General features: G+C 45.5%; 3 protein-coding genes across 3 annotated transcripts; 2 read left to right on the forward strand and 1 right to left on the reverse strand.

Annotated features, from left to right (window-relative positions):
- The first annotated feature begins 5,609 nt into the window (after window positions 1-5,609).
- Window positions 5,610-8,351, forward strand: LOC123398420 (transcription factor bHLH113-like). The gene is made up of 7 exons (XM_045092893.1): window positions 5,610-5,816; window positions 5,911-6,393; window positions 6,582-6,659; window positions 6,822-6,887; window positions 7,333-7,398; window positions 7,651-7,722; window positions 7,813-8,351. Exons 2-7 carry the CDS (start codon window positions 5,926-5,928, stop codon window positions 8,023-8,025), a joined length of 963 nt encoding a protein of 320 aa, XP_044948828.1. The 5' UTR covers window positions 5,610-5,816; window positions 5,911-5,925; the 3' UTR covers window positions 8,026-8,351.
- Window positions 8,352-16,573: 8,222 nt separating this feature from the next.
- LOC123398421 (GDSL esterase/lipase At4g10955-like) lies at window positions 16,574-18,050 on the forward strand. The gene is made up of 2 exons (XM_045092894.1): window positions 16,574-16,839; window positions 16,963-18,050. The coding sequence occupies exons 1-2, from the start codon at window positions 16,754-16,756 to the stop codon at window positions 17,942-17,944; spliced, it is 1,068 nt and encodes a 355-aa protein (XP_044948829.1). The 5' UTR covers window positions 16,574-16,753; the 3' UTR covers window positions 17,945-18,050.
- Window positions 18,051-35,307: 17,257 nt separating this feature from the next.
- On the reverse strand, window positions 35,308-37,086 carry LOC123398868 (cytochrome P450 81Q32-like). Its single transcript, XM_045093314.1, has 3 exons — window positions 36,112-37,086; window positions 35,961-36,013; window positions 35,308-35,702 (listed from the first exon to the last, which is right to left on the reverse strand). Exons 1-3 carry the CDS (start codon window positions 37,084-37,086, stop codon window positions 35,399-35,401), a joined length of 1,332 nt encoding a protein of 443 aa, XP_044949249.1. The 3' UTR covers window positions 35,308-35,398.
- Between the last annotated feature and the right edge of the window lie 35,003 nt (window positions 37,087-72,089).

The following is a 72,089-nucleotide window of genomic DNA, read 5'->3' on the forward strand; positions in this document are numbered from 1 at the left end:
TTTGCATCACGTGTTCCAAGGTCAAGGTAGTTCCATTAACCATGAGCAGGGGTGAGCCTACCAATTTCATGATAGCTCCATAGGAGTCAACAATATGGCTCCCCAAAAAATTCCCGCCTACAATGGTATCAAGGATGTACCTATTCCAAGGAGAAATCCCAACATAGAAACTGCGAAGGAGGACAGTAGTGGATTGCTTACGAGTAGATCTACTTTGAGCATTGCAAATCCTGTACCAAGCGTCCTTTAAATTTTCTTCCTCATTCTGCCCGAAATTGAGAACTTCATTCTCAGGAGTATCGTTTGGAGTGGTGGGTCTAGCCATTGATGGACTATCTCACACACAAACGAGCAGGAAGAGAGAGTGAAACGGGCAAAAGAAAACGGCAAATGAGAAAGGCAAATGAGAACGACAAATGTGAAGTGGGGGAGAGGAAAACGAGAGGCAACTGGCAAAAAAAGTAAATGCGAGAGATGAGTTTGTGAGACCTACTTGGATAGATCTTTCCTTCCCCGGCAACGGCGCCAGAAATACTTCTGCTACTGCAAGAAAAGACCTTCCAATGGCGCCAGAAATAAGCGTGTCGACGGCACCAGGAATCCTTCTGCTACGGCTACGCCTTAAGGGACTTCCTAGGCAAATACACAAAGGATTTTCCCCGTGGCCTTGGAGCCTTGCGTTGGTGTTCCCTCGAAGCGTAAAGGATGATGTAGCGCAGCGGTGGTAAGTATTTCCCTCAGTTTGAGAACCAAGGTATCGATCCAGTGAAGGAGTATCACAAGTGCCTGCACAAACACAAAAAGCTTGCTCCCAACGCTATGAAGGGGTTGTCAATCCCTTCTAGATTGTTTGCCAAGTGAGAACTGAAAGCAACAAATTAACAAAGAAAAGTAAAAGCAAAAGTGGAAACGATAGGTGTGAATAGACCCGGGGGTCGTAGTGTTTACTAGTGGCTTCTCTCATGAAAGCAAGTAGACGGTGAGTGAACAAATTACCGTCGAGCAATTGATAGAACCGCGCAAAGTCGTGATGTCATCTATGGCAATGATTATATCTATATGCATCACATCCAAAACAAGTAGACCGATACTTTCTGCATCTACTACTATTACTCCACACGTCGACCGCTATCCAGCATGCATCTAGTGTATTAAGTCCAAAAAAACAGAGTAACGCCTTAAGCAAGATGACATGATGTAGATGGACAATCTCATATCTACGACAAGGCCCATCTTGTTACCCTTGATGGCAACTACATGATGTGTGCCTTGCTGCCCCTACTGTCACTGGGAAAGGTCACCACACGGTAAGAACCCAAAACCAAGCACTTCTCCCATTGCAAGTATCATAGATCTAGTTGGCCAAACAAAACCCAAGACTCGGAGATACTTACAAGGATATCAAATCATGCATATAAGAAATCATCAAAGACTCAAATATATATCATAGATAATCTGATCACAAATCCACAATTCATCGGATCTCGACAAACACACCGCCAAAGAGGATTACATCGGATAGATCTCCATGAAGATCATGGAGAACTTTGTATTGAAGATCCAAGAGAGAGAAGAAGCCATCTAGCTACTAACTACGGACCCGTAGGTGTGAAGTGAACTACTCACGAGTCATTGGAGGGGCGATGATGTTGATGTAGAAGCCCTCCAACTCCAAAGTCCCCTCCGGCAGGGCACCGGGAAGGGTCTCGAGATGAGATCTCGCGGAAACGGAAGCTTGCGGCGGCGGAAAAGTATTTTCGTGGATCCCTTGATTTTTTTTCTGTATTTTAGGGAATATATAGGCGAAGGATTTAGGTCAGGGGGGGCGCCAGGGAGGCCACAAGCCTGCCATCCGCTGCCCTTGGTGGCGGATGGGGGGCTTGTGGGCCCCCTGTAGCCCTCCTGGCTTGGCCCTCAAGCCCCCTGATCTTCTTCTGTTCGGGAAAAAATCATTTCGGGGATTTTATTCCGTTTGGACTCCGTTCCAAAATCAGATCTGAAAAGAGCAAAAAACACAGAAAAACAGGAACTCGCACTTGGCACTGAATTAATAAGTTAGTCCCAAAAAAGATATAAAAGGTACATAAAACATTCAAAGATGACAAGATAACAGCATGAAATCATCAAAAATTATAGATACGTTTGAGACGTATCATGTACCAAACAAGGTGAAAGTTGCATCCGGGATGCCATGGAGGTGCAACCCACCCAACCAAACATGTCCTAGATGAATCAACTTGCCTATGCGGATGCAACCCTCTAGTTTATATAGACACCACGGGTCCCTAGAGTTACATACAACCAACCATGCCTAGACTACTAAACTTGGATGATACGCAAGTCTTTGGAGCTTTCCCTCTTGAATACGAAGTTGTTATGCAGTTCGGTGTTCAATAATACGACCCATATGGTCGGCCTCTAAGAGATGGATCGGCCATCCGAGGAGCCCTTAGTCGAGGACTCCCTCACTCACCATGAACGACGAGGGGGATGTTGACGCGCGAAGACGTTGGCCACATCCAAAACGACCATGGTGGCGATATCTAATCTTAGCATAAGCATAAGCATAAAAAAATATAACATCCACATGATTAATTCATTCATATAAATTTCTTCAACAACATCCACTATACATGCATCACATCATATTGATACGTCCATTTTGCATCATGCTTTCATGTTGATATTTATCGCTTTATGGACTGTTATATTACTTTGTGGTACCATACTTATGTCTTTTCTCTCTTATTTTGCAAGGTTTATTTGAAGAGGGAGAATACCGGCAGCTGGAATTCTGGACTGGAAAAGGAGCAAGTCTGAGTCCTCTATTCTTCTCAACTCCAAATGCCCTGAAAATCAACGCGGATTTTTTTGAGAATATATAAAAAATACTGGGCGAAAGAAGTGTTAGTGGGGAGCAGCCAGGGGCCCACAAGCCTGGTTGCCGCGGCCTACCCCCCTGGCCGCGACAACAGGGCTTATGGGCACCCTGGTGGCCTAGTGGCCCCCCTCTTTTGCTATATGAAGGGTTTCGTCCGAGAAAAAAATCATGGTGGAGCTTTTTCGTGGATTCGCCGCCGCCACGAGGCAGAACCTGAGCAGAACCAATCTAGGGCTCCGGCAGGATGATCCTGCCGGGGAAACTTCCCTCCCGGAGGGGGAAATCGTTGCCTTCGTCATCACCAACACTCCTCTCGTCGGAGGGGAGTCATCTCCATCAACATCTTCATCAGCACCATCTCCTTTCCAAACCCTAGTTCATCTCTTGTAACTAATCTCCCTCTCGCGACTCCGATTGGTACTTGTAAGGTTGCTAGTAGTGTTGATTACTCTTTGTTGTTGATGCTAGTTGGATTATTTGGTGGAAGAGTTTATGTTCAGATCCTTGATGCTATTCATTACACCTCTGATCATGATTATGATTATGCTTTGTGAGTAGTTACTTTTGTTCCTGAGGACATGGGATAAGTCATGCTAATAATAGTCATGTGAATTTGGTATTCGCTCGGTATTTTGATATGATGTATGTTGTTTTTCCTCTAGTGGTGTTATGTGAACGTCGACTACATAACACTTCACCATATTTGGGCCTAGAGGAAGGCATTGAGAAGTAGTAAGTAGATGATTGGTTGCTAGAGTGACATAAGCTTAAACCCCAGTCTATGCGTTGCTTCGTAAGGGGCTGATTTGGATCCACTAGTTTAATGCTATGGTTAGATGTTGTCTTAATTCTTCTTTCGTAGTTGCGGATGCTTGCGAGAGGGGTTAATCATAAGTGGGATGCTTGTCGAAGTAAGGGCAGTACCCAAGCGCCGGTCCACCCACATATCAAACTATCAAAGTAACGAACGCGAATCATACTAACATGATGAAACTAGCATGACAGAAATTTCCGTGTGTCCTCGGGAGCGTTTTTCCTCTCATAAGACTTTGCTCAGGCTTGTCCCTTGCTACAAAAGGGATTGGGTCACTTTGTTGCACCGTGCTACTACTTGTCACTTGTTACTTTTCGCTTGCTACGTTTCAGCTTACGACACCATCACTTGTTACCGCTACTTTCAGTGCTTGCATTTATTACCTTTCTGAAAACCGTTTATCAGAGCCTTCTTCTCCTCGTTGGGTTCAACACTCTTAATTATCGAAAGGACTACGATTGATCCCCTATACTTGTGGGTCATCACATATCAACATGCATCGTAGCAAAACAAACATGCGAGTTAATCATCCAACATGTATCATACCATATTTTTTTCAAAAAAAACATGAATTAGGGTCCATATTAAGCATATTTCCTCAAACAACGTACCATCTTATGTAAGCTTACCAACTTTTTTGTTCAACAAACAACATAAACTTGATCCATATCATGTTCTTATTTCATTCTTATTGCAGAAGTTCGTCAACAAATGTCGCAAGCTGGTGGGACTGCTTGGGTGCGCTAGCTCTATTGATGCTTATGCTCCTACAACCCCGATGTGTAGCATCACTTCATCGAGTCATGCTGCCCCGTCGTCTTGGCTGGTTGAGGAGGACGAGGAGGAGGACTATGAGGAAGAAGGTGAAGCTGAAGAAGACAATGAGGAGGAAGAGGACGAGTACGGCGATGATGACGGACCTCAACCAACTCGGACAACCCAACTTGAGAAGAAGAATGTGCCGAAGAGGGATTGGGCAAGTCCATCCCCGTTTTAGAAACTGCGTCCTTGCCCCCGCAAGAAGAAGGCTAATGAGACTCGTTCAAAAAACAACGAGGACCGTACCTCCAAGAAGGAGAAAGTGAAGTTGCTGCCATTGAACTACTGCTTCTTAATGAAACTATTTATGTTGTCTTCGTGAAACTATTTGGTATTTGTTGAACTATTTGCTATGTGAAACTATTTGGTACTATTTGGATGTGTGTTATGTTTTTAGTTGAATTATTATTCATATCCAGGTGTTGTACATGTTATATTGTGTTGATCTATATATTTTATGTTTTTAAGTCAATAATATTGTTGTGGCAAAAAAATTAAACTAACACAATACAAGTTACATGCAAAAAATGCACTATGCTCACACCTATCACCAATTTTCCTCGCGGTAGAATATGTAACCCTATCGTTGAAAAAGTTTAATTTCAGGTTACAACACTGAAAACTAAAACAAGGCCTCCTACCATCAGAGGCGTCGACGATAGGTTGTCACAGCCTACCGCCCCCGGCGGTAGGTTATCTGCCAGGTCATCATTAGGCCGTTAGGCACACAGCTGATGTCGTTATCCTGCGGTCGATAACCCAGAAGGTAAGCTACATAACCCTACTACCATATCCCTTCACGATCAGATCTTAATTGTTTTAAATCGGGATCAGATCTGGCTAAACTTATCGAAAATTGTCAAAACACGAAATTTTGCGCGTGCAAGGCGGTACTACTCCTAAAGAAGAGACACTTTATACACGGGCAATGCATTGATTCTCCAAATCTTGGTTTGGTATGTGCTTCTGACAGGCCCTGTCCCGGCAGCCGGCACCACATCACAAAAGCCATCCTCGGTTGTACTTGTACACTGGCCTCGGCCCTCGGCCTCTACATAGAGAAACGAGAGAAGACAGCGACCATGGTCCACTCTCGCATTCAAAAGAAAAGAAAAGAAAAATAAACATCTCCGTCTCACTCGCCTCTCCCCACACTCCGAAGTGCAAGCGTTTTTAAGCTGGCGTGTATGCCCGGTCTCAACTCTGGGCGCGCACAGAGCTCCCAGAGCGCGGCAGCGGCGGAAGGCGCGAAACCTCTTTGACCACAGCCAAGCAGCAAGAAGACACCCAATAACCTTGTTGGTACGGCGCACCAATCTATCATCTCGATGAATCCTCTTCTTTTGTTCTCCCTTGTGCTCATAATCCCGTGCGTGTCTCGCTCGTGGTGTGCCAGTGCGGGCTGGAGATCATGGTGAAGGAAGAGGAGGTCATGGCGGAGGCCACAGGAGGAGGAGGGAGGGGGTACATGGACATGCTCGGCCTCGGGGAGGAGGCCATGGCCGACTACTTCCTCTGCCTGTCGCCGTCCACCTCCTCCTACCTCTCCTCCGCCGCCGCCTCCACGACGACCACCACCAGCGCCAGCGCTCATACGGTCGCTTCCCCAACCTGCGCCTCCTACCTGCACCCTCCTCCGGCGGCGCCGTACCACCACGTCCTGAGCTTCGGCGGCCGGGCGGAGCAGCAGTACCACGGCGGCGGCGACATCTTCGGGTTCCAGTACTACTACGGCGCCGGCGGTCCAGCGGCCACGGTGGCTGCCCCGCAGAAGTCCAGCCCGACCACCGACTGCTCCTCCTCCATCTCCTCCATGTCGTCCTCGCCCACGGCCACCGCCGTCTCGGCCATCTCCACCTCCAAGCCACAGCCCACCAAGGTGCGTCTACTGTCTGCGCCCAATGCAACGCTTTGTCGACCCTTTGCATTGTTGGTTGGTGTATCCGCCGTTTTCTTGCAAGATTAACATGGTCGACCGGCCGTTGCTGCAAGTTTCTTCGAGGTTTCTTGCACGATTATTAAGTTAACCGACCGAATGTTATCTTGGTTCTTGTTCTTCTTCTTCAGAAGAGAGGATCAAGAGGCAGCAGCGATCAGAGAAAGGCTGCTCCACCTGCCGCTTCTACAACAAACAAGAGGCCCAGGGTAAGTGCTTGTTTTCCCCACTGATAAATCGTCTCATCCGGCAGGCCAATTAAATCAAGGCATGATGATTAGCGCCCGGTTCTTGTGTTTTTGGGTGAAGAGTTCATCATCCGGTGAATTTTTTTTACTGTAGTAAAAAATTGGTTTGTTGTGCTTGTGCAGGCGAGGAAGGAGAGGCTCGGGGAGAGGATCCTGGCGCTGCAGCAGCTGGTTTCTCCGTTCGGGAAGGTAAGAAAGAAAAGAAAGGCAGTGAAAAAGGAGATCGCAAAAAGCTGGAAAGTCCTTTCGCTTTTGGCGATACGCTCCTCCTTTTTCATCTCTCTTTCTCCCTCCCTCTCTGCTGTACGTGCCTGCCTCGCTTGCCTTTCCATCCCGGTGCAACAGCTCAAACTGAAACTACCCGGGATGAAATCTGCATTTCTTGCTGTAAAAACGCACGCAGATCAACCAGCTGGTCAAAATAGCCACAGGCTCACACACACACACACGCATTGCTAAACATTTCATCACTGTAGTTTCCTCTTGCATGTTATGTTAGTAGGGTGGTGATAGTACAGTAATTAAGGCAGACTATGGATCATTGAAGCTGCTGTCTCTCCACTTTTTGACCCTTTGACTGCTGCTGCATTGACCCACCTAACCTGACCTGCCCTGCCCTGCCCTGCCGATGCAGACCGACACGGCCTCCGTCCTGCACGAGGCGCTCGGCTACATACGCTTCCTGCACGACCAGGTTCAGGTACGTACTCCACGCACCATTGTTAATAAAATCGCTGCCACAGCCGGCCGGCCCAGTCTAGGAGCAGTATACTGTACAGTCTACTCAACAGTGCCCGCTCTACGCTACGCATGCCGCGTACGTACGTACGTACGTGAAGCTATCGAGCTTAGCTAGGCCGTAGCTTTTGCAGTGCGTGTACGGTGTACCGGTTGCATCTGTGCCGCATGCATGCTAACACTGTCGTCGCTTTTCCTTCTTCCGTCTTGTCAGGTCCTCAGCTCGCCGTACATGCAGCGCCTGCCACCGCCACCCTCCTCCGCGCCGCCCGCCCGCCCAACCACGGTAAGCAAGTTTTACTAGGGCGCTCCGGGCCGTCGCCGTCTGGTTATGCGTGATCTGACGTGTGGTTTTATGTACTACGATGATGAGCAGGAGGAGCCGCGGGACCTGAGGAGCCGGGGGCTGTGCCTGGTGCCGGTGTCCTGCACCGACCACGTCGCCGGCGGCGGCGGCAACGGCGCCGACGTATGGTCATCGGTGCCGGCGATGGGGCTGCCCAAGGCGGAGACGGTGGAGGAGTACGCGGTGGCCGCTGGGATGCTTCGTGGGGATCGGGATCATCCTCCTACCAGGCAACTGGCCTAGCTGGGATGCTCCGGTTAAATTGCATCTTCAGCTTTTGGGATGCTCCGGTTAAATTGCATCTTCAGCTTTGGTTTACTCTAGACTCCAGGTAGACTCGTCAGGGTTAATCCGTTCCGTGGTAGGACTCCATGGTCTAGCTTCTTTTTGCCGTTCTTTTTGGAGGCGCTGTGTAAAAGGTGCAAGGGCCGTGACCGTGATCCGTGTAACCATGTATGTGTCCGGCACAAACGTGGCTCGAACCAAGTGTGCATACGCAGCGGTGTTTCCGACGTTTCTGTAGCGATGCTGCTCCAAATTCCAACTAGAGTAGAGCTTCAGCATGGAAAGACTCGTCAAGGTTGATGTGGCCGAGAGAAACTCACTTGGACACGATGCCACGAATGGCTCTGTGCTGTCACGACAGGCAGTGAATGGTAGTGCTTGTCCAAAGAATTGCGGACGGACGGCGGGCCTTGATATCTGTGTTTCACTTGTGGGCGCGTGGCTAGATGTCTAGACTAGAGTGAGTGTCTGTCCGTGTTGATGATGGATAGGGAAGCGGTGCGGCGACAGGCTCCGGTATCCGTGGTCTGCATCGGGGATACGCCCCGTCAGATCATGAATATGGTGTCTTGTTCCTGGTTTCATGCGGCTTGGAACCAGATCATGAATACGGTGTCTGGTTCCTGGTTTCTAAGAGCAAGACAGCAAGCACAATAGTATAGCCACCCGTTGGCTATAAACCATTGACACGTCATCTATAGCCTGTCTTATAGCTAAAATATACAATAATTCATTGTAAAAGTGTGCTACTTCTTTATTATATCGTCCATTTTTCATACTCATAAAATGTCTAGGAGCACGTGCTAGAGCTGGCTCTTAGCTAAGAGCCCGCTTAGAGCATGGTTAATAGTATAGCCAATTGCTGGCTATAAGCAGTCTTATAGCTCATCTTCTAGCTACCTTGTATAATAGGTAGCTATAAAAGAGTAATACTTTTATCATATATGACCCACCTTTCATTCTCACAAAGCACCTAGGAGCACGTGCTAGAGCTGGCTCTTCACGAAGAGCCCGCTTCCCTTCTCTCTACTCTTCTTTCTCATCCAACTCAGCAAAAATATAATATTTTAATCCTTACAGCCTGCTGACTGTACCTTATTGTACTTGCTCTTAGAGCAAGTAGGCGGGCTGTAAGACTTAAAATAATATATTTGTGATGAGTTGGAAGAGAGAGAAGAGAAGCGGGTTACAAACTAACAGCCGGCTGTAACACGTGCTCCTAGGCACTTTGTGAAAGAGGATGGTCGGCCTTGTATCAATAAAGTAACACTTATTTACATCTACCTATTGTACTTGTGGGTTATAAGTTTGGTTATAGATGACGTGTCAACATCATATAGCCAGCAGGGGCTGTACTATTAACCATGCTCTTACCTTCTTTCTCCTCTTCTCTTTCCTCTAACTAAACAAAAATATATTAGTTTATTCCTTATAGGCAGCTGACTCAGCTGTATTGTACTTGCTCTAAGAGCATGGTTAATACTCCCTCCGTCTCATTTTATAAGTCATCTTATGAAAATTAAATAGTCTTAAAACACTTAAGCACGATACATTAAGTTTTACCTTCTTTTTTATTTTTTGACATGAATAAATGAATCAACCAATAAAAGATATGGGAAGTGTATGTTTTTAATGATTTGAGACTAACTAGCACGACATGAAGTGGTCGATCTATTAATGCAATGATATTAATTAGTAAATTAACATTAATTTCTCTTGTTTTCCTCTCCATCTCCATCACAACCTAAGATGACCTATACACCGAGACGGAGGGAGTAGTATAATGCATTGATGCTAATCACATTAAATATATTAGCAACTAAAGTCTTCAATGCATAGACGGAAGAAGTACTAGTTAAATCTTCTTATTTAATGCTTTTGAAACTAAAATTATGCATGCGTTGGTGCATATCTTTCGTTTAATTATTTTGTCTAGGTTCACGCGATTGTTTCTTTCCGAATCACCATACTCATCTCTCTTCTATTAATTAGCTTGTCACATCAGATTTTTTGTCTATATGGCAGACTTAGCACATGTACAAGATAAAGCATTGAGAGTAGCCTAACCAACTGTCGGCTATAAAAAATTGCCATGTCACATACAGTCAACATAATAGCCAACACGTATAATAACAAGTTGTTAAGAAATACTTCCTTCGTCTTAAAATAAGTGTCTTAAGCTTAGTACAACTCTGTACTAGAGCTAGTACAAAGTTAAGACAATTATTTTAGGACAGAGGGAGTATTATTTTAGTAATACATGACAGACCATACATCCTCACATGTTTTTTGGAGTCCGTGCTATACTGTTAATCTATAAACCGCATCCCTTCTCTCTCATCCAACTCAATAAAATACAATAGTTTAATCATTTGTACTTGCTCTAATGTGCTGTAGCGAAGGCACACCAATGCTGGTCATTATAGATCGCGTATGATTTTCTGCATTAGGTTCCGTTAGACTCATGCGGGGTAAAAATATGTTGTCTGATAGCCTTTGTACTCTTTAGCACACGTAACATGAAACTCAAAGCATCTCTTACCTCTTAGCAAGACCCATTAGAAATGGTTGAATGGATCGTGAGCCAGATCGAACATAAGTAGTGAGTTCCGTTACATGAGGGTACAAGAGGGATGTCAGCTACTGTACATCATGCACATGCTATCTTCTCCTACTCCGCTAACCTTCTCTCTAATTCCTTTCAAATTCGGTTCTTTTGATCTACACAATGATACTTTAATTTGAGATAAGTTCTACACAAAAATAGGCACATAAATGTTATGATCACATTTAGAAGATCAGATTGTAGTTTCGTCCATCATATATCAATTCGTAGTTCCGTTGATCATAAATAATTAATTTCGTGTTCATGTTTGTACTACAGGAGTAACTATAGAAGTAACTATTTTGTAACAGTCCGAGACCGACGCTTCAGAAGATTCTCCTTTTATTCCGTTGCTGTCGTATTATTATTTTGTTTGCTGCATTCATCATCGCATCATGTGCATCATCAGCATCGCATCGGCACTCCGTTGCCGCCAGTTTTCAAACTTGCATCCGTTATTAGTTGCCAGTTCTTTCCGTATTCGTCGTTGACCGTTTCGAGACAAAAAACACCACGCACGCGCCCGCGGCATCGATAAATATTGTTTTTAAAAGTGCGTATAAAATATTCTCGGATTGGGTTGAAACTTGACGTGCGGTCTTAATATAGTGTAGGTGGACCGCGTGCCAAATATCATCGGAGTCCGTATGATACCCGAACGGTCGTCCGTAGCGGCACCGTCTTCGGTTTATCGTCGGACGTTTTTCGGGGTTTTAAATATCGTTGCCGGGTCGCCGTTTCCCCTTTCATGTCCGCCTAACCACTCTACACAGCCCAACAAGCCTACCTAACCCTACCCCATGTCCGGAGCCGCCCGATTGCGATCGAACGGCTCGAATCGGGCTGAAATATGCTAACCCTAACCCTACCCTATTTAAACACCTCCCCTTGCCTAATTTGGACACCCCTAACCCTAGCCTCGAAATCCGCCGCCGCCAACTTCCACCACAGCCAGCCAGCCAGCCACTCCCCACCACGGGCCCGCGAAGCCCATCGTCGGCCCTCCCTAGGCCTGAATCCGCCGCCGCCCAAGCCCCTACTCCCGTGCCTCCCTGCTCCCGCACCGCCCCTTGAGCCGCGCGCAGCAGCTCAACCGGCCAGCCGCACCCCTCCGCGCACCGCCTCCCCGGAGCCCCGCCGCCGGTGACCAGCATGGATGCCCCGTGCCCGAGCTCGTGCAAGCCGCCCGTCGCCGGAGCTCGCCTTGCCGGATTCCCCCTCTGAGCTGCTGGATCCGCCGGATCTCAGACCCTCTCTCCAGCCTCCGCCTTCGGCCGACCCCGCCGGCACCTTCCGCCGCCGGTGTGCCGTCGCATGGCGCCGTGACAAGCCCCCCCCAATGGTCGATCTGGATCGGGGATGCAGATCCATCCTGCCAGCCATCGTTGACCGCGTATGGGCCGCATCGTGCGTGAGGCCCAGCGTGCAGACGGCCCGCGTCGCCCTTCGGCCTGCTCCCGCCAAGTCCCCCAGCTAGGCCAGACCGAGCCGGCCCAGCTCGCCCTCCTCTCCAGCCGGCCCAAGAGGCCGAGGTGAGAGCCCGTGTCGTCCCTCTATTTCGTGCCTAGGCGCTTGGTTGTTATCCTGCGCCCACAGTTTCAGCCGGTGGACATTTTGCTTATCCCTGCGAATTTAATAAATCTCAGGAAAAAACTATATATTTCAAATGCCCGTAGATTTCTAACCGTGCGTCGGATCGTGACGAGTCATATATGTATCTTGTGTAATTTTTCGCGTAGAACAATATTTTGCAACTTGCAGACAAGTTTGGAATGGTTTGAACCACCGTTTGTTTAGATTTGTGTGCTGTCCTAATAGGTTATTATTTCTGTAGCTATTTTTGTGCGTGTCTGAATTGTTCAAATCCCGTAGGTAAAATGTCCATGTTGTTGCAATCCCCTCGCCATGTATTTTAGAAATAGTTGTCTCGTTGTTATCATGTAGGTGGCATCAATAGTTTGCTATGTCGTGTTTAGGACATATTCTCGCATATATGTGTGGCGTTAGTTTTATTTCGTAACCCCACATATTATATATTTTTTCGGGATAGAAAAATCCATAGAATTTAACTGTGCATTTAGTTTTGCCTTCTGAGTAAGTTTGCGTGCATGATATTTTGCCATGTTGTCCTTTTGTTTATTTTATGTGATTTATTCCGTGCGTGATATTAATTAGTTATGAACTAGAGATATGCTTTTGGATATGTAGGTTAGCCATTTGTATTTTTGGTTGCTTTAGAAATCCATGATTAGGTGTTGTTTGCTTGTCGTCAACATGCTAGAAAATAGTGCTGATTAGGAGATGCTGAAATATTTCGAAGTGTGAAATCTGTTATATTTTGTCGTTGTCTTTCCATGAGTTTTTCTAGTGATCTACAGCTCCTTTGGGGTTGGTGCAATGGAGTTATTTGTAGCCCTTAAGATTGTATATCGTGCTGTAAATTATCATGCCATTCTATGCCCTGTATCATATAGTTTGGTTGCTGTCAATATGTCTTCAGATCAAAAACTACACTGTCAAAACTGTTATTTTCTCTAAGTCTAAAACTGTGTGCATGATACCATTTTGTGAGTTCTTTTCCTAGTGTTCCATGCTTCCATGCTAGTTGTATTTAGTAGGGTGATATTGTGCAACTTTACCTCTACTGCCTCATGTCTTGTTTGAGCATTTAAGAATTATTTAGCTTGTTGTTTTATGGTGTAGAAAATGCCATGTTGCCGTTTTTGGTAGATTGTAGCTATTTCTTGTTTTGCTTGTAATTTTTGATCCGTGGCTCCGTTTTGAACATGTCACATACGAAACTTGCTTAGAATCTCGTATAGTTTCATATTATGTTGCTGCCTTCTTGGTTTGGAATGTTTGTGGCTATCACCTGCATACATATTGCATTCATGATATCATATCTTGCGGTGATCGTATCTTTTGAACCGTAGCTCCGTTTGCAATGGTCTCTACGTGTAAATTAATTGGAACGACGCGTAGAATCACGTGAACCTATTTATTTTGCTGTTTAACAAATACTAAAACATGAACATCTGGACAGAATTCTAATTTAACGTGTGGGGTCATCTCGGAGATGCTATATGTCGTTTCCGACCTTATTTAAAATGCCTAGATAGGTAGCTTAATTACGCTTCACCTATTGCCATGTTTAACCAACATTTAACATTGCTGTGTAAATAAACGGGAGTGAACTAGATAATTAAATGTGGAGTTTCGTCGATATGCAACTCGTTGCATATTGAACTTCACTTAATGTTTTGATTGTGTGAATTGTCATGTCATACCGTGCATAATTGAAACCGCTCATTCATCATTTGTGTTGTGCATCACGTGGTGAATATCGTGTGTTGATTCTTGTTTCCAGTTTGCTTTGTCTCGATAGAGTTCCGCAAGCGTGTGGGAATGTGAGGACCCGTTCGACAACGTCGGTTCGTCTGCTTCACGGAGTCGTTCTTCTTCCAAGCGGGGTTTCAGGCAAGATGATCATTTCCCTAGATACCATTAGTATCATTGACATGCAAGTTGTCTCGTTTCTTTCGCTATGTCTCATTGCCTATCACCTGGTAAATGTCAGCCTCTCCACATTGCCATGAAACCTTCAACCTATTCACAACCTAGCAAACCACTGATTGACTATGTTACCGCTTGGTTAACCATGTGTTAGCGTTGCTAGTTGCAGGTGCAGTTGCTTCCATGTGAATACATGGGTTCCTTGTTATATCACCATATAATTGCTATTTAATTTAATGGACCTATATACTTGGTAAAAGGTGGAAGGCTCGGCCTTTCTAGCCTGGTGTTTTGTTCCACCTTTGCCGCCTTAGCTTCGGCTACTGGTGTTATGTTCCATAATTGAGCGCTCCTAACACGATCGGGGTTGTTATGGGACCCCCTTGATAATTCGTTTTAGATTAAGACTAGTCTCGCAAGGCCCAACTTTGGTACTACATTTGCCTAATAACCTAATAAAAAGCATAGGGACTCGCCGGCGCCCGCGAATAATTAATCAACCCCCGGGCCAGTGCTCCTCATGAGTGTTGGTCCAAACTGGTAGACTATGAGGCCACCGCGGGGCAACCCGGGGTTTGGTTTTACTCCTAGTGTGACCCATCCGCCGTGTCCTGAGAACGAGATACGCGGCTCCTATCGGGATCGTCGACACGTCGGGCGGCCTTGTTGGATTAGTTTTACCTTCGACGAAATATCTTGTGCATCGGGATTCCGCTGATGCTTTGGGATTTCGCAGAGTTGATGTATTCCACTAAGGAATCCGAGGAGATTGCGGGCTTCGTGATCGAGGTTTCTATGCGGCTTGTGGTAATTTGTGATTGACTAGTTGGAGCAACCTGCAAGGTTAAATCTTTCAGAAAGCCGTGCCCGCGGTTATGTGGCAACTTGAAAACTTTGTTTAGCATCCGGTTCTAGAGAAGTTGAAGTAAACTTAATTAAAAACTTCCCAACTGTTTGTGTAACCGTGACTGTCTCTCTCGCGAGGTCCTTCTCCGACTGAGGACACGGTGCGGTTATGTCTGACGTAAGTAGGTGTTCGGGATCATTCATTTGATCATTGTTAGTTCACGTTCGATTATGCGTATGTCATTCCCCTCTTCATTCTCGTACTCATAAGTTAGCCACCTCAAATAAATGCTTAGTCGTTTGCTGCAGCCTCACCACTTAATCACACCTCATCCATTAAGTTTTGCTAGTCTTGATACCTTTGGAAATGAGATTGTTGAGTCCCCTATGGCTCACAGTTTACTACAACACGAGTTGCAGGTCCAGGTAAAGTGATATTAAGACGTGAGCGCGATGATTGTTCATTTGGAGTTCTTTTTCTTCTTCTTCATCGATCTAGGATGGGTTCCAGGCCGGCAGCGTGGGATAGCCAGGATGGACGTCGTTCTTTTATCGTTTGTTTCCGTTCGTAATCGGACCCTGCTCTTCTTTATGATGATTATGTATTGTGCTGATGTGACTCTGATGTAGCTTGTGGCGAGTGTAAGCCAATTCCATATACTCATCTTTTGAGTACATGTACTTGTAAAGATATTCATTTTTGCGAAACGACGAGATGCGCTTTTATCTCTGTCGAGGCCCTCGTGCCAAAATAAAGATATGATCGCATCTTGAATATTACAGTACTTCAATTCATTTGCACTATTTTCTTTCCTTAAAAACACGCAAGGCAGGTGTCATTTATGATCTCTATTCCTAAAGAGGCAGTACAGAGGTTGTTTAGTTCGTTTGCTAGCCTTCCTCCCAATCGACCGATCCACCTCGTCATCTCTTCCCCGATTTTTTGCACAAAACGTCACCCCATGTATATAGTTGCAATTTATTTATCTTTGGCCTTTGTTCTAACATACCCAATGAACCGATCATCTCACATATCTCGACCGACCCCCTCGTAACTTTTCTTTCATTGGCATAGAGATTCCCTACAAATGGAACGATGGAGAACGGGGATTTTTCTTATTTTGAAACTAACATGACATTTGACCTGATCTTGTTCATTGAAAGAATACGTCGTACGTACACTCCACTTGCCTTTTACTTTTTCCGGGGACTCCACTTGCCATTTGTCTGTTCTTTCATAAACACACAAGCCTCGTGTGTTTTGTGATAAGAGAAGAAGGGGAGCCATCACTGCACTTGGCTAATATGGTATGGTTCTGCGCGCAAGAGCGTGTCATGTCAGTGACTGGGTCAGTTACGATCGAGTTGACTTGCTATCTTCTCTCTTATTTTGCCAACAGTCGTGCGCCGGCTTCTTATTTTTCTTCTAATTAATAACGTGTAGACTTGTTCTGAGAAACCGTCATTCAGCAACTACGGAGTACTTGTAAACGGAGTATACATAAGCAAGTTTTCGCAGCAACTTCAGCACAATAAAAGCACTGAAGCTCAGTATTACAACCAAAACAAGCTCGGATCATAGCTAGCTTAGCTTCTTCCACCTCAAACCTCATAGCTAGCTAGCTCAGCTGGTTGTTGATCAATGCTAGCTTAGCTTCTCTTCTGCCACCTCAGACCTGCAGCTAGCTAGCTCGATCTCGATCAAGCGCAACATATTGACCGATGGATCCAAACACCCCCGATCGCTTCGACGCCGATGAGCTGAAGCATATCGTGCGCGCCGGTTCTTCTCCAGCGAAGATAGACTGGTACGTCGTTGGCCCGATTTAGTTTCTTCGGCCGCGCCAATCATTCATACTGGAGTAGTATATATTATAGGCATTGCATAGCCTGATCTGATTCTGATCTCTCCACATGTATCAATGTCACAGGGGCAACGAGGAGCACCGCCGTTGCATCGTCGCCTGCATGGTCAAAGGCGCTTACGTCCTCGAGAGCGACAGAGCGATGGGCAGGACAGAGGCGGCATCGCTGGCGCCGGCGTGGTGGGAGAGCTTTCACTTCCGCCTCCACGGTGAACTCACGGAGGACGCGGCCATATATGGTGCCATCTACGAGCACGTGCCCGGCCCCCGCCACCCATCCGCTCCGCTCTATGTCGTCGCCTTCAGGGGCACCATGCCCAATCACCCCGACTGGGCAGTGGTGATGAAAGACCTCTACCTTGACTTCAAAATAGTGATCAACAAACTGAAGAAACGCACGCGCTCCAAGCTAGCGTGCGGGGCAGTCGACGAGCTTATGGATGGCCAGGCCAGCCTAGGAAGCGCCGACGTCTGGCTCGCCGGGCACTCTCTCGGCGCTTCGCTGGCGCTGGACGTGGGGCGGGACATGATGGAGAAGCGGGAGCTCAACCTCCCGACCTTCCTCTTCAATCCGCCGCAGGTGTCACTGACAGCGGCGGTGAACTTTGTGAAGGCGCAGGACGTGGCCAAGAGGCACCTGCACTTCACGAGCTACTTCTTCAAGGCCGGTGCGGCGACGGTCTCGGGTTGCCACAGGGAGCGCATGGAGAAGCTGTTCGATCGGCTTTCCCCGTGGGTGCCGAATCTGTACCTGCACGACAAGGACTGGATCTGCCAAGGCTTCATCGACTACTTTGAGCTGCGGCAGCGGTTCCTGGACCGTTTTCCCCGTGTTGCAAGCAAGTCCATGACATTGTCGTACAGGGACATGCTCTGGCGCCTGCTTGGCAAGGACAAGGAGCGCCCGCACCTACTCCCATCGGCGATGCTGTGGAAGACCTCGCAAATCAGCCTCGGCGCGCACGGGCTCCAGCAGTGGTGGAAACCAAACGCCGAGCTCGGCTTGGGTGCCGGCACGCGTTATAGCTACCCTGTACCTGAAGCATAAACTAGCTACTTCTAGTTCTATAAACGCCCGCAAGGTGCCAGTTTATCATCCCAACTCTTTCTTGCAAAATTACAAGAGCTATAGTGACTTCTAGATTTTGTGGTAGTACCAGAACCATAAACTCTTTCTTGTAAAAATACAAGAAACTACTTCTAGTTCTATAAATGCAGGGAAGCCGCAAATTTAGCTATTACGAGTTGCAGATTTTGTGGTAGAATATGTTATCCTTCCCCAAACCGAGAAGCTACTAGCAATGGCGATGAGAGTTCGAGGTAGACGATGGTTGTTTTTGTGCAGCGCCCTGAACTGCTGCGTTTTCTGCTCACTTTATTCACCGATTAACTGGAAAAACGGATCAAGGACGACCCCCTCTACTGGATCGTGCCATCCTACGATCAGGGGTGTGCGCTCGCCGTGAACTACGGCCTCGGGATCGCACGTACTGCGTCCTCAGGCTTGACTGAACAAACGAACAACAGAAACACCGAAAGCTATGGAACTGACGAAACTGAATCCTATACCTGCGTCTAACCTGAACCTGAACCTGATCCTGTCGAGCTAGGTTATTTTGCTAACAATCTCCCCCTAAGCTAGCCGCGATAGATAGATCAAGCTTCAACCATGCCAATGCGCGCGCAGAGCTCCAGAAACCGCGTGCGCCCAAGTGATTTTATGAATATGTCTCCGAGCTGATCGCCAGTGGCGATGTGCTCAACCCGGATTCTTCCCTCCTCCACGCACCTCCGTATGAAGTGAAACCGAACATCGATATGCTTGCTTCGGTCGTGGAAGACGGGATTCTTGCACAGCTGGATGGTGGATTTATTGTCGATGAAGATGGTGGTGGCGCCGACATCCTCTTTCAGCAGGTCCCTCATGAGCCTGCTCAGCCAGATCGCCTGACAAGCCGCCGTTGTTGCGGCCACATACTCCGCCTCGCACGAGGACAGAGCCACAATCTTCTGCTTCTGGAACTGCCAAGTGATCGGAGCGCCTCCCGGGAAGAAGAGATTTCCCGACGTGCTTTTGTGATCGTCTATGTCCCCAGCCATATCCGAGTCGCTATATCCAACGATCTCGCCACCCCTTCCCTTGACATGCCTGCAACCAAGTTTGCGCGTGCCTGCTATGTAGCGTAGCAGATGCTTGACGTCTGCGAGATGCGTCGTGGTCGGCGCCTCCATGAACCGGCTCACGTACCCCACCGCATAAGTAATGTCCGGCCGTGTGTGGGTGAGGTAGTGAAGCCCTCCGATGATGCTGCGATAGACAATGGCGTCCATGTTGGGGAACGTCGCATGGGAAACAAAAATTTTCCTACGCGCACGAAGACCTATCATGGTGATGTCCATCTACGAGAGGGGATGAGTGATCTACGTACCCTTGTAGATCGTACAGCAGAAGCGTTAGAGAACGCGGTTGATGTAGTGGAACGTCCTCACGTCCCTCGATCCGCCCCGCGAACAATCCCGCGATCAGTCCCACGATCTAGTACCGAACGGACGGCACCTCCGCGTTCAGCACACGTGCAGCTCGACGATGATCTCGGCCTTCTTGATCCAGCAAGAGAGACGGAGAGGTAGAAGAGTTCTCCGGCAGCGTGACGGCGCTCCGGAGGTTGGTGATGATCTTGTCTCAGCAGGGCTCCGCCCGAGCTCCGCAGAAACGCGATCTAGAGGAAAAACTATGGAGGTATGTGGTCGGGCAGCCGTGAGAAAGTCGTCTCAAATCTGCCCTAAAAGCTCCATATATATAGGAGGAGGGAGGGGGACCTTGCCTTGGGGTCCAAGGGACCCTCAAGGGGTCTGCCGAGCCAAGGGGGGGGAGGACTCCCCCCCCAAACCGAGTTGGACTTGGTTTGGTGGGAGGAGTCCCCCTCCCTTCCCACTTCCTCCCTTTTTTTTTTCTTTTCCTTTGATTTCCTTTTCTTGGCGCATAGGCCCACTTGGGGCTGTCCCACCAGCCCACTAAGGGCTGGTGTGTCTCCCCAAAGCCTATGGGCTTCCCCGGGGTGGGTTGCCCCCCCGGTGAACTCCCAGAACCCATTTGTCATTCCCGGTACATTCCCGGTAACTCCGAAAACCTTCCGGTAATCAAATGAGGTCATCCTATATATCAATCTTCGTTTCCGGACCATTCCGGAAACCTCGTGACGTCCGTGATCTCATCCGGGACTCCGAACAACATTCGATAACCAACCATATAACTCAAATACGCATAAAACAACGTCGAACCTTAAGTGTGCAGACCCTGCGGGTTCGAGAACTATGTAGACATGACCTGAGAGACTCCTCGGTCAATATCCAATAGCGGGACCTGGATGCCCATATTGGATCCTACATATTCTACGAAGATCTTATCGTTTGAACCTCAGTGCCAAGGATTCGTATAATCCCGTATGTCATTCCCTTTGTCCTTCGGTATGTTACTTGCCCGAGATTCGATCGTCAGTATCCGCATACCTATTTCAATCTCCTTTACCGGCAAGTCTCTTTACTCGTTCCGTAATACAAGATCCCGCAACTTACACTAAGTCACATTGCTTGCAAGGCTTATGTGTGATGTTGTATTACCGAGTGGGCCCCGAGATACCTCTCCGTCATACGGAGTGACAAATCCCAGTCTTGATCCATACTAACTCAACTAACACCTTCGGAGATACCTGTAGAGCATCTTTATAGTCACCCAGTTACGTTGTGACGTTTGATACACACAAAGCATTCCTCCGGTGTCAGTGAGTTATATGATCTCATGGTCATAGGAATAAATACTTGACACGCAGAAAACAGTAGCAACAAAATGACACGATCAACATGCTACGTCTATTAGTTTGGGTCTAGTTCATCACGTGATTCTCCCAATGACGTGATCCAGTTATCAAGTAACAACACCTTGTTCATAATCAGAAGACACTGACTATCATCGATCAACTGGCTAGCCAACTAGAGGCATGCTAGGGACGGTGTTTCGTCTATGTATCCACACATGTAAATGAGTCTTCATTCAATACAATTATAGCATGGATAATAAACCATTATCTTGATACAGGAATTATAATAATAACTATACATTTATGATTGCCTCTAGGGCATAACTCCAACAGTCCACCCGCGGTTCAGGCCCTTCCTTGCTCAGCTTGAGACGCGGCTCCATGGGCACATGCACTGGGTTGCAGTCCGCCATGCCTGCCCGTGCCAGGAGCTCACCAGCGTACGCTGCTTGCGATAAAATGATCTCCCCGGCCTTCTGCTTTACCTCGATGCCCAGATAAAAGCTGAGCAGACCGAGATCACTCATGCGAAACTTGCCCATCATCTATGTCTTGAACCTGTGGATGGTCGTGGCATCACCGCCGGTGACGACGAGATCGTCGACGCACACACCGACCAGAAGGCGTCCTTGTCCCTCCCCTCGTGTATACATGGCGTGCTCCGACGGGCAGCTCGTGAACCCAAGCTGCTGCAGGGTACAATCCAGCTTAGCATTCCAAGCTCGTGGAGCCTGCCGCAACCCGTAGAGCGCCTTGTGAAGGCGGTACACCTTGTGCTCCTCTCCTCTCCATGTAAAACCAGGCGGTTTCTTGACGTAGACCTCTTCCTTGAGCTGGCTGTTGAGGAAGGCCGACTTGACGTCGAGATGATGCAGCTCCCAGCCGCGCTGAGCCGCCATGCCCACCATGACGCGCACTGAGTCCAGCCTCGCCACGGGCACGAATGCATCGTCGTAGTCTATGATCTCCTTCTGCACGAAGCCCCTTGCCACGAGCCTCGCCTCGTGCTTCATCACCACACCGGCGGCATCTTTCTTCTGCTTGAAAATCCACTTGAGCCCGATCGCCTGATGGCCGGCGGGCAGGTCGGTCAGCGTCCAAGTGTCGTTCGCTCCGATCGAGGCCAGTTCATCCAGCATGGCACGTCGCCAGCACTCGTGCGGCTCGACGTCGGCGAAGCTGAGTGGCTCCTCCTCAGCTAGCATGAGCTGTTCGACCATCTGTACTGGCTCGTTGTTCCTCTGAAGGATGTTGGAGATGCGGCGAAACCGGTGCCCGATGACGGGATCATCGCCGGCGTCGAAGAGATCTAGTTGCACCGTCGGCGGTGTGACGAACTCCACTCCCCCGGAGCGCCTTCCGGGGGCGCACTGCTGCCGGATGTGTCCGGCGTGGTTGCGGCTACAACAGTCTGAGGTTCTGCTGGTGATAGTGGCAACCTGGCAGCGGCCTTCGGCGTGGCTGGTGGTGCTCCCGCGTCCTCTACGCCGCTCGCGTCCCCTGCCGTGTCGGGCATCCTCTGTGCTGTGGTGATGGGAGGAAGCTCGTTATGGATAGCGAGCGGCTCGGCGTTGTGCTCATCGTCGGCGCTGCAATCCCAGCTTGCTGCCTCATCAAACACCACGTCTCGCGACGCATAGACACACTTGGTCATGGGATCGTATACCCTGTACGCTTTTGAGCCCTCCTCGTAGCCGATGAAGACCATCTTCGTGCTGCGGTCGTCGACCTTCTTCAGCCCGGGCCGCGTGTTCTTGACGTAGGCGATGCAGCCAAAGACGCGCAGGTAGTTGATAACCCACAAGTGTAGGGGATCGCAACAGTTTTCGAGGGTAGAGTATTCAACCCAAATTTATTGATTCGACACAAGGGGAAGCGAAAGAATATTCTCAAGTATTAGCAGCTAAGTTGTCAATTCAACCACACCTGAAAGATTAGTGTCTGCAAGCAAAGTATCAGTAGCAAAGTGGTATGATAGCAACGGTGCCAGAAAGTGGTCTGTTGACGACAGACTATCCCTGACTTGTTGTATCAATGGCGCCAGTAAAGTGTTGCAACAGGTAACAGCAAAGTAGCAAGTAACAACAATAGTGACAACAGTAGCAAGGAATAGCAGTAGTAATAGCAGCAGCAAGTAACAACAGTAGCGGCAAAGTAACGTAGCAAGGACCAGTAGTAAAAGACTCGTAGAGAGTGGATCGGTGATGGATAATTATGCCGGATGTGATTCATCATGTAACAGTTATAACACGGAGAGATAAGTAACTAGCTCCCGTCCGTCAATCTAATGTAGGCATGTATTCCGTATGTAGTCATACGTGCTTAGGGAAAAGAACTTGCATGGCATCTATTGTCCACCCCTCCCGTGGTAGCGGGGTCCTAATGGAAACTACGGGATATTAAGGTTCTCCTTTTAATAAAGAACCGGACCAACGCATTAACACTTGGTGAATACATGAACTCCTCATACTATGGTCATCTCCGGGAGTGGTTCCGACTATTGTCACTCCGGGGTTGCCGGGTCATAACACATAGTAGGTGACTACAACTTGCAAGATAGGATCTAAAAACACATATATTGGTGACAACATAATAGGTTCATATCTGAAATCATGGCACTCGGGCCCTAGTGACAAGCATTAAGCATGGCAAAGTAGTAGCAACATCAATCTCAGAACATAGTGGATACTAGGGATCAATCCCCGTCAAAACTAACTCGATTACATGATAGATCTCATCCAACTCATCACCGTCCAGCAAGCCTACGATGAGATTACTCACGAACGGTGAAGAGCATCATGGAATTGGCGATGGAGGAAGGTTGATGATGACGATGGCGATGGTTTTCCCTCTCCGGAGCCTAGAACGGACTCCAGATCTTCCCTCCAGATGAAGAACAGGAGGTGGCGGCGCCTCCGTATCGTAAAACGTGATGAATCCTTCTCTCTGATTTTTTCCGGGCGAAACGGAATATATAGAGCTGAGTTTGGAGGCGGTGGAGCTCTGTGGGCTCCACAAGCCTGGTTGGTGCGGCCTGGGGGGTGGCCGCGACCAGTGGGATTGTGGCCCACTGGCTCACCCCCTCCGGTGGATCTTTGCGCAGGTATTTTTCATTAATTCCAGAAAAATTCTCCTAAATTTTCAGGTCATTCCGAGAACTTTTATTTCTGCACAAAAACAACACCATGGCAATTCTGCTGAAAACAGCGTTAGTCCGGGTTAGTTCCATTCAAATCATGCAAATTAGAGTCCAAAACAAGGGCAAAAGAGTTCGGAAAAGTAGATACGACGGAGACGTATCAACTCCCCCAAGCTTAAAGCCTTGCTTGTCCGCAAGCAATTCAGTTGACAAACTGAAAGAGACAAAAGAAAAACTTTGACGAACTCTGTTTGATCTTGTTGTTGCAACTATGTCTAACTCATAACCAGAATTTCAGCAAGATCACAAGCAAACCACATAAGCAAATGACATCTAGGTCTCACGGTAAACTCATATCAATGGCATAATCAGCTGGCGAGCAAATAATAATAAGCCTCAAATGTCAACACTTCAATCAAAACAACATGAAGCAGTACGAATATATGGTATCTCGCTAGCTCTTTCTGAGACCGGAAAACATAAATGCAGAGCACCTTCAAAGACCAAGGACTGACTAAACATTGTAATTCAAGGCAATGAAGATCCAGTCACAGTCATACTCAATACAGTTAAAAGCAAAGCATAAAAATGACATAGGTGCTCTATGATTGGTGCTTTTATAAGAGGAGGATGACTCAACAGGAACATAAATAGACAGACCCTTCGCAGAGGGAAGCATTGATTTGCAGAGGTGCCAGAGCTCAAGCTTTGAAAACAGAGATAATAATTTTGGGTGGCATTTCTCATTATCAACGCAATGACTAAGAGTTCTCAACATCTTCCACGCTACACATGCTATAGGCGGTTCCCAAACAGAAAAGTAAAGTTTTGACTCCCCCACCACCAATCGATCACACTCCACGGCTAGCCGAATCCTCGGGTACCGTCCATACCAACATCAATCCAGGGGGAGTTTTTTTTGCAATTATCTTTTCGATTTGAGCATGGAACTGAGAATTCCAATTATCGGCCCCTTTCTCGTGAATGATAGTGAATAAACACATATCGAGGATAACACGCCTAGCATGGAAGATACTGATAGCCCCCTGTCACCACATGAGCGGTTCGGGCACGCAAAACAGATTATTTCTTGATGGTTTAGAGAGTGGCACATGCAAATTTACTTGGAACGACAGGTAGATACCGCACATAGGTAGGTATGGTGGACTCATATGGAACAACTTTGGGTTTATGGGGGTGGATGCACAAGCAGTATTCTCGCTTAGTACAAGTGAAGGCTAGCAAAAGACTGGGAAGCGACCAACTAGAGAGCGACAACAGTCATCGAAATGCATCAGGATCACCCTTTGGTGGGGGTGGATCCCCAAGCAGTTCAATAGGCAAGTTATTCTTAAGAATGGGATATTGTTCTAAGACAACTCTATCTATATCATCCCTTTCATCCATATGCATATCATTTTCATGCTCAAGCAAGTATTGCTCTAATGGATCAGTAGGAGGCACGGCAATAGACGCTAAGGCAATAGTTTCATCCTTACTAGGCAACTCTTTTTCATGAGGTTATCTATCAAACTTGGAGAAATTGAACTCATGTGACACACCTTCAAAACCAACAGTGACAGTTTGCTTCTCACAGTCAATATGAGCATTGAAAGTATTGAGAAAAGGTCTGCCAAATATGATGGGACAAAAGCTATCTTGTGCGGTAGCAAGAACGAGGAAATTAGCAGGATACTTCGTTTTATCGCACAAGACTTCAACATCCCTAACAATTCCCACAGGGCAGATAGTATCTCTATTGGCAAGCTGAATAGTGACATCAATAGGCTCTATCTCAACAGGTGCAATCTCATCTTTGATTTCATCATATAAGGATTGAGGTATTGCACTAACACTAGCACCCAGATCACATAAACCATGATAACAATGATCTCCTATCTTAACATAAACAACAGGCGTGCCAACAACATGCCTATGTTTGTCTCTAGCGTGAGGTTTAGCAATTCTAGCAACATATTCATAGAAGTGAATATTTTGTCTCTCAACATCGTCGGACAGAAGATCTTTGATAATAGGTTCAACTCTAATTTGCTCAGTGGGTGTGGGTGTTCTAATGTAGCCTCTACGTATCACAGTTGAAGCTTTAGAATGATCCTTTATCCTAACAGGGAAAGGTGGTTTCTCAATGTAAGCACTGGGAACAATAGGATCATTATAGGCAATGACGTTCTCTTCAACTGGATTGGGTTTAACTACATTGACTTCTAAAGGAGGATGATATTTAAACCACTTCTCTTTGGGGAGATCAATATGAGCAGCAAATGATTCACACAATGAAGCTACTATCTCAGAGTCAAGTCCATACTTAGCACTAAAATCACTAAAGGTATCTGTTTCAACAAAGGATTTAACGCAATCAAACTTGAAATTCATACCTAACTCCTTACCTTCTTCAAGCTCCCAATCTTCAGAGTTGCGTTTAATTATATCCAATAAATTCCATCTGAAGTCAATATGTCTCTTCATAAAAGAACCGGTACAAGAAGTGTCAAGCATGGTGCGATCATCATGAGAAAGCCGAGCATAGAAGTTCTGAATGATAATTTCTCTCGAGAGCTCATGGTTGGGGAATGAATATAACATTGATTTAAGACTCCCCCAAGCTTGAGCGATGCTTTTTCTGTCATGAGGCCAAAAATTATAAACATAATTCCGATCACGATGTACTAAATGCATAGGATAAAACTTTTGATGAAATTCCAATTTCAACCGATTGTAGTTCCATGATCCAGTACCATCACATAGCCTATACCATGTCAACACCTTATCCTTCAAAGATAAAGGAAAGACCTTCTTCTTGACCTCATCCTCTGGCAAACCTGCAAGCTTAAATAAACCACAAACTTCATCTACATAGATTAGATGCAAGTCTAGATGTGATGTTCCATCTCGTGTAAAAAGGATTAGTCAGCAGTTTCTCAAGCATACCCGAAGGAAATTCAAAGCCAATATTCTCAGTAGGTGCAGCAGGTTGATGAGCAACTCTTTGTGCTTCCGTTTGAGGTGAATATACCCCGAACAAGCCCCTCAAAGGATTAGTTTCCATAGTGACAAGTGACAAGAAATTTCAGCCCACTATATGAATGTTTCCTTACCAAGTTCCACTTACCAGAGGCGCTTCACTCCCCGGCAACGGCGCCGGAAAAGAGTCTTGATGACCCACAAGTATAGGGGATCTATCGTAGTCCTTTCGATAAGTAAGAGTGTCGAACCCAACGAGGAGCAGAAGTATCTGACAAGTGGTTTTCAGCAAGGTAATATCTGCAAGCACTGAAATTATCGGTAACAAGTAGTGGTGTGGTGAGATGATTCATAGCAAGCAACAAGTAACAAAGGTAGCAACGGTGCAGCAAAGTGGCCCAATCCCTCTTGTAGCAAGGGACAAGCCTGGACAAAGTCTTATAGGAGGAAAAACGCTCCCGAGGACACACGAGAATTTCTATCATGCTAGTTTTCATCATGTTCATATGATTCCCGTTCGTTACTTTGATAGTTTGATATGTGGGTGGAACAACGCTTGGGTACTGCCCTTACTTGGACAAGCATCCCACTTATGATTAACCCCTCTCGCAAGCATCCGCAACTACGAAATAAGAATCAAGACAAAGTCTAACCATAGCATTAAACTAGTGGATCCAAATCAGCCCCTTACAAAGCAACACATAAACTAGGGTTTAAGCTTCTGTCACTCTAGAAACCCATCATCTACTTACTACTTCCCAATGCCTTCCTCTAGGCCCAAATAATGGTGAAGTGTTATGTAGTCGACGTTCACATAACACCACTAGAGGAAAAACAACATACAACACATCAAAATATCGAACGAATACCAAATTCACATGACTACTATTAGCATGACTTATCCCATGTCCTCGGGAACAAAAGTAACTACTCACAAAGCATAATCATATTCATGACTAGAGAGGTAATGAGTAGCATCAAGGATCTGAACATAAACTCTTCCACCAAATAATCCAACTAGCATCAACTACAAATAATAATTAACACTACTGGCAACCTTATAAGTACCAATCGGAGTCGGGAGACGGAGATTGGTTACAAGAGATGAACTAGGGTTTGGAGATGAGGTGGTGCTGATGAAGATGTTGATGGTGATGAGTCCCCTCCGATGAGAGGAGTGTTGGTGATGACGATGGCGACGATTTCCCCCTCCGGGAGGGAAGTTTCCCCGGCAGGATCGTCCTGCCGGAGCTCTAGATTGGTTATGCTCAAGTTCCGCCTCGTGGCGGCGGCGAATCCTAGAAAAAGCTTCCTCTCGATTTTTTCCGGACGAAACCCTTCATATAGCAGAAGACCGGGGGGGGGCAGAGGGCCATATGGGTGCCCACAAGCCCCCTAGGCGCGTCCAGGGGGGTGGTTGCGCCTAGCAGGCTTGTGGCCACCTGCTGGTCTTCGGCCCAGTTATTTTTATAAATCCTGAAAAAAAATCCTCGTTAATTTTTACGGCGTTTGGAATTGCGCAGAATAGGTGTCTCAACTTTGCTCCAATTTCAGGCCAGAATTCCAGCTGCCGGCATTCTCCCTCTTCAAGTAAACCTTGCAAAATAAGAGAGAAAAGGCATAAGTATTGTAGCGTGAAGTGAAATAACAACCCAAAAAGCAATAAATATTAACATGAAAGCATGATGCAAAATGGATGTATCACATACATCCTGAGAAGAGAACTCTCTCAAGATGAAGCCAAAGCCAAGCAGATTGTGTGTAGGTCGAAAGCTTTTACTGTGATGGGCGATCTGCTGTACAGAGAAAGTGTTACCGACGTAGCTCAACGCTGCATCTCCCCTGAGGAGGGCCAACTGATTCTGGAAGAAATCCACTCGGGGACCTGTGGTCATCATGCGTACTCTCGGACCATTGTTGCCAAAGCATACCAAGCTGGGTTCTTCTCGTCAGTCACTCGGATTGACTTCAAACACTTAAATTCACTCGGACATGCTTCGCAGCAGAAACGATCAAGGTGAATGACGAAGATTTCAGTCGACACGAAGTTCTATCAAACCCAGAAGTATGTTCAACATCAATATGGCTCGACAGAATCCGCATCGACCCCTTCCTCACTCGAACCCTGATGCATTCGGGGGCTAATGATGGGGTTATGTACCTAGGATAGGGTCACAGGCCTGACCTAAGTGTCCTATCTAAGGGTACCTCATTATTAGCTGGAGGATCACAAAGAAGATTCCGACTGGATGGTCATGGCATCCAAAAAGTCACTCGGTAAGATGTCACTCGAAAGATATTCCTGTTCACTCGACAACCAACTTCCACTCGGAAGACACCAGTCGATCCAAAAGACCAGAAGTCACCTCCAAGGAGGCCAACGGGCGAGCGCTCAGCTGATGGTCATGAATAGCATTTATTATATACATACGTTATCAGTAACGTACACCTTTAAACCTTATTGATCGGACTCTTAGATGTTGGGGCCTTGATGAGGGGTGGCGCACTCTATATAAGCCACCCATCACCTCTGGCACAAGGGTTCGCACCCTTTGTAACACACATTCCACACCACAAGAGCTCTCGAGCACTCAGACATAGGGATGTTACCTCTACGAGAGGGGCCTGAACTCATACATCTTGCGTACAAGCATGCCGTCGCAAGGACTCTTTCCTCTTCATTCGTACCCTACACCTCTACTGTCTATTCCCACGACAGCTGCAGCAGGTGGAGATGGGGAACCTCTTTTGAGCCAAATTGCATACACACGGGGATCATTTCACACGGCGATCTTCACCTTCAACCAAGCCACAGGTCGTCAAGGTGTGCGTGCGCGCGTGCGACGAGCTCACGATTCATCGACGATTCGCTTGCATTCTTGATCGGTATATTAACGTGTATTTAATTTCCTGGAAGATCAGTATATGGTACGATTACAGTTTTTAAATAAGGTTTTCACATTTTATATTATAAAACAACGAACATTGATCATAAGGTAATTGCTTGAACAAACATTACATCAAACCCAAGAAAAAAATGAATGCCAACAACGGCAGCTGGGTAAGCACAGAAGATCCGTCATTGTTGCGCCCTTCATCAGCGTCCACGCACGCGTCATGGCACCCGACCACCGCGTACCAAGCAACACCTTAAAAAAATGCGACGCCAACGACACTGCTGCCTGAACACGTCCTAGGGTTTCTCCCGGCACGCGAAAGGGAGCGGGGGATGGGTAGCACCGACGCCCTTCAGGAAGGAATGGCGGCACCCTCATGCGTTACCGCGTTGGAGCCGGATGAACCGGCAAGGATTTCTCCTGCACCCGAAGCCCTGCCACCCACTCGAACCGGAGCCATTCAACCATCTTGCCACCCGCAAACACGCACCACCACAGTCTTGGACCATCCACGCCGCCCCGCAACGAACACCACAATGAGGTCGAGAGAACAGAGGCAAAGAGCGTCGAGAGGCAAGCACGGAAGCACCGGAGCCGCACGGGAGGGAGACGCCTCCACCGCCATTGCGTCGGAGGCTCGTGCCTCCAGCAACAATGCGGACTACCAACCCAAAGCCACAGCCCCGGCCGCCGCGCTGCTGTACGCCGACAGCCGAGCTGCCACCCTCACTAGCCCGACGCACAACCGCAGCCTCCCGACAACCATGACAACGCCACGCCCTGTCACCGGCTGCCTAGACCCAGAAGGGGGGCAAAGGGGCCATATCTGAGCCTAGCGGGCGCCGCCGCATCACCTCGTCGCCAACGACGACGCTACCGTCTAGAGTCCGTCCCCGATAGCACCAGAAACATCCATCGTCGCCTAGGGGCATCGCCCGGAGCTGCACCGCCCCGCGTCGAAGGAACACTAGGAGGGGAAAGGCTAGGGGTAGCCGTCACCAGCGTCGCCAGTGCCGACGGTAAGGAGAGGGAGGTGAGAGGGGGGAGTTCGAGGGAGGTGCGGGGCGCGGCCGGTCCGTGTCACACTCCAATCAACCTATAAAACCTTCGAGAGACTCACATTACGATTGCTTGCTGGTGTAAGTGCATATTTTGCGGTTTTTGGCTGAGCTGATTCTTGTAATCATGTTCACAACTCACAAGCGATCAAGAGGGCTGAGGCAACCATCACAGAAAGGCTTCAGGACCTACCGCTGCTACAAACAATAGGCCAGTGCTTTTTAACTACTCCCTCAGTATTACTATTAAAAATCGACTCGGACTAATAAGATCTAGGACACTGTTAGTTCCGATTCTTTTTAAAACAAGTTCATAAGTAAGAAACGAGACTTTCCACTTCATCAGGAGGCAGAATATGACGACGAATGCACCACATCACCAGTGCAGAGTAAACAAACCGCTGCGAACCCAATCCGCCCGGTGGCAGAGTGATCAACGAGTCAACGGAAGGATCCCCAGATGGCCAGATTGCAAGCCCCGGGAAATTGTCTAGCGAGATGAGCGAGCTCCCGAACACCCCGCTCTTGCCCGCCGCCGCCACCTCCATCCCGGCCGAGGCTCCCTGGACCTGGAAAGACACCATTCCCGGTGACGCCGAGCTCCGCAAACTCGGCGGAGACGTTGTCGCCGACGAGCCCTGCCACCTTGGCCACGGCGAATCACTGGTAAGCGATTCGATCCAGCTTTCAGGTGACCCTGCGCCGGCGTGCAACCAAGCTCTGTCCGGCCTTCACGCGTCCGACAACGGCGTGGTGATGGCATGGAAGGAAAGCTTCAAGATTTTTTATTTTTTTCATTGTATTTCGAAAAAAAGGAGCCCCCTAGCATTATCCCCCCCCCCCCCCACACACACACACTAGTATCTTAGGTGTTCTAATGCACTAGCTCATCGAAAATGCATCTAAATGTCATGAAAAATTCTGGAAGAATATAGATGAAAAAGACATAATATGCATTTATTGTGTCACAACATATCAAATTTCAATTTTGTTTGTGGATCCTGATAAACAAATAAATCACATCGGATTATGAATAGTATCAAATCTAAATCTGGAATGAACATAATCACATAAAAATAAATTCATAGTCGAATTTGTTTTGTTTTTAGAGCTGTGAGTCAAATTAGCATGTAAAATTTGACACATTCTAGATGTATCTCTTGTGAATATTGTCAATGAAACTCTTAATCTGTGTATTTGTTAGACATGCTAGTCAATCATATAGCATAAAACCAATAAATCATACCCTTCAAGAAGCTCTTATAATACCCTTCATTCACGGTTAGTTCTTTCTAGTTTATGTTGCTTTCCATGGGCATTTGTTTACCTCTTTTCGATACAGAAGGCCCGCTTGTGTTCCTAAATCATCAATTTGACCAGCGAAATATGGATTATATTATACAAAAGGAATACCATTGAGTTCAAATCAACAAGTATATAACTCATATTTTGTTTGTCAAATTGGTGATCTACAAATATGGCAACCTTTCTATACCAAACGGAGAAACTATTTAGTAGACCCTCAATTGAAATTGCCATGTAACAGTTATGAATATAGCGACTCTCTTGTTATTATATTTTGAAATTTTCCATATCGCAGTTGTGGAAAAGGGGCCTTGGAGAAAGGATAGTGGCACTACAAAAGCTGGTTTTTCCATTTGGGAAGGTAACGAAATGAAAAGGGGTGCAAAATGTGGAAAAGCCTTCGGTTTTTCTGATAAATCCTGTTTACTGCCAATCTTTGCTTTAAGTACTTGCATTGCCTTCCATTTTGGTGCAACATCTAAAGTTAAACACGATAAATTTGAAGCAATTATTTGGACCTTACCCCCACCCCTCTCCTTCCATTGCAGAGGCATACATTTGCAATTACAATTTTCCATTGCTAGTGAAATGAAGTGATCAAAGAGACAGACGGAGCCGCACATTGATAACAAATGTTGTGTACTCCCTCCGTTTTTAAATATAAGTCTTTTTAAAAATTTCATTAAAAAACTACATACGAATGTATAGAAATATTTTAGAGTATAGATTTACTTTATTTTCCTCCGTATGTAGTCTCTTAGTAAAATCTTTAAAAAGACTTATATTTAGAAACAGAGAGAGTACATAATTAGGAAATTAGTTCGACCTGACCCCCCGCCCTCATTGTAGAGACGCACACCTACAATTAGCGTGGTCTATTGGTAGTAAAAAAAAATTCTTCCCTCAAAAAAAAATCTCTCATTGTAGAGATGCACACTTACAATTACAGTAGTCTGTTGCTAGTAAAATGAAGTGGTCAAAGAACTAGACAGACCCGCAGATTGCTAAGAACAACTGATGTGTACATACTTAGGCCTGTTTTGTTCATAGAAAAAGTGGAGCAAACGCATAGAAATAGGAAGTGTGTTCTGATAATACTATTCATTCCGTTGGTTTAAAATAAATGAAGCAAAAAAATGAAAAACATTCTTTGAATCAATTTAAAGAAAAAAGACGCAGAAATTTTCAGTACCCTTGGGGGTGGGCCCCTCAAAGACTTACAAAGGTTTACTTAACCTTTCAAACTACTTCTCTCCCCCTGATTTTTAGTGGAGATGGGGCCCCTCATCTCCCCAATTACCAATCACAATCCTACACATCAGTTTGTACGTAAAATCTTTAAGTAAGTCTTTGTAGATGTAGCATTACTTCTTTAAGATCTAATGCATGAATTTGGAAAATGACTTCTTTCATGGCACAAGAACATTCTGTAATATATCTTCTTGGAGTTTGACTTTGATTTTACCCTCTTTGCGCGTTCGCGAGTAAGCGGGCGCGGCGAGCACGCGTGTGTTTCCGATAGACTGTTTGTTACAGAAAAAAAAAAGAATCCATGTATGTGTTTTCTTTTCCTGTTGACCAAAGCCAAAACATATGTGTTCTCTGATTCTCTGTTTGCGCATTTCGTATTCTTGTACATTTCCTGTTCTAATTTTTTTAGAGTTGTGTGAACTAAACAAGGCCTAGTTGCAACTTTGCATCCTATACTACTGAATTACTGACGAATACTACGAAGACAGTACCCTTTTTAGAACCACAGTAGTAGAGTTTAACCAGACAATGCATCACTGAACCTGCTTTGACTGATCGGTAGATCTAAACTGCCAATGCTTGGCACCTAAACCTTCTGTGGCTGCCTGCCAGACCGACACGGCTTGCATCCTGTACGAGGCGCTCGACTACATAGGCTTCCTGCACGGCCAGGTTCAGTTATGTTCATACGTACTACTCCCACCATTCCAAAATTCTTGTCTTAAATTTATCTAAAAATGAATGTATCTGAATACTAAAACGTAACTAGATACATTCATATCTAGACAAATTTAAGACAAGAATTTTGAAATGGAGGGAATATTACGTACCACATACCCGCTTATCGTTAGGCTTAGGCAGTGTGTATGGTGTACCACATGCTAACACTGTGTCTGAACTCACTGGTGCACCGACACCGTTGATCGCCTTTCGCGTGTCAGGCCCTCAGCTCGCCGTACCTGCAGTGTCCGCCGCCCCCTGCGCCGCGCGTCCCACTCCCGGTGAGAGCAGGCGCCGATCGAGCCGGCGCGATCAAGATCTGTCATACGTGATCTGACGTGTGGTTTTACGGACGATGTGCAGACGGCGGTGGAGCCGAGCGACCTGAGGAGCCGGGGGCTGTGCCTGGTGCCGGTCTCGTGCAGCGACCGCGTCGCCGCCGTCGACGTCTGCTCGTTGGTGGCGGCGATGAGGTTGACGGCTGGGGAGGAGGAGGAGGACACGGAGGCTGCCGTTGCGATGCTCCGCCTGCGTGGCGATCATCATCCCGGGGAGACGGTCTAGCTCACAGCGATTGCAACACTCCCTACAGCTACAGGCTTGTTAATGTTACAGCATCTGAAGGGTTCAGAGACTTCGATCAGACTCGGGGATAATTACTACTGTTACGACTCCACCTGCTTATTGTTGTCCTTTTGGAGCGGCTTTGTGCATCCATGTTTAGATGGTGGTGGTAAAATGTGTATGTAAGTACAAAACAGATGGTGGTGGACAAAATTATAGGCGTATTTCGATCGAGTAGGCACTACCTGAAAGTGGGTCGTCTGCACTCAAGGAACCACGGGTTTTTGGGAGACGGCTCACTTCAGAACTTTGCTACTCAATAGAAGCTGAAGGCCCCGACCGAATTGGAACCAGATTGACAAACTGCTCTGAAGCACAGGAAAAACTGACTTAGAGTGCTGAATATGCTGCTGGGTGAGTCATGTATCTGATATTGTTATGCTGTTCCTCTTAGACATACTAGTTGAGTGAGCACGAGCGAGGTGTTTTAAATTTTTGTTGGTTTTTTCACCCGAATTTTCTGTTGTTACATGCATATCTGTTTGGTTTCAATTTATATATCGGAAAAGAAACACGCATGCACTGGTGCCCACGTGTGTGGCTGTGTGTAGGCAGTCATAGTGCAACAGCACACTTTTGTATATAGCACGTACACGAACAAGCTAAGCATGGAAAGCAAGATCCGATGGTTGTCAGAGCAAGGCTCGATATAATCCATGGCGCGGTACAATTTACCTCCACGACGTGCGCCTCCCAGCGGTCACAGTCTCACAGCCCCCGCAGGACATCGGCCATGGCTGCCCGCGGTCGGCACATCGCCTGCAGCGGCACCGCCTTGGGGAGCGTCAGCCCACCTCCTTCGCCCATGTCAACCTCAGCATCATCAACCCTGTCCCAATGAAAGCACTGCACCAGCGTGCCCAGAACCATGCCCAGCATCCGCAGCGCGAGGGCCTCGCCGGGGCACTTGCGCCGCCCCATCCCGAACGGCATCATGAACATACCCTCGGCCTTCCCGTCCTCGAACCGCTCCGGCCTGAACTCCGTCGGGTGCTCCCACGTCGCCGGGTCCCTGTGGATGGCGTACGCGTTCACTAACAGCGTCGTGCCGCTCGGGACGTGGTAGCCCGCCACCGTGCAGTCCGCGGAGGACTCGTGCGGGATCATCGCCGGGACCGGCGGGTACAGCCGGAGGGTCTCGCTGATGATGCTGTGGAGGTAGCCGAGGCGGGGCAGGTCGTCGGCGCGGAGCAGGCGGGTGGTTCCGACGGTCGCGTCCATCTCGGCCTGCGCTTTCGCCAGGGCGTTCGGGTGGTTGAGCAGCAGCGACATCGCCCACTCCGCCGCCGTCGCCGTTGTCTCTGTCCCTGCGCTGAACATGGTCTGCCAAGGAAACGAAGACACGAAGACTGATCAGTCAACTCACTGAGGTTGGGACTGTGAGAGTGAAAGACGACAAGCAGTGAAATGGAAGCGCTTACCATGCACAGAGCCATGATCACCTTGTCCGTGTAGATCTCCGGCTCTGCCTTTTGCAAATCGAGCAGCACGGCGATCATGCCCTTCTTCTCCCCCTCGCCGACGCCGTCGCCCAGCCTCCGCCGCTGTGCGTCTATGAGCCGCCGCAAGAACGCGTCCCTCCTACTCACCGCAGCCACGATCTTGTTCCTCACGCCGCACACGTCAAACCACCGTAGCACTGGCAGGAAGTCCCACATGTTGGCCCCGCCGAACAGAGGCACGATCTCATCCAGCGACTTCTTGAATTCTTGTGTCTCCGGCGACATGTCAGTGTCCTCGGCCCCCTCGGGGCGCGACGTCTTCGTCTGCGCGACGGTCTCCATCAAGGCGCTAAGGGACACCTCGAATAGGCTCCGCTTGAGCTCCACCAGTGCGGCGGCGCCGGGTGCGGCCACGGCGGCCCGTGACAGGCGGCGCGCCATCGCGCGCACCTCGCTGGCGATGTCCGCGGTCATGCAGCCCACCCGGTGCGCGGAGAGGAGCTGCACCGTGGCGACGCGGCGGAGGTTGCGCCAGTACGGGCCATAGGGGGACGTCGGGAGCGTGGTGCAGCCGAAGCACACCAGCTCCAGCGAGGGGAACCGCGGTCGGTCGGCGAAGGTCACGTCGTGGTCCGTGAAGCACTCCCTGGCGCCCGCTGCCGATGACACGACCACGGCGCCGCGTGAGCCGAGGCGCAGGGAGAAGACTGGGCCGTGGCGCGCGGCGAGGCTGGAGAGCGCGGCGTGGAACGGCCTCTTGAGGAGGTGGAGGTGGCCGAGGAATGGAATGGCAAGGGGACTTGGCGGCAGCTGCATGCTCTTGCTTTTACCATCGTTCTTGCCGCCCGTGCCGCTGCCGAAGAGTGGGTGACAGAGACGGAGACGGAGACGGAGTAGTGAGGTGATGAAGATGAAAAAGGCGGCCGCGCCGGCGAGAGCGGTGACAGTGTTCATGCCGTTGTAACTTGGATGAGCAGAGCTGATTTCTCGTTCGATTCAGTGGATTGTTTGGGCGGTATTTTATAAGGTCCTCGACATATTTTGGCTCATAAGATTTGGATACGAAGCCACTGGCAGAACTGGGAGTGCCATATGCAAGATCCAAGGTTCAGGCTTCAGAAAATATAAGCAACATTTGGCTTGATGATGGCAAGTCATGCAACCCGTAAGCCAGTACGTCATGGACATGTCAATTAACGTAGTAGTCCAGGACAAACGAGGAGAAATTTTGAGACTGGAACTGTGTGCTTGGGATCGTCTCAGCATCTCCAGCAAACAGAGTGGTTCTTCAGCCTTCAGTTGTGTGGATTTCGAGGTCATTGTACCATACAATTATGAATTGGATGATGCCCACCTTACAATGAAATCATGCATGGGAAAACCCCGCCATAGTAAGATTCAACAATCCATTAAAAAATGTTTTTCATTCAATTATTCTACTTAAATTCAATAAAATATTTTGTAACTATACATAATCAAATATAACAAGTCATATATATTTTTAAATTAAGTTCTCATGTCATCAGCCTAAATTTGTATCAACATTCATCATCCAATCCCCGCAGCAATGCATGGGGTATCCTCTAGTTTAAAAAATATGCATAGTCTTTATCAATAACATAATTGTGTTGTCCTTCCAGAAAAATGTGTTTGTGGGTCATTTGAAAGTGAACATTTTGTATTTTATGAACATTCATCTTGATTGTACAAATATTGTTCATATTGTAACAAAAAACATTCATCGTTTATTTAGAAAAGGTGTATCATGCATTCCTCATACAATACTGAAAATACTCAAAACTTTTTCGGAACCCGAATACCACTTTTTCATATATAAATATTTACCTCTCGACCATTCTGATACTCACCGTGACATCCGGGATCTTATCCGGGACTCCGAACAACATTGGACCAACAACATACATAACTTAATAATACCATGTCGTCATCGAACGTTAAGTGTGCAGGCTCTACGTGTTCGAGAATCATATAGACATGACTGAGACATCTCTGCGGTTAATAACCAATAGCGGGACCTAACATATTGGTTCCTACATATTCTATGAAGATCTTTATCGATCGAACCACGATGTCAATGATTCAGTCAATCACGTATGCAGTTTCCTTTGTCCATCGTTATGTTACTTGCCCGAGATTCAATCATGGTATCCCCATACCTAGTTCAATCTCGTTACCGACAAATCTCTTTACTCGTTCCGTAATACAAGATCACATGATAACTTCTTAGTCACATTGCTTGCAAGCTTCTTGTGATGTTGTATTACCGAGAGGGCCCAAAGATGTCTCTCCGTCATACAGAGTGATAAATCCTAGTCTCGATCCATGCCAACCCAACAAACACTCTTGGAGATACCGGTAGAGCACCTTTATGATCATCAAGTTACGAAGTGACATTTGATACAAACAAGGAATTTCTCCGGTTTCAAGGAGTTGCATGATCTCATGGTCTTAGGAACAGATACTTGACATGAGGAAAGGAGTAGCAACAAACTAAGTGATACGATCAACTGCTATGCTTACGGTTGGGTCTTGTCCATCACATCATTCTACTAATGATGTGACCTGTTATCAAATGACAATCCATGTTCATGGTTAGAAAACCTTAACCATCTTTGATCAACGAAATAATATAGTAGAGGCTCAGTAGGGACACGGTGTTGTTCATATATTCATATATGTATTTAAGTTTCCGATCAATATAATTCTAGCATGGATAATGAACGATTATCATGAACATGGACATATGATAATAACAACTATATTATTGCCTCTTGGACATATTTATCATGACACCGGAGCAGACGGTGGAGATGATGACCTCCAATGCTACCGACGTGTCTTTTCTTCGGTCCGGGCAGCAAAACAGCTGCAACCACACTAACCAGTGCTGGAACTGGACGATCGTTGACTTGTTTTTGCGGCCACCACTTTTCTTGCTATAATCGGCAAGATTTTTTGCGGGGTCCAGTGATACATTTTGTTGCGACCATCGGTGGAAGCACATGTTTTTGTTGCAACCAACATATTGATGTGGTACGATCGGAATTGGTGGTTTTTTGCTTTGACATTGTTTTGCTAGAACCAGCGTTTTGTTTTGCTGGAACTGGGTAATGTGTTTGATTCAATGGACTACCGGAGTTTTTTGTTGGTGAGATTTTTTGTCGGAGTCACCATTAAGTTTTGCTGGAACCACCATTAAGCTTTGCTGGAACCGCCAAATATTTTGCTTCAACCGAGTATTGGAAGTTTTTGTTGCTCTGCATTTTTTGTTAATAATGGCAATGCACGTTGACAAGGGCGACAAGCCGAAGACGAAGACACTGGGATGCTGCAACCATGATAACCGCTCTATGAAACCTGCTTGTGTTCGAGCTGCAACCATGGCGAGCCAAAGCAGCTGAGGTGAGCAATGTGGCATAAACGGCCAAGCAGCACGGATGACCGGCATAGTGGCACAAGTCGCCGACGAGCACGGGTAGCCGAGGATAAGGGGCGCGGCCGGCCAGCTCGGGCAAGCATGCGTCATGCATGCATGCTCATTTTTCCCGATCTGTTCTTTTTTTGCGTGGATTGGCTTATTAGGTACCAACATATATATATATATATATATATATATCTTTCCTTAATAGTAAAGCAGCTACTGCTTCTGTCGTCCGTCGTGGCAGTTTTGTAGAAAAGCCCTTGTGATTTTATGTATTCGACCCACAGTTCTTATCTAAGTGGACCTCGGAAAACGATTCGATTTTACAAATTAACCCCTGCATTATCTAACAATTCCGCCCACGCTCCTGTGTGATCTTATCGAGTGACAGAGAAGGTGGAAGGGGAGAGCATCTTCTCGGCTCTCGTCGGCGAGCCCGTCGGCGTGGAAGCTGCCCGCCTCCTTGGCCGGTGGCCGGCTCGGAACCCCTCGGCCTCCGGCCCTATCGGCCTCGCATCTTCCCCGTCCTGCCCGCGTCGGCCGTCAGCGGCCCGCTCAAGGCGCCCACGCGGCCGACCATCTTCCTCCCACTTTCTTTTGACCCGTGCGAGCCCGACTCAGAGCAAGAGCAAGAGCGGATCGGTCTCCTTTGGTTTCGTTTTTACGAAAAAAAACTTGGATCTGTAAGAGGTGGCCGGTGGGTGACGAGCTCCAAGGGAGCGGACGAACAAGTGCTCCTCTCGTTGTCCTCATCCCGACGACAGGGCAGGCAGGTGGCGGATCCGACTGCTCCGACGTGGATTTGGCGGCGGGGTTGATAGATCAACGGAGAGGTGGCCAGAGACGGCGAGCTCCAAGGCTGGGTGCCACTCCCTTTGTTCCGGCTGCTCCGACGTGAATTCGGCGGTGGGGCGGATGGATCGACGGAGAGGAGGCCGGAGAAGGTGAGCTTTAAGGCTGGGAGCCACTACCTCCCGGCTAAGGCATGCCCGCCTCCCAAAACCATAAGCGCATACATTTGTTGCGGGTTTTGTTTCCCGCATGAGGGTTTCTTCACTCCGGACCCTAATTCTACCACAAAAAATCTTAATTTCATGCCCAGATTGGTTGGGAAATATGTTAATTTGAGAACTTGTGTAGTTGAGGAGGCTTCGGCTGCCATCATTGACCCCCTACGATTTTGTGGGTCAATCCTAGCTGATGGAGCACTTGATTCCTTGTGCAAAATCCATTCACCAACTATCCCCGCTCCCACTGCATTATCAGCAGGAGTAGTACCCTTGGCCGCGTAATTAATTGTTCCTTCAACATAGTAGTGTCTCATGAATCTTTCACCCGTGAATAGCTGATATGAATTACATACGTTTGTTCTACACTGTGCACCTGTTCAAGTGGTATGTTCTCCTTTTCTAGATCATTTGTATTGTATCACTGTGTCGTTTGCAATTGGCATGTACATATGCATGCACCACTGCGAGAGTGGAGTTAATATTCATGATGTCTTTGTGGAGAGGAGCCCATTACGGATGATGTTTTCATATCTCGGTGTGATATGTTTTCTTACGAATGTTTGCCATACCTTCTTGCCAAAGGTAGTTTTCTCAGAGTCATTCACAAAACAAAGTATAGAAGATGGAAAGAAATATGTTAGGTTACTAAAAAAATCATAGTACTATAAATGTTTTATTGATGATGCTATCACCATGCCATGGTCTAGATTCAGGTGGTGTAGGTTAATGTAATTTTCATGCTTTTGATTGTCCCACTATAATGACTTAAACATGATTAAATGTTTCAGGAGAGTTTATGCATCGGTTCCTTTTGGAGTGTTCCGTTTTCTACTATCGTCGCTAAATGTTTGCAATACAAGTGTGTGAAGAAAGGTTGGACGCTGATGATGTCTCTTTATTAACCACTACTCTTCCATCAGATGAAGAATGTTAGGTTGGTTTCTTTGCGTCCACACTTCACACTTTGTAAAGCGACAACATTATAAAATTATTATCGATGTTTATTAGAATTGTATATAAGAAATGACACTTCATACTTTGTAAAGCGATATCAGTATAATTTGCAGTTTATCAAACTTTTATGGCATGTACTATCAAAGGAAGCAGATTTTACGTCATTTTTTGCCTGTTGCAACGCACATGCATTTGTACTATATCTATACCTACTAATAAAGCACATATTGCTTCTGTGATACGTCATTAAATTTGCCTCTAAAGTTCGCCAAAATTACCACCAATGTCACATGTAAGAGACAAAAACGATTCGTTTTTTAAGCTTCGATTCGGCTCTTTCCTTATAATTCTAAAGGATGTGGTTCCCGTATTTTATCACAAGCACAAGGCTAGCTCAATCGGTTGGGTGCATGTTGTCCCACCCTTGAGACCCAGGTTCGATCCCGATCGCGGCCTACAACCCTTTTTGTACTTCTATTTCACACTTTTTCCACTTTTTTTTTCTGTTTTGCCTTTATTTCGATAAACTTTACACAAATGTTAATCATGGATTAAATAAAATGTCATATTTGTAGATAAAAAAGTTTCCATATATACAAAAAAATGTACAGTGCGTACGGACAATAAATAATATATTTTCCTTTTATTTGAAAAAATATTGATCGTGTATTTAAAAAACTTTAAATGTGCATAGAAAAATGTTTCCGGTGTATAAGAAAACATACAAAAATATATAATGTGTATGGAACAAACTAGACATAAAAAATAGAAATTTTCAAAAATGTTAATCGCGTATTTGAATAATGTAAAACATGTATACAAAAAATGTTCACGATGCATACAAAATATGTAAAATGTGTATTAAAAAAATTAGACATCAAAACTCAATAATGTTTCTGATGTCACACGCAAAAAATGTTTCTAATGTATAAAAAATATACAATGTTGTTTATACAAGGTTTACGTAAACAAATGGCTTAGCTTTTTCTACTTTTTTCTCTTTTGCCTTTATTTCGATAAACTTTACACAAATGTTAATCATGGATTAAAAAAATATCAAATTTGTAGACAAAAAAGTTTCCATATATACAAAAAAAATGTACAATGCGTATGGACAATAAATAATATAATATAATTTTATTTTTAAAAATATTGATCGTGTACTTAAAAAACTTTAAATGTGCATAGAAAAATGTTTCCGGTGTATAAGAAAACATATAAAAAATATATAATGTGTATGGAACAAAGTAGACATAAAATATAGAACTTTTCAAAAAATGTTAATCGTGTATTTGAGTAATGTAAAACATGTATATAAAAAATGTTCATGATGCATACAAAATATGTAAAATGTGTATTAAAAAAATTAGACATCAAAACTCAATAATGTTTCTGATGTCACACGCAAAAATATGCTTCCAATGTATAAAAAATATACATTGTTGTTTATACAAGCTTTACGTAAACAAATGACTTAGCTTTGATTTTTCATATATATAAACTGTTTTGCTAATTATTATTTTAAGAATATCGATATTGAAACGCAACCAGGAACATTTGGTATGGATGTACTTACAAATTGATTGTTTTCCATGGAGCTGTCTAATATGTTTGCAACCAAATTAAGACTTCACTTAGATTACAACTGCAAACACATATATCAGCAAGATAAAAATAATGTTCTTATGCATATGCTATCATTAATTAACAAAACATACTTTGCCATTTTCATCATAATTCAAATAATGTTCATGCATTTCAAGAAATGTCCTAAAATTTTAAAAACATAATGTGATTATCACAACTGGAAATTATGATTTTTTTTCTTCCGTTGCAACACACGAGCCTTTTTGCTAGTATATATAAAGCACTTAGTGCTTCTGTCGTACGTCACTAAAATTACCCCCAATGTTGTTCTAAATTACCCACTAGACCACCCCTAAGTGAAGAAAATGATTCGAATTTTTTCTAGTCAAAGTCATCATCCGTTGCGGTACTTATACGACGAGGTCCCGAACAAAAAAACCTGGCGTGCTTGGCGTAGTGGTTGGAGCGTCGGTACTCCACCTAAGTGACCCATGTTTGATACCTGGAACCTACATTTTTTTCGTCACGCATTTCTGTTTTATTATTTCCATTTGTTTTTTTATCTTCTTTAACTTAATTCGGAATTTGCAAGTTTCCAAATTAAAAAACTTTCAAGTTTTGAGCGAAAATATTCATGAAATCATAATATGTTTTGGGATTTCAAAAGAAGGTTTAGGCAATGATAAAACGTTCACGGATTTAAAAAATACTGATGAAATCATAAAATGTTTGGGAATTCAAAAAAAGGTTCGGGAAATCATAAAATGTTCATGCACTCAAAAAATGTTGATGATTTAAAAAACTGTTTTGATATTGTAAAAGAATTCACATTTTCGAAAAATATATTTAGCAAATATAAAACATTCTTGGTTTTGAAAATGATCATGTATTCAAAACATATCCTTGAATTCAAAGAAAATGTGTAAGAAAATTTTAAAAAATGTTCACGGAAACTAAGAAATGCGAAAATCTGCATTATACAACTGATTTAATCTTATCATGACGGTATCCTCTCCATAAACTACAGGTGCCGTCTTCAGGTTATCATGGCGACCATGAGGCATACGTATTTGGTGAACACTGACCACATTACAAAAATCCCTGTCAAAAGCCGTTTACTCTATAGTGATTCCCCTGTGTTGTGCCAAAGTATAATGAAAAACACGTCATCTTGAAATTGATCGTTAGCGATGGTGAAAAGTATAATGGATAATATGAACATCATTAACATGAATAGAACAAATAACAACAAAATTAAATGGATAGCTAGGAACGTGCAACATTTTATTTTTTCCTATTACAACGTACGGGTACATTTCTTAGTAGGTACCAAAGTAACTTCCATCGGATGGTTGAAAAAACCTCTATCGGACGTACTTACGGCGACCGGTCAAAATTTCCTACGGAAAAACGGGCTTGACTTGTGGTGGTCCATTTGGTGGTCCATTTGGTCTAGGGAGAGCACATACTAGCGTTGGCGTGTCTAGGCCGCGGCGGTGACGGTGACGCTGCCGGTAGAAATCGTCGTGGACAAACGTATGCCGGCAGGTAAGTCTCCCGACGAGTGGTGGCCAGCATCGGCGATTGGCTTTCCATTGCACTGCGTCCGGGCTGGAACAATTAACTCGATCAGCTGTGGAGACTAATAGCCGGAGATTGACCGTCACCTTGGCACGTTTTTTGGCCACTTTGGGGTACTCGTTTTCCTTTTTCTTTGTCTGTCTGAGAGAAACTCCTACACGCGTTGTCTAAGTGGCACGCTGTAAAAAATCTATTTTTGGCACGCGCAGATTTTAGTTGGACGTTTCAAAGTCGTGTAAAAATCACGCGCGCTTTATACTCGCTCCAGCATGTGGATCAAGATGACATCGTGCGTGGTGTATTTGTTGGGCACGTTTCCCGCACTGGACAACGGGCGGAGGCGCCCGGATATTTCCCATTTGTCCTGGCGATCCGTCGGCGCTTCCTCTGCACATCTCCGCGCGCCGTCGCTGCTTCATTCACCTCCTCCGCTCGCCACCACCCCTCGAGCGCACCATCCTGTCCGACGAACAGCGTCCGGCGGCCATTTGGAGCTCGGCGCCCACAAGGTGTTTGACAAAACACTTGCAAGGTATGTAAATACATCTATTTTATATTTTGTAGCCGAACTTGATGCATGTTGTTTATAGTTTTAAACTATTTTAAAAACAATATCGTAGATGAGTATGTTCTATAATTCTTCTGACGGAGAAATTTAATATTCAAGAGGAGGAGGACCTTGCAATAATCGTAGCTATGCACGTCAATAAAAAATCGACGCACGATGGTTTAGTTATGGGCCGTCAGAAATTATTAAGGCATAAGATCGATGCCCACAACAGATTGATGAGGAAGTATTTTACATGCGACGAGTGCGGGGGAGAGCTGCGAGGATAGCCCGATTTATTGCCTTCTATTTTGTCATTCGACGTGCCGAAACGCATGATAATAATCTTTAAAAAGATCTAATAGAGGACTGGTGGGCATGGCTTGACCGCCAAAATTAGTTTGATGTTGTATTGTTGAACTATTTATTGTATTGAAAAATACACTATTTGTTTAAGTTGTAATAATAATTGAACTATTTATATTATTGATTTTTTTCTTGTTTGATCTTTTTGGTTTTATTAGGATGAAAAATGTTGTTTGTACTAGACGTGGACGTTGTAAATTTAACGCGCGTGTTGGAGCTGTTTCATCACGTTCTTTTTCTATCGTCTGCTGGAGCAGGCGTCGTGCCACACGCTAAAAAGGTAATTTCGACGATGTAAAATAATTTTAACATGTCATGCTGTTGCGTGCCCGTTGGAGTTGCTCCGAGCATGAGAAAAGTTGCCCATGCTTGACCGTGATGGGCCGGCTTCCAGTTATAGATGTGGAGAAAGGGTTTGGTTATCTGTATTGTTTTTTAGCATTTTGTATATTTGTCCTACTTGAGACTGGTTAAGTTAATACGGATAAAAAATCATTATCTTCACTTTTACTGCATTACGGGATTATTTTTTGCTTGCGGTTTAGTTCCGTGTATTGGCTTGACAGATCCAAATGCCTCGTGTTTGATTGCATACATGCAGTGTGATTAAGAGTTAAGCATCCACTAGTAGAAAACAGGGCATTGAGCCAACCACATTGGAACCGGATTGGATATAAACCGGTTCTAAAGGGTCTGTCCGCTGGGCCCCCTCCCTGCAGCAAATGGCCGCAAGGCCTTTAAACCTTTAGGACCGGTTTGTCCGCTCGGCCCCCTCCCTGCAGCAAATGGCCGCAAGGACTTTAGGACCGGTTTGTAACATAAACCGGTCCTAAAGGTTTTTGGACCGTTTGCTGCAGGGAGGGGGGCCCATTGGACAGACCCTTTAGAACCGGTTTGTATCACAAACCGGTGCTAAAGGTTTTCTCATTTTTGCAGCAACTGCGGGGCCCCGCTGTCAGACCCTTTAGCACCGGTTTTTAACACAAACCGGTCCTAAAGCCCTCCCCTATATTCCACCCCGAGCTCAGCTCCATTTTTTCCAGCTCGAGCTCAACTCCATTTTTGCTCTCTCCTTCCTCTTGGGAGCTCTAATCCATCCCAATTTTCTTCACCATTTGTCAAGATTGTTGGCACCCATCGGTCCTACGGTTAGCATCAACATTCCCTCTTCCGGCATTGCAAGTTTTGCTCGTTTTCTTGCTCATTTCATTTTTGTTGTGCTAGCTAGGTGTTTGATGAAATGCCTAAGCTAGAGAGAGTTCATCATTTGTTATGTATACATATGCAATTTGAGCTCAAATTTAATTATGATTTGTGGTTTTTTTTAGTGTCACGCGCCTTGTCCCCTTCCTCACCGCCGTCGATCGCCCCGTCACCGACACAACCTTGGTGAGCATATTGTTTTTATTTACCAAAACAAATTTGATTTGTATGATTTACATATTTACTTGTATATAATTTTCTTATTGTGTAAGATTTTTTTTATATGTATAGCGCCATGGTTTTGATATCCGTCCCCGTTGGCCCTCGTCCAGTCTATGATTCGAATGTGGTATATTATCTTTTATAACTATATATTTTCATTTCCTGATTATATGACAATTAATTACGCCGACCAACTTGACATAAATATTTTTATCTAGGAGGTAGTGGAACCGGAAATGCCAATCGACCCTATTGTTGAGAAGTTACACTTAGTTGAACAAGAAAATGTTGGCCTGAAAGAAAGATTGAAAAAACTGAAGAAAGGTTGGAAAAAACTGAAAGAGAGAAGATGACCTTGGAAAAGGTTCTTGCCGGTGTCGTCGATGGTCACAAGAGCGAGATGGACGCAATGCGCCTGAAGATTAGAAAGATTAGAAAATATGCAATTAGTAAAGAGGCTTGGTATCATTATGCCGTCGGGTCAATTGTTACCTTTGTTGCGATTTTGATCGCATTTGTTGTTGTTTTTAAATGCATTAATTAGAGAGAGTTTTTATGGTTGGTTTCGGTGTGTATTTTTATGAGAACTATATATGTATGGTCACTACGCTACTTTGGTTTTAACGTGTGATGAACTTTTTGTATTAATTAATTAATTTAGTCATGATGATTTAGCGTGAACCTGCTAAACTTATTGGGCGTGCATGGAAGAAGTCGAGAGATACACCAAAAGCACGGCTGCACCACCAACTATGCACGAACGAGACGACCTGATGAATCCAGAGAATTTCAAAGGTCCTGCCAGCTACGCTCTTACCAAGGAAGAGAAGGAGATCTTTTTCCAAGTCCTGAGCAGTATCAAGGTCCCGTCTGGCTACTCGTCGAACATAAAAGGAATACTAAACCTGGAAGAGAAAAAGCTCCAAAACCTAAAGTCTCATGACTGCCACGTGATCATGACCCAGTTACTTCCGATTGCATTGAGGGGGCTTCTGCCAGAAAACGTGCGAGTACCCATTGTGAAGCTATGTGCATTCCTCAACGCAATTTCTCAGAAGGCAATCGATCCAGCAACTCTACCAAGTTTACAGAAGGACGTGGTCCAATGTCTTGTCAGCTCCGAGTTGGTGTTCCCACCAACCTTCTTCAATATTATGACGCACCTCATAGTTCACCTAGTCCAAGAGATTTCCGTTCTCAGTCCTGTATTCTTACACAATATGTTTCCCTTTGAGAGGTTCACGGGAGTCTTGAAGAATTATGTTAAAAACCGTGCTAGGCCAGAAGGAAGCATGGTCAAGGGCTATGGAACAGAGGAGGTTATTGAGTTTTGTGTTGACTTTATTCCTCACCTGAACCCGATCGGTGTTCCTCAGTCGCGCCATGAGGGGAGACTGCGTGGAAAAGGCACGCTAGGAAAGAAATGAACAACATGTATGGACGAGCAATCTTTCACTCAAGCACACTACACAGTTCTAGTTAATTCCAGCTTGGCGGCTCCATATATCTAGGAACACAAGGATATTTTACGCTCGGAATACCCGGAGCAACCTGAAGATTTCATTGCTAAAGAACACGCGAAGACTTTCGGCGGTTGGTTGCAAAGACGTCTCATTAATGACAACATTGTTGAAGATGAGCTATACTTGTTGGCCAAGCAACCATCTTCGACTGCATTGACCTTTAAAGGGTACGAGATAAATGATAACACATTTTACACGGCAGACCAAGATAAAAAGAGCACCAACCAAAACAGTGGCGTCCGGTTTGATGCAAAAGACGACAACGGGCAAAGGGTCACATACTATGGTTACATAGAGCAGACATGGGAACTTGACTACGGACCTTCCTTTAAGGTCCATTTGTTCTGGTGCAAATGGTTCAACCTGTCATGCGTGAAGGTAGACCCGAAGTACGGAATGACAACAGCGGATCAGAAGAATCTTGGGTACGGCAATGATCAATTCGTCCTAGCCAATGATGTGGCTCAGGTTTTCTATGTGAAGGACATGTCTAGCAGACCGAGAAAAAGAAAAGATAAGGAAGCGAATACATCAGACGATGAGCCAAGGCGCCACATAGTTCTTTCAGGGAAAAGAAACATCGTGGGAGTCGAGGACAAGACAGACATGTCAGAAGATTACAATAAATTTGATGAAATTCCTCCCTTCAAAGTCAAAGATGATCCAAGCATCCCGTTAAATGATGAAGATACTCCATGGTTACGGCGCAATCAGAAGAAAGGCAAGAAGAAAAATAGATAGGGGGTGTTGTTGGTGATGTGTAATAATGTATTAAACCTTTTATGTAATTGTGTTGACCATTTTGATAAATATCAAAAATTTGACCAGTTTCCACTAAATTTGACCATTTTGATAAATATCATTTTTATTTTTTAAGTGTTAAAATGACATTTAGACAATTTGTAAACAAAATATCAGAAAATATAAATATGTTGTTATAATATTTGATTTTACAAAAGCTTTTGTTTATACAAAATTTTTGAGTCTATTTTGGACAATTAAATGACATTTAGACAATTTTTACACAAAATATGAGAAAATATAAATATGTTTTTATAAATATTTGATTTTACAATTTTTTGAGTCTACTTTGATTTTATAAATAAATGTAAAAGAAAACAGAAAAGGGAAACAAAAAAGAAAAATAAAAGAAGAAACAGGAAAAAGAAAAAGGAAACAAAAAAATATCTTTATATTTTCAAATTAGTTTGATAAATATCTTTTTTTTTATTTTTTTATTGTTTTAAATGACATTTAGACAATTTTTACACAAAATATGAGAAAATATAAATATGTTTTTATAAATATTTGATTTTACAATTTTTTGAGTCTACTTTGATTTTATATATAAATGTAAAAGAAAACAGAAAAGGAAAACAAAAAAGAAAAATAAAAGAAGAAACAGGAAAAAGAAAAAGAAAAAAAAAGAAAAAAAAACAGGAAACAGAAAAAAGGAAAAAAGAAAAAGGAAAAAAACCTTTAGGACCGGTTTTTAACAACAACCGGTCCTAAAGGTGGGTTCGCTCGCGCATTCTGAATGTGGCCCAATTTTTGGACCTTTAGTACCGGTTTGTGTTAACAACCGGTGCTAAAGGGTCTTTAGGACCGGTTGTCAACACCAACCGGTGCTAAAGGCTTGTACAACCTCGACCTCTCCGGTGCCGCCGTCTTCTCGCCTTCCCGCGCGTCTTCTCTCCTTCGCGCGCGTCTTCTCGCCGCCGTCGCCTCCTCGCCGCCGTCGCCGTCCGCCTCGACCTCTCCGGTGCCGCCGCCCGACGTCCGCCTCCACGCCGCCGCCGCCGTGCTCGACCTCCGCGCCGCCTCGACCTCGACGCCGCCGCGCGCCGCCTCCTCGCCGTCCCACGCCGTCCGCCGCCCTGACGCCGTCTGCCTCCGCCGCCCCGGCGCCGTCGCCTCCTCGCCGCCGTCGCCTCCATGCCGCCGCCGCCGTGCTCGACCTCCGCGCCGCCTCGACCTCGACGCCGTCGCGCGCCGCCTCCTCGCCGCCCCACGCCGTCCGCCGCCCCGACGCCGTCTGCCTCCGCCGCCCCCATGCCGTCGTCCGCCGCCCCGACGCCGTCTGCCTCCGCTGCTCCGGCGCCGTCGTCTCCCCGGCCTCCCCTGCCGTAATGATACATGATCCGCATGATCCGCATGATCCGCACGCCGATCAGCTCGCGGGAATGGGTGAGGCGGAGAAGGAAAGATACATGTGCCAGATGATTTTTGAAGATGCAACGGCCATATATCATGATGACGACGGTGGACAAGCGTTTAGCAATCAATTTTTGAACGACTCCGGTGACGGAGCTGAGAATATAGAAGATGTAGTAGATGACGACGACGACAACGTCGACGATGCAGAAGTGCCCTCCGGAACAAACGCAACAATTAATTTGTATTGCACTTACTAACGAATCATTATTTTCCCGTTTAGGCGCCCTCCGGAACAGCTAGCGCAAGTACTGAGACAAAGTCGAAACGAGGCCCGGCCGCAAGGTTGAAAGATACTGCAAGGTACTCGATCGATAAAGTTGCTGCTGATGGCAAACCACTGGAACCCCCAGAAACTTATCGCAAATTTGTAAATCAGTGCGGAGTTGTTGTAAAAGACCTGGTCCCGATCAACTTAATAGAATGGAATAAGCCGAAGACCGGCGCCAACGTTGGAGCTACTTATGTCGATGACAGATTGAAAAGAGTGCTTTGCGACACGGTCTGGCTAAATTTCAGCGTAGCGGAAGATAAGAAGAAGAAAGTCGAGGAGTGGGCTTTGAAGAAGATGGCCACACAATTCCAGAGGTGGAAGAAAGACTTGTGGAAGAAATATAAGGACGAAGATCCAGTTTTCACTGGGCACCTAGTGAAGATAAGAGACGCTTGGCCTGATTTTAAGGCGTACAAGAAATCGGGTGTCTTTACATCCCGATCAGCCACAAATACGGAGAATGCGAAGAAGAAGAAATATCACCATATTTTGGGTTCAGGTGGCTACATGACTGCCCTGCCTAGGTGGCGACGCTATGAAGATGCGCTTCTGAAAAGAAATATCATTCCACAGACACATGACTGGCCCGATAGGTCCAAGTTCTGGTTGTTCGCGCATGGGGCAACGTTGGATGCTGAGACTGGGATGATTGTTGCGGAGGGACCATGGTCGGAAAAAATAACACAAGTCGTATCAGATCTAGAGAAGGCAATAGAAGCTGTTCGAAAAGGAACTTTTGTTCCCGATAGAGAGAACGACGAGCTGACGAAGGCACTCGGGAACCCCGAAAAGTGGGGACGAACACGAGGCTTTGGAGCCACTACCTCGTGGAACCAAGGGTTTCCGGTGGACCTTGGCACTTACAGAAGCCGTGGTAGAAGCAAGAGGAAGGCGCTGGAACGGATATCGACATTAGAAGAAAAGGTGGCGTTTCTCTTGAAGAAAGGGGGACACCTGACGCTGAAGAGGAGGAAGAAGATCCTGCACCTGACGCTGATCAGCAGCAATTAGAAGACGATGCTGTAGCAGATGCCGTCCCATCTCAGCATAGAAGCAGCGTGGGTTCCACGCAGCTGCAGCTAGAAGACGGTCCTGCAGTCGAACCGTCGGCGCCTCACTACCCCGTGGATGATATCACGGAGAAGACAAACTGTGAGATACATATGCCAATGGGGAACATATCCTTCATGGTGGCGTCAGGCTATGCTTTACCGAATCAACCTGGAGCAACCTACCATGGTGGTCAGATTCCATCATCCCATGCTCGTGTCGGGTTGTCAACAATTACGCCGGGGTGCCACTCAATTGAGCTTGATATTCCTAGAGGTGAAGGCGAGAAGACACTGGGAGAAATGGAGCTTGGTATCATCTTGTGGAAGAAGAAACACATCGTGTTTCCTAACGCGTCGCCAAGGCCACCGACTCCTCCAGGTACAAATGCACCACCTCCAACAATTACTGAATGTTGCACCACATGTAAGCCTATTTTTAATAGTTTTTTCACTTTCGTACAGAGAATGCACGACCTACAAGTCCACCCCCCAACGCACCTCCAAGTCCACCCCACAACGAAGATTGGGAGCCCGAGGCCGAGAGTCCATCGCCCGTGCACTCCCGTGAGCCGACGGATGCGCCCAGTACGGGTATGGCAAAGCGGAAGCTGCAGTTCAGAAGAAACGGGACTCCTCCCAAGAAGAGAGAAAGGAAACCCTAGAAAGTCAAGACTCCCCCGAAGTTACCAGGCCTGATGACTCCGGAGGAACTAGACGAGGCCGTGAAAGCCAAAAACAAAGCATGGTTCGCACGGTTTCCCCTGAAGCCCCCTCTAGACATCTGGAAGGAAACTCTGAAGAACATACCAAAGTGGAAAATTGAGCGCACCATCGACAACTTATATTATCCTGAACCGCCGCCACCGCCGCCCCTTTCATACTATGAACGGTACATTGAAAAGATGCACACCGCACAGATGAAGCAGGCGGAGCAGATGAAGCAGGCGGAGCAGACGAAATGCGGGAAACAAGTTCCCCAGCTCGGACAACAAGAAGCACAGTCAATTGCCCCGCTCAAGGTGTTATCTGACCAGGCTTCAGTGTCCGGTCCACGCATGGGCGACGTAGGTTACGCTATTGCTCATGTGGTATATAAATATAAGCCCGAGCACCCTCTGGTCGAAAATCCTAGTGCTCTAACAACCCAACTATGGAATTTACATGTTTGGTACTTGGAGGACGCAAGGCAAAAGAGAGACTGTATCATGGCGGCAGTTCAGGATCAACACTACTTCGGAGAGTACGGTGTGGAGGTTGGGTTCGATGATTTTTTCCAGATGTACAATCAACGTGCCCTCGACAAAGCTATCGTCAGCTGCTACTGTTTGTAAGTGATTTATTTGTGTAATTTAATTATTTAGTTAAGCTCGCGTTCATTGCCCATATAATTATCACTCACGAGACATTCTTTTTGTACGCTACTATGCAGAATGAAGATTCGTGAATGCAGGCTGGCAGGAATCTGGGACTTTGGGTTCATTGACCCGTATTCGTTTCATCAAGAGACAATAGAAAAGTTCAACAAGGATACACCGGATGATTTGCTAAGGTTTTTGAAGCGACAAAGTACCAAAAAAGAAATACTTTGGCCCTACGGATTCAAGTGAGTGTTACTGTCTTGTACACATTCCATTTTGCTTACCTGATGTTAAGTGTAATTGATGAGTATGCATGACTGCGTGTGTACACGTGCGCAGGTCCCACTTCATATTGTTCATCATTAGAATCGATCAAGGACAAGTTGAAGTCTGGGACCCGTTAACCTGGGACGCTGACACATGGAAGAGCACGCGTCAGATGCTTCAAAGGTATATATATATATCGGCCTCTTTCGTTCATCGGCCTCTTTTTCGTTCATTTCCTGATATCAAGTAAGTAATAATTAACTCTTGTATTCATTTTTCTTTGTCGTCCAGGGTTTGGCAAATGTTCATCAAGGAAGAACCCGGTACATGGGCAGACAAGCTCCACTTTCAGATTAACAAAGTAAGTAGTACTACGTACCCTGGTTTCAATACCATTACCATTCTCTTGATTATTATTAATTTGACTGAATTATGTTCTCGTATATAGGGCGTCCCGCAACAACCACCGGGCACTGATTATTGTGGATACTACATTTGCGAGTACATTCACAGGATTATCAATGAGAAATCCCGTACTTCCAGAAATCTAGAGGTACGTAACCGGATCTTCACAACTTTATTTATGTTGCCATCAATTATGTTTAGTTTTGTTCATAACTTAATTGTTTTCATCTAATTCTTTTAAAGCTGCAACGAAAGCGGGCGATGCTCAGACCAATCCAACGTTGCAAGGCAGTTGCAGAGGAATTGGCAGGATTTCTCCTCACGCAAGTCATAGATGAAGGCGGAGAATTTTTCCATCCTATGAACCAATAGCCAGCTCCCTTCTCTCTGCAAGTATACAACTATAGGAAACGAACTTCAAATTATGTAATGATAATCGGTCGAGTACTTCATGTTACATGTATATATGTACTTTTATTTGGTGCATCAACATTTAACCGCAAACACGGAATCGGAAACACTTAACCGCAAACACGGAATCGGTGTTTCCGGATACGTGTTTCCGATTACGTGTTTCCGATTCCGTGTTCGTAAAAAACGGAACACGGACACACGGAATCGGAAACACGGAATCGGAAATACGGAATCGGAAAGACGTAAACGGAAATACGGAACCGGAAACACGTAAACGGAAACCCTGAAAATACGGAACACGGAAACACCGAAATACGGAATCGGAAACCCTGAAAAGAAAAGGAAAAAAAAGAAAAAAAAAGCATTAGGACCGGTTGGTGTTACCAACCGGTTCTAAAGGTCCTCCGCCTGTGCGCACTCTTCGGCGCCCACGTGGAGGCCTTTAGCACCGGTTTGTAAGAGACCGGTGCTAAATGGGGGGGCGTTTAGTCCCGGATACGTAGCACCGGATGTGTATCCGGGTTCAAAGGCCCTTACCAACCGGTTCTAATACCCCTTTCTCCACTAGTGATCTCTAGTAGACCCGTCCGGCGAGAACACAACTTCAGCCCGTTTTGTTAGTCAAAACAAATCCTGTATCACGCATCCGTCCGTAATTTTTTATCGTGGCCCGAAAAAAGAACCTCCAACCCCTATATATGCCGTTTCACCATTAGGATAGGGGTCAAACTCTATCCTCCTCCGCCGCCGCAGCTCCGTCGCGATTCATCTCGCACTCTGCCATAATTTTTCGTCGCCGGCGAGCCAAAACAAACCATAGTGGGCCGCCCGACAATGTACGACAATGGAAATGGAGGGGATGACGCCGAGCGCTGTCGTCGCCGCAGCTCTGACGCCCCCACGCAAGTGGGAATCACGAAAGTGGTTGAAGAACGGTCGCCGGCCGCCGCCGGCTTTCAAATGCCGCGAGCTTGAGGAGTACGAACGCGAGCTCGCGGCCCGACGTTGCGGCTCCTCCGGCTCCTCTACAGCTGGGAGTTCGTCTGCGGGCGCCTCGTCCTCGCGGACCATCACTCCGGTCAAGAGAAGGCCTGAGAAGATCGGGCCTCTCGCCGTCAAGCTTGAGGATGACGCCGTCCCGCCGCGTGGAGGGGTCATCGGCCTCGAACCTCCCCCCAGGGAAGGAGGATCACCTCATGCGTGCCTACATGGAGCGCTCGGTGAGGGAGGCAGAGGAGGTCGCTGCGCGCAACCGCCGCGAGCTCGAGATCTATCAGACCTTCCTCGAGCAAGGCGTCACAATGTCGCAGGCGAACGCGTCCAAGGAGGCGGATGTGCACGTTATAAAGGCCGAACATGTTGGGGAATGTTGCATGGGAAACAAAGAAAAATTCATACGCTCACCAAGATCGATCTAGGAGATGCACATCTACGAGAGGAGAGATTGAGTCTACACACCCTTGTAGATTGCTAAGCGAAACGTTCAAGAACGCGGTTGATGTAGTGGTACGTCTTTTCGCGATCCGATCACGATCTGTCCGACAAACTCCCGATCAAGCGCCGAACGGACAACACCTCCGCGTTCAACACACGTACAACTTGATGATGCCTTCACCGCTTCGATTCAACGAGCAATGGTGAAGTAGCAGCCCGGGTCCTCCGACACCACGACGGCGCGGTGAGGTGATGGTGGTGACAACTCAGCAGGGAGAGGAGGAGCAGCGTCGTGGCAAGTTGTGGTGGAGCTCCCCTCTCTCTCCCTTTCTATATATAGGGGGAAGGGAGGAGGGTAGGGCACCCTAGGATTTCCCCTAGGGGCCGGAAACCAAGGTGGGGCGGTGGCTAGGGTTGGGGTGGCCCCTCCCACTTGAGTGCCTTGCTGCCCAAGTTGGGCTGGCCGGCGCCCTAAGGTGAGGCTCCCTCCCTGAGGCCGAAGTGGGCTGAGGTGTGGGGGCGGCGCCCAACCCTCTATTGGTCTGCGGTGCCCCCTCCCCATGGCCCATGAGCCCCCCACCCAACAATTGTCGGGGCCTCCCGAAATCCTTTTGGTATTTCTTCACTTCCTCGGTCTGCCCCGAAACAGTTCCAGACTCCAATGACCTTCATCCTATATATCAATCTTCACCTCCGAACCATTACGGAGTTCCTCGTCATGTCCGGGATCTCATATGAGACTCTGAACAACCTTCGGTCACCAACACAATGACTCAATTATGCTTATATCATCACTGAACCTTAAGTGTGTAAATCCTACGGGTTTAAGTATGCATACATGACCGAGACACTCTCCGGTCAATAACCAATAGCGGGACCTAGATGCCCATATTAGTTCCTACATATTCTACGAAGATCTATATTGGTCGAACCTCAGTGTCAAGGATTCAATCAATCACGTATACAATTCCATTTGTCCATTGGTATGTTACTTGCCCGACATTCAATCGTCGGTATCTTCATACCTATATCAATCTCGTTACCGGCAACTCTCTTTACTCCTTATGTAATACAATATCCCCCGTGACTAACTCTTTAGTCACATTGCTTTCAAGCTTGTTGTGATGTTGTATTACCGAGTGGGCCCTCAGGTACCTCTCCATCACACGGGGTGACAAATCCCAGTCTTGATCCATGCCAACTCAACACACACCCTCGGAGATACCTATAGAGCACATTTATAGTCACCCTGTTACGTTGCGACGTTTGATACACAGAAGATACTCATCCGGTGTCACTGAGTTGCATGATCTCATGGAAATAGGAACATATACTTGACATGCAAAAAACAATAGCAATAAACTTACACGATCATATGCTGTGTTTGTTGGAAATATGCCCTAGAGGCAATAATAAATTTTTTATTATTATATTTCCTTATTCATGATAATCTTTTATTATCCATGCAAGAATTGTATCGATTGGAAACTCAAATACATGTGTGGATACATAGACAACACACTGTCCCTATTGAGCCTCAAAGATGGTCAAGGTTTCCTGGGCATAGACAAGTGTTGTCACTTGATAACGGGATCACATCATTAGGAGAATGATGTGATGGACAAGACCCAAACTATGAACGTAGCATATGATCGTGTGAGTTTATTGCTATTGTTTTGTGCATGTCAATGTATCTGTTCCTGTGACCATGAGATCATGCAACTCCCAGACACCGGAGGAATACCTTGTGGGTTATCAAACGTCGCAACGTAACTGGGTGACTATAAAGGTGCTCTACAGGTATCTCCAAAGGTGTCTGTTGGGTTGGCATGGATTAAGACTAGGATTTGTCACTCCGTGTGACGGAGAGGTATCTCGGGGCTTGATAACCCACAAGTATAGGGGATCACAACAGTTTTCGAGGGTAGAGTATTCAACCCAAATTTGTTGATTCGGCACAAGGGGAAGCCAAAGAATATTCTCGAGTATTAGCAGTTGAGTTGTCAATTCAACCACACCTGAAAGACTTAGTATCTGCATGAAAGTATCAGTAGCAAAGTGGTGTGATAGCAACAGTAGCAACGAAAATAGTAGTAGCAGTGACAGCAGTAGCGGCACAGTAACAGTAGCAACAGTGACAGCAGTAGCAGTAACAGTAGAAGAAGTGACAGTAGTAGCGACAAAGTAACGTAGCAAGGACCAGTAGGAAAAGAATCGTAGGCATTGGATCGGTGATGGATAATTATGCCGTATGACATTCATCATGTAACAGTTATAACATGGGGAGATATGTAACTAGCTCCATTTTGTCAATGTAATGTAGGCATGTATTCCGTATGTAGTCATACGTGCTTAGGGAAAAGAACTTGCATGACATCTATTGTCCATCCCTCCCATGGCAGCGGGGTCCTAATGGAAACTACGGGATATTAAGGTTCTCCTTTTAATAGAGAACCGGGACAAAGCATTAGCACTTAGTGAATACATGAACTCCTCATACTATGGTCATTGCCGTGAGTGGTTCCGGCTATTGTCACTCCGGGGTTGCCGGGTCATAACACATAGTAGGTGACTACAACTTGCAAGATAGGATCAAGAACACACATATATTGACGAGAACATAATAGGTTCAGATCTAAAATCATGGCACTCGGGCCCTAGTGACAAGCATTAAGCATGGCAAAGTAGTAGCAACATCAATCTGAGAACATCGTGGATACTAGGGATCAATCCCCATCAAAACTAACTCGATTACATGATAGATCTCATCCAACCCATCACCGTCCAGCAATCCTACGATGAGATTACTCATGAACGGTGAAGAGCATCATGGAATTGGCGATGAAGGAAGGTTGGTGATGACAATGGCGACGATCTCCCCTCTCCGGAGCCCAGAACGGACTCCAGATCTGCCCTCCACAGGAAGAATAGGAGGTGGCGGCGCCTCCGTATCATAAAACGCGATGAACTCTTCTCCTTGATTTTTTTCCGGACGAAAGGGACTTAATAGAGCTGGAGTTGGATGCGGTGGAGCTCCGAGGGGCCCACAAGCCTGCTAGGCGCGGCCAGGGGGGCGCCTGGTGGGCTGGTGGGCTCCTCGCTCCACTCCTCCGGTTGATTCTTGCGCCAGTATTTTTTTATATATTCCACAAAAAATCCTCGTAAATTTCTAGGTCATTCCGAGAAATTTTATTTCTGGCAAAAACAACACCATGGTAATTCTGCTGAAAACAGCGTTAGTCCGGGTTAGTTCCATTCAAATCATGCAAATTAGAGTCCAAAACAAGGGAAAAAGAGTTTGGAAAAGTAGATACGACGGAGACGTATCAGGGCCCACTCGGTAATACAACATCACAATAAACCTTGCAAGAAATGTGACTAAGAAGTTAGTCACGAGATCTTGTATTACGGAACGAGCCAAGAGACTTGCCCGTAACGAGATTGAACTAGGTATAGAGATACCGACGATCGAATCTCGGGCAAGTAACATACCGAAGGACAAAGGGAACAACATACGGGATTAACTGAATCCTTGACATAGAGGTTCAACCGATAGAGATCTTCGAAGAATATGTAGGAGCCAATATGGACATACAGGTCCCGCTATTGGTTATTGACCATGGAGTGTCTCAGGTCATGTCTGCATAGTTCTCGAACCCACAGGGTCTGCACACTTAAGGTTCAGTGACGTTTCAGTATAGTTGAGTTATAGGTGTTAGTGATAGAAGGTTGTTCGGTGTGCCATATGAGATCTTGGGCGTCATGAGGAGCTCCGGAATGGTCCGGAGGTAAAGATTGATATATAGGGAGTCCTCTTTTGGTCACCAGAAAAGTTTCGGGCTCATCGGTAATGTATCGGGAGTGCCGGGAGGGTACCGGGGGACCACCAGGAGGGGTGTGACGACCCAAGAGGCTCATGGGATATGATAGGAGGTGGACTAACCCCTGGTGGGCCAGCCTAAGTCTCTCTCAAGGGCCCATGCAAAAAGGATAAAGGAAAAAGGCAAAAAGGCCAAATTAGGAAGGAGTCCTAATAGGATTCCACCTCCCTTGTGGGAGGTGGATTCCTCCCTTGTGGCTCGGCCGAACCTCCTTGGAGTGGAGGCCAAGGCTTCCTCCTCTCTCCTCCTCCTCCTATATATACTAGAGTTTTTTGAGGGTTTTGGACACAACAATTGCCACGTGCTCCCTCTACTTCTCTCTAGATCTGTTTCTTATCTAGTCTAGTCCAGCAGTGCTTAGGCGAATCCCTGCTGGATTAGTTCAGCACCACCACCACCACGCTGTCGTGCTGGAGAACTCATCTACCTCTCCTCCCCTCTTGTTGGATCAAGAAGGTGGGGATCGTCATCGAGTTGTACGTGTGCTGAACGTGAAGGTGCCGTCCGTACGGCACTAGATCAAGATGGATCGTGATGTGATCACGGGACGGGCTGCGATTTGGATCGCGAAGATGTTCCACTACATCAACCGCGTTATATGCGCTTCAGCTTAGCGATCTACAAGGGTATGTAGATTCACTCTCCCCTCTCATAGATGATCATCACCATGGATAGGTATTTCGTGTGTGCAGGAAATTTTTTGTTTCCCATGCGACGTTCCCCAACAGTGGCTTCATGAGCTAGGTTCATGCGTAGATGATATTTCGAGTAGAACACAAAAGAGTTTGTGGGCATTGATGTTCAATTTTCTGCCCTCCTTAGTCTTTTCTTGATTCGACGGTATTGTTGGATTGAAGCGGCCCGGACCAACTTTACTCGTACGCTTACGAGAGACCGGTTTCATCGACTCACATGCAACTTGTTGCATAAAGTTGACTGGCGGGTGTCTGTTTCTTCAACTTTAGTTGAATTGGATTTGACCGAGGCGGTCCTTGGAGAAGGTAAAATAGCAATTTGCATATCACCGTTGTGCTTTGTGTAAGTAAGATGCGATCATAATAGATATCCATAGCAGCCACGTAAAACATGCAACAACAAATTAGAGGACGTCTAACTTATTTTTGCAGGGTATGCATGTGATGTGATATGGCCAAAGACATGATGTGATATATTGGATGTATGAGATGACCATGTTGTAATAGTTAAATATCAACTTGCACGTCGATGCTACGGCAACCAGCAGGAGCCATAGGGTTGTCTTCAAACTAACGTTTCTGCTTGCAGATGTATTTACTATATCGCTAGGTGGTAGCTTTAGTAGTAATAGCATAGATAGGGCGACAACCTCAATGGCGACACGATGATGGAGATCATGGTGCGGTGCCGGTGACAATGGAGATCATGCCGGTGCTTTGGTGATGGAGATCAAGAAGCACAAGTTCATGGCCATATCATGTCACTTATGATTTGCATGTGATGTTAATCCTTTTATGCACCTTATTTTGCCTAGAACGACGGTAGCATTATAAGGTGATACCTCACTAAAATTTCAAGATAAAATTGTGTTCTCCCCGACTGTGCACCGTTGCGACAGTTCGTCGTTTCGTGACACCACATGATGATCGGGTGTGATAGACTCAATGTTCACATACAACGGGTGCAAAACAGTTGCACATGCGGAACACTTGGGTTAAACTTGACGAGCCTAGCATGTACATACATGGCCTCGGAACACAAGAGACTGAAAGGTCGAACATGAATCATATAGTTGATATGATCAACATGGAGATGTTCACCACTAAAACTATACTCAACTCACGTGATGATCGGACTTGAGTTAGTGGATTTGGATCATGCGCCACTCGAATGACTAGAGGGATGTCTATTTGAGTGGGAGTTGTTAGTAATATGATTAGCTAAACTCACTTATCATGAACATAGTCAAAAGGTCTTTGCAAATTATGTTGTAGCTTGCGATGTAGCTCTACTCGTTTTGATATGTTCCTAGAGAAAATTTAGTTGAAAGATAATAGTAGCAATTATGCGGACTGGGTCCATAAACTGAGGATTGTCCTCATTGCTGCGCAGAAGGCTTATGTACTTAATACAACGCTTGTTGTGCTGAACCTCGAGCGTCGTCTATGGATGTTGCGAACATCTGACATACACGTTTTTGATGACTACGTGATAGTTTAGTGTGTAATGCTTAACGACTTAGAATTGAGGCGCCAAAGACGTTTTGAACGTCAGGAACATATGAGATGTTCCAAGAGATGAAATTGCCATTTCATGCTCGTGCCCTTGTTGAGAGGTATGAGACCTTCGACAAGATTCTTTGTCTACAAAGTAAGGGAGAAAAGCTCAATCGTTGAGCATGTGCTCAGATTGTCTGAGTGCTACAATCGCTTGGATCGAGTGGGAGTTAATCTTCCAGATGAGATAGTGATGGTTCTCGAAAGTCACTGCCACCAAGCTACTAGAGCTTCGTGATGAACTATAACAGATCGGGGATAGATATGATGATCCTTGAGCTATTCACGATATTTGACATCGCGAAAGTAGAAATCAAAAAGGAGCATCAATTGTTGATGGTTAGTAAAACCACTAGTTTCAAGAAGGGCAAGGGCAAGAAGGGATACTTCATGAAACGGCAAACCAGTTGCTTCTCTAGTGAAGAGACCCAAGGTTGAACCCAAACCCGAGACTAAGTGCTTCTGTAATGAGGGTTACAGTCACTGAAGAGGAACTACCCTAGATACCTGGTAGATGAAAAGGCTAGCAAAGTCGACAGAAGTATATTAGATATACATGATATTGATGTGTACTTTACTAGTACTCCTAGTAGCACGAGGGTATTAGATACCGGTTCGGTCCCTAAGTGTTACTTACTCGAAATAAAAGCTACGAAATAAACGGAGACTAGCTAAAGGCGAGGTGACGATATGTGTTGGAAGTGTTTCCAAGGTTGATGTGATCAAACATCGCACACTCCCTCTACCATCGGGATTAGTGTTGAACCTATATAATTGTCATTTGGTCTTTGCATTGAGCATGATATGACTAGATCATGTTTATTGCAATACGATTATTCATTTAAAGAGAATAATGGTTATTCTATTTGCTTGAATAAATACCTTTAATGGTTTATTGAATCTCGATCGTAGTGGTACACATGTTCATAATATTGATGCCAAAAGATAGGAAGTAGTAATGATAATACCACTTACTTGTGGCACTCCCAGTTGAGTTATATTGGTATAAAATGCATGAAGGAGCTCCATGCTGATGGATCTTTGTACTCACTCATTTTTGAAATGTTTAAGACATGCAAACCGTGCCTATTGGTATAAACGCATGAAGAAACTCCATGCGGATGGACCGTTTCGACTCACTTGATTTCGAATCACTTGAGGCATGCAAATCATACCACATGGGCAAGATGACTGAAGGCCTCGCTTTTCTATTGAGATGGAACAAGAAAGTAACTTGTTGGAACTAATACATTTTGATGTGTGCAGTCCAATGAGTGCCGAGGCACGGAGTGGATATCTGATGACCCACAAGTATAGGGGATCAATCTAGTCCTTTCGATAAGTAAGAGTGTCGAACCAAACGAGGAGCAGAAGGCTCTGATAAACGCATTTCAGCAAGGTAATAACTGCAAGCACTGAAAGTCGCGGTAACAAGTGATCGTGTAGCGAGGTGAAACGTAGCAAACAAAGAGTAACAAGTAACAAGTTGTAGCAACGCTGCAGCAAGTGGCCCAATCCCTTTTGTAGCAAGGGACAAGCCTGAACAAAGTCTTATAGGAGGAAAAACGCTCCCGAGGACACACGGAAATTTCTGTCATGCTAGTTTCATCATGTTCATATGATTCACGTTCGTTACTTTGATAGTTTGATATGTGGGTGGACCGGCGCTTGGGTACTGCCCTTACTTGGACAAGCATCCCACTTATGATTAAGCTCTCTCTCAAGCATCCACAACTACAAAAGAAGAATTAAGACAAAGTCTAACCATAGCATTAAACTAGTGGATCCAAATCAGCCCCTCGCGAAGGAGCGCATAAACTGGGGTTTAAGCTTCTGTCACTCCAGCAACCCATCATCTACTTACTACTTCCCAATGGCTTCCTCTAGGCCCAAATATGGTGAAGTGTTATGTAGTCGGCGTCACATAACACCACTAGAGGAAAAACAACATACAACATATCAAAATACCGAACGAATATCAAATTCACATGACTATTATTAACATGACTTATCCCATGTCCTCAGGAACAAAAGTAACTACTCACAAGACATAATCATAATCATGACCAGAGGTGTAATGAATAGCATCAAGGATCTGAACATAAACTCTTCCACCAATTAATCCAACTAGCATCAACTACAAAGAGTAATCAACACTACTAGCAACCTTACAAGTACCAATCGGAGTTGCGAGACGAAGATTGGTTACAAGAGATGAACTAGGGATTGGAGAGGAGATGGTGCTAATGAAGATGTTGATGAAGATGCCTCCCCTTCGACGAGAGGAGTGTTGGTGATGACGATGGCGACGATTCCCCCCTCCGGGTGGGAAATTTCCCTGGTAGGATCGTCCTGCCGGGGCTCTAGATTGGATCTGCTCAAGTTCCGCCCCGTGGCGGCGGCGAAACCACGAAAAAGCCCCCGTCTGATTTTTTCCAGGTCACGACGCATCATATAGCAAAAGAGGGGCGCTAGTGGGCCAGTGGGCTGCCCACAAGCTTGCCCACCGCCACCAGGGGGTGGTGGCAGAGTGGGGGCTTGTGGGGCCCTAGTGGCCCCCCTCCGGTTGTTCTTCCGCCCAGTATTTTTAATATATTCCAGAAAAAATCCACGTAAATTTTCAGGGCATTTGGAGATGTGCAGAATAGTGGACTAGGATTTGCTCCTTTTCCAGTCCAGAATTCCATCTGCCTTAATTCTCCCTCTTCAAATAATACTTGCAAAATAAGAGAGAAAAGGCATAAATATGGTACCACAAGTAATATAACAGCCCAAAAAGCAATAAATGTCAACATGAAAGCATTATGCAAAATGGACGTATCAACTCCCCCAAGCTTAGACCTCGCTTGTCCTCAAGCGAAAACCAAGTTCCATAAACATGTCCACATGTTGAGGGACGAAGGTGTCGATAAAACATAATACGGACATGAGGGCATCATGATCACACATAGAACAACAATATATCGTAAAGGTTCTTATGGGAAAGTTACAATTCCTTCACAAAGCAAAGCATGAAGCAAAAACCTTACCGAGAAGTAACCAACAATAGTCCATAGTCATTGAAGCAATTGCAATTTATCACAACATCAGAAAGAGTAAAATAAGAGCTTGTAAGGCAAACCCACATACTCAATCAGCTCTTTTGTTTTCCACAATTGTTATAACTCACGTGGTACTCATGGCGTCAAAGCTTCAGCTGGACACAGAGGAAGATAGGGGCTTATAGTTTTGCCTCCCAACAGTTTACCTCAAGGGTAAAGTCAACAATAATAAAGCATGAGTACTCAATTCCAAGTTGATATATGAATATAGATCTTTCCCAAGCATGTGACGGTAGCCAAGACAAAGGCAAAAAGGGAATTGGTGATGATCACCATGACCCTTACAAGGGTAAAAAGTAAAGGTACAATATAGGCCCTTCGCAGAGGGAAGCAGAGGTTGTCATGCGCTTTTGAGGTTTGAATGATTGTCCTCTTAGTGCGGAGGAACTTCACTTTATATTGCCCCCTGTGATAAAGAACTTTATTATGCAGTCTGTCGCTTTTATGTCTTCCTCATCAGAGGTTCGTACAAAGCTTATTTTCCACACACTAATAGATCATACATATTAGAGAGCATTTTTATTGCTTGCACCGATGACAACTTACTTGAAGGATCTTATTCAATCCATAGGTAGGTATGGTGGACTCTCATGGCAAAACTGGTTGGAGGTTTATGGATGCACAAGTAGTATCTCTACTTGGTGCGGGAGTTTTGGCTAATATGAGATGGAAGCAATCATCACATGCTAAGGGATCTCTAATCATATAAAATTGTTTGGAACCAAGCAAACACAATTCATTATGTCGTCTTCCTTGTCCAACATCTACTCCTAGGCATGTAATAGTTTGGTGAGTGCTCACAATTGTAAATAGTTTCTAAGATGATATATTTATATGTGAACCTCTCTTTCCTTATTACTTCTTATTAATTGCAACAATGACTGAGGTCTATGTTGATTTATTCTTAACAAGTTTCAATCATCATACGTGTCATAAGTGAAGTTATCACTTTCCATAAGATCGTCCCATGATCTTTCATGCTATCGTTCTTTTCATACTTTTGATCATGTCATAAAGCAAAGCCCTTGACTAAGAAACTCTTTATTATATAGCTCGTAAGCTTGAATACAACGGGGGAGAGACAAAAGCAAAAGACTCAAACTAAAAACTAAAGACTTATTCCTCTAAAAGAAGAAATAAAAACTGAAAAGGAAAGAACTAAAACAAAGGTAAGAGCAAAAGATATAAAGGTGATACGATACGAGGGCAACTCCCCCAAGCTTGGCAGAAGCCAAGGGGATTGCCCATACCAATGCTTAGTTGTCTTCCTTTGGTGGTGATGGTGGTGTTGTTGTCGTAGTCTGATCCTTTGTCTTCCAAGGCATAGGTGCTCCATCATGGCAGGATGAACGAGTCGCCAGAATCCTCAAATCTGTAGCCAACCTTATTGATTTAAATCCGTACTCATACTCACAGTTTTGATTCTTCAGGTCATAGATGTGGCCCTGAAGTTGGTTAACCCTATCGTAGAGCCTGGAGAGGTGTTTCCCAATATCAATGGCATCCATCTTGTGATTGCTAGTGAACTCCGTGATCATCGTGTGGTTGGCGTTGAGTCCACGCTCAACCATCCCTTGGCACTTGAAGATTTGTTGCTCCATTGCTTAGAGCCTTGTCTCCATGCTTCCGGTCTTCTTAGGCCCCTCAACATCACGGATGTGCAACATCCCCTCGCTCATCTTGATAGATTGAGGGTGTCTTAGCACTTTCGTGAGGTAGGGATTGATGACCTTCTCGAAGATCTTGTCCTTAGGAGCGTTTGGGGAAGTCATGATGATCTAGATCTGCGTCAGAAACAAGCTCGAAATGAAAACAAAGGAAAACTACGCGATACAGAGATCAAAACCTTCGGGCGACTATATATTGATTTTTTCTGGGACAGAAGGAGTCCTCCGCAAGAAAACGGAGTCCGGGAGGCACACGAGGTGCCCACAAGCTTGCCCACCGCCACCAGGGGGTGGTGGCGGTGTGGGCCGTTGTGGCTTCCTCGTTTGCTCTCCGGACTGCTTTTTATTTTTCTAATTTTCCAAAAATTCCAAAACTGAGGAAATTTCCTATTGGAAAAGTATCGGAGTCCAATTTCTTGCCGAAACAGATACATCTTCGTTTTCAGGGTCTGAAACAGGCTGATAAACATCCCTTATGTACTCCTCTGGAGTTATGACATTGATGATATTGGTCTCAACATTTATGGGAGTACCAGAGATGTAATGCTTGATTCTTTGCCCATTTACCACTCTAGGAAAATTTCCTTCCGTATTATTGATTTTGATGGCACCGGAACGATATACCTCCTCGACAACATAGGGACCTTCCCATTTAGAAAGAAGCTTGCCTGCAAGGAATCTCAAACGATAATTGTATAGAAAGACATAATCACCTACATTGAACTCTTGTTTCTGTATTCGTTTGTCGTGCCATCTCTTAACCTTTTCCTTGAACAACCTGGCATTCTCATATGCCTGGGCTCTCCATTCATCCAACGAGCTGATATCAAACAACCGCTTCTCACCGGCAAGTTTGAAATCAAAGTTGAGCTCTTTGATTGCCCAATAAGCTTTGTGTTCCAGCTCAAGAGGTAAATGACAGGCCTTACCGTAAACCATTTTATACGGTGACATGCCCATGGGATTCTTATAAGCAGTCCTATAAGCCCACAGTGCATCATCAAGTTTGCTAGACCACTTCTTTCGAGACCTATTGACGGTCTTTTGTAGGATCAACTTGATCTCCCTATTACTCAACTCCACTTGACCACTAGACTGAGGATGATAAGGAGATGCAACTCTATGGTTGACATCATACTTAGCTAGCATCTTGCGGAAAACACCATGAATGAAGTGTGAACCGCCATCAGTCATCAAGTATCTAGGGACTCCAAATCTTGGGAATATGACTTCTTTAAGCATCTTAATAGAGGTGTGGTGATCAGCATTTTTAGTGGGGATAGCTTCTACCCACTTAGTAACGTAATCCACAGCAACTAAGATGTGAGTGTACCCATTGGAACTCGGGAAGGGTCCCATATAATCAAAGCCCCAGACATCAAATGGTTCAATGACAAGTGAATAGTTCATAGGCATCTCTTGACGCCTACTGATGTTCCCTATCCTTTGGCATTCGTCACAAGCCAAGAAAAACTTACGGGCATCCTTGAAGAGAGTGGGCCAATAGAAACCTGATTGCAATACCTTATGGGCAGTTCTATCTCCAGCATGGTGTCCTCCGTAGGCTTCAGAATGACACTTCTGCAAGATCTGTCCCTGTTCATGTTCAGGCACACAACGTCTAATAACACCATCTACTCCTTCCTTATAAAGGTGAGCATCATCCCAAAAGTAGTGTCTCAAATCAAAGAAGAATTTCTTCTTTTGTTGATAGGTGAAACTGGGTGGTATGTATTTGGCTACGATATAGTTTGCATAATCGGCATACCACGGTGCACTAAGTGAAGTGCAGATGACATTTAATTGCTCATCAGGAAAGCTGTCATTAGTAGGTAGTGGGTCATCAAGGACATTCTCTAGCCTAGATAAGTTATCTGCTACAGGGTTATCAGCACCCTTTCGGTCAACGATGTGCAAATCAAATTCCTGTAGCAGGAGAACCCATCTGATCAGCCTAGGCTTAGCGTCCTTCTTCCGCATAAGGTACTTAATAGCAGCATGATCAGAGTGAATAGTGACTTTGGAGTCAACTATGTAAGATCTGAACTTTTCACATGCAAACACGACTGCTAGAAATTCCTTCTCCATAGTGGCATAGTTTCTTTGGGCACTGTCTGCAAGAGGTTGGTAAGAGGGCTAGAAATCTTAGAGAAGTCTTTAATGAACCTTCTATAGAAACCAACATGACCTAAGAATTTCGTATACCTCTGATATCTATGGGGCAAGGCATTTTCTCAATTGCATCAACCTTAGCCTTATCAACTTCAATGCCTCTCTCAGAGATTTTGTGTCCTAAGACGATACCTTCATTAACCATAAAGTGGCACTTCTCCCAATTTAAGATGAGGTTGGTTTCTTCGCATCTCTGTAAGACTCGATCAAGGTTGCTGAGGCAATCATCAAAGGAAGACCCGTAAACGGAGAAGTCATCCATGAAAACCTCGACAATCTTTTCACAAAAGTCAGAGAATATAGCCATCATACATCTTTGGAAGGTGGCAGGTGCATTACATGAGCCAAAAGGCATACGTCTATAGGCAAAGGTACTGAAAGGGTGAAGGTGGTTTTCTCTTGATCAGATTGTGCAACAGGTATTTGCGAGAAACCTGAATAACCATCTAGAAAGCAAAAGTGTGTGTGCTTTGATAGCCTTTCTAGCATTTGGTCGATGAACGACAAAGGATAATGATCTTTCCTGGTTGCCTTGTTCAGTTTCGGGAAGTCTATCACCATTCTATAGCCGGTAATAATCCTTTGTGGGATTAGTTCATCCTTATCATTAGGAACGACGGTGATACCTCCCTTCTTAGGTACGCAATTTACTGGACTTCCCCAATCACTATGAGCAACAGGATAAATGATTCATGCTTCCAGAAGCTTTAATATTTCTTTTCTAACGACCTCTTTCATCTTAGGATTTAATCTCATTTGATGATCAGCAACTGGTTTGAAGACAGGGTCGGTTTTAATCTTGTGCTGACATAGAGTAGGACTAATACCCTTAAGATAATCAAGAGTATATCCAATAGCAGCGCGGTGCTTCCTCAGAGCTTTTAGTAACTTCTTATCTTCGCGCTCTGAGAGGAGAGCACTAATAATGACATGATATATCTCCTTCTCATCAAGATAGGCATACTTAAGAGTATCAGGCAACAGTTTAAGCTCGAACACAGGATCACCCTTTGGTGGGGGAGGATCCCCAAGCAGTTCAACAGGCAGATTATTCTTGAGAATAGGACATTGTTCTAGGACAATTCTATCCATCTCATCTCTCTCCTCCATATGCATATCATTTTCATGCTCAAGCAGATATTGCTCTAAAGGATCCGTAGGAGGTACGGCAATAGAGGCAAGAGCAATGATTTCATCCCTACCAGACGACTCTCTTTCATGGGGTTGTCTTCCAAACTTGGAGAAGTTAAATTCATGAGACACACCCTCGAAACTTACTGTGACAGTCTGCTTAATGCAATGAATGTGAGCATTGACAGTGTTTAGAAAGGGTCTACCGAATATGATGGGACAAAAGCTATCTTGTGCAGTACCAAGGACGAGGAAATCAGTAGGATACTTCGTCTTACCACACAGGACTTATACGTCTCTCACAATTCCCAAAGGGCAGATAGTGTCTCTATTAGCTAGCGTGATAGTGACATCAATGGGTTCTAACTCAGCAGGTGCAATCTCATCTTTGATTTCATCATAGAGAGAACGGGGTATTGCACTAACACTAGCTCCCATATCATATAAACCATGGTAACAGTGATCTCCTATCTTAACAGAAGCAACAGACAGGCCAACTACACGTCCGTGCTTGTCTTTCGCGTGAGGTTTAGCAATTCTAGCGGAGTCCTCACAGAATTTGATAACATGCCCATATATGTCTTCGGCTAAGAGATGTTTGATAATAGCAACACTAGGTTCAACTCTAATCTCCTCAGGGGGTGCAAGTGGTCTAATGTAACCCCTACGTATCACAGTTGGAGCTTTAGAATAATCCTTCATTCTAGCAGGGTATGGTGGTTTCTGAGTGTAAGCACAAGGAACAACAGGATCACTAAAAGCTATGATTTTCTCCTCAACTAGATTGGTTTTGGCTATGTTGCTTTCTACATGAGGATGATATTTAAACCACTTCTCTTTGGGAAGATCAACATGAGAAACAAAAGATTCACATAGAGAAGCTACTATCTCAGAGTCAAGTCCATACTTAGCGTTAAAATCTCTAGAAGTGTTTGTCTCAACAAAAGATTTAACGCAATCAAGCTGGAAATTCATACCTGAGTCCTTACCTTCCTCCAGCTCCCAATCTTCAGAGTTGCGTTTGATTCTCTCCAATAAATTCCACTTGTGATCAATATCCTTCTTCATAAAAGAACCGACACAAGAAGTGTCAAGCATGGTACGATCTTCATGAGAAAGCCGAGCATAAAAGTTTTGAGTGATGATTTCTCTCGAGAGCTCATGATTGGGGCATGAATATAGCATTGATTTAAGCCTCCCCCAAGCTTGAGCTATGCTTTCCCTGTCACGAGGCCAAAATTTATAAATAAAGTTCCGATCACTATGTACTAAATGCATGGGATAGAACTTTTGATGAAATTCCAATTTCAACCGATTGTAGCTCCATGATCCAGTATCATCACATAGACTATACCATGTCAACGCCTTATCCTTCAAAGATAAAGGAAATACTTTCTTCTTTACCTCATCCTCGGACAAACCTGCAAGCTTAAATAAACCACAAACTTCATCTACATAGATTAGATGAAAGTCTCGATGTGAAGATCCATCTCCTGTAAAAGGATTAGCCAGTAGTTTCTCAAGCATACCCAAAGGAATTTCATAAAAGATATTTTCAATAGGTACCTCAGGTTAAGGAGCAACTCCTCGTGCTTCCGTTCGTGGTGAAGATACCCCGAACAAACTCCTCAATGGAAGAGTTTCCATAGTGACAAGTGACAATAAATTTCAGCACAGTACAAAAGTGTTTCCTTACCAAAGGCGCTTCACTCCCTGGCAACGGTGCCAGAAAAGAGTCTTGATGACCCACAAATATAGGGGATAAATCATAGTCCTTTCTATGAGTAAGAGTGTCGAACCCAACGAGGAGCAGAAGGCTCTGATAAACGGATTTCAGCAAGGTAATAACTGCAAGCACTCAAAGTAGCGGTAACAAGTGATTGTGTAGCGAGGTGAAACG

This window comes from Hordeum vulgare, chromosome 5H (assembly GCF_904849725.1).
Source record: "Hordeum vulgare subsp. vulgare chromosome 5H, MorexV3_pseudomolecules_assembly, whole genome shotgun sequence".
Lineage (NCBI taxonomy): Eukaryota > Viridiplantae > Streptophyta > Magnoliopsida > Poales > Poaceae > Hordeum > Hordeum vulgare.

Excerpts from the sequence above, each read along its gene's own strand:
- LOC123398420 (XM_045092893.1), top strand. The coding sequence starts at position 5,926 with ATGGTGAAGGAAGAGGAGGTCATGGCGGAGGCCACAGGAGGAGGAGGG. Across the intron at positions 6,394-6,581 it reads CCAAGCCACAGCCCACCAAG|AAGAGAGGATCAAGAGGCAG; the intron begins GTGCGTCTACTG and ends CTTCTTCTTCAG. Across the intron at positions 6,888-7,332 it reads TGGTTTCTCCGTTCGGGAAG|ACCGACACGGCCTCCGTCCT; the intron begins GTAAGAAAGAAA and ends CTGCCGATGCAG.
- LOC123398421 (XM_045092894.1), top strand. The coding sequence starts at position 16,754 with ATGGATCCAAACACCCCCGATCGCTTCGACGCCGATGAGCTGAAGCAT. Across the intron at positions 16,840-16,962 it reads TCTCCAGCGAAGATAGACTG|GGGCAACGAGGAGCACCGCC; the intron begins GTACGTCGTTGG and ends TCAATGTCACAG.
- LOC123398868 (XM_045093314.1), bottom strand. The coding sequence starts at position 37,086 with ATGAACACTGTCACCGCTCTCGCCGGCGCGGCCGCCTTTTTCATCTTC. Across the intron at positions 36,014-36,111 it reads TGATCATGGCTCTGTGCATG|ACCATGTTCAGCGCAGGGAC; the intron begins GTAAGCGCTTCC and ends TTTCCTTGGCAG. Across the intron at positions 35,703-35,960 it reads ACGGCGGCGGAGTGGGCGAT|GGACCCGGCGACGTGGGAGC; the intron begins GTCGCTGCTGCT and ends CGCCATCCACAG.